The following is a 72,089-nucleotide window of genomic DNA, read 5'->3' on the forward strand; positions in this document are numbered from 1 at the left end:
TCTCCCGTTTCCCCCTATCGTCCCCTTCTCCCTTTTCTCTCTCCCTCTCCCCTTACCCCCATCCCACCATCCCCCAAGATCCCAATTTTCTCCCCGGCAATTTTGTCTACTTCCCATAGCCAAGAGGATAACCATATGTTTTTCCTTGGGTTCATCTTCTTACTTAGCTTCTTTAGGTTCACCAATTGTAGACTCTGTGACCCTTATTTATGGCTAGAAACCAATTATGAGTGAGTACATCCCATGTTCATCTTTTTGGGTCTGGGACCTCAATCAGAATAGTGTTTTCTATTTCCATCCATTTGCATGCAAAATTCGAGAAGTCATTGTTTTTTACCGCAGCGTAGTACTCTACTGTGTATATATTCCACACTTTCTTCATCCATTCTTCCATTGAAGGTCATCTAGGTTGTTTCCAGGATCTGGCTATTACAAATAATACTGCTATGAACATAGTTGAACAAATGCTTTTGTCATATGATCGGGCATCTCTTGGGTATATTCCCAAGAGTGGCATTGCTGGGTCCAGGGGTAGGTTGATCCCGAATTTCCTGGGAAACCAAAACACTGATTTCCAAAGTGGTTGCACAAGTTTTCATTCCCACCAGCAATGGATGAGTGTACCCCTTCCTCCACAGCCTCTCCAGCAAAGACTATCATTGGAGTTTTTGATTTTAGCCATTCTGACAGGTGTAAGATGATATCTCAAAGTTGTTTTGATTTGCATTTCCCTGATCGCTAAGAAGGTTGAGCATGACCTTAAGTGTCTTTTGGCCATTTGAACTTCTGTTGAGAATTCTCTGTTCAGTTCAGTGCCCCATTTTGAAATTGGGTTAATTAGCCTTTAAAGTCTAGTTTCTTGAGTTCTCTATATATTTTGGAGATCAGACGTTTATCTGTTGCGGGGTTGGTGAAGATCTCCCAGTAAGTGGGTTGCCTTTTTGTCTTAGTGACGGAGTCCTTTGCTTTACAGAAGCTTCTCAGTTTAAGTAGGTCCCATTTATTCAATGTTGCCCTTAATGTCTGTGCTGCAGGGGTTATACATAGGAAGCGATCTCCTGTGCCCATCTCTTGTAGGGTACTTTCCATTTTATCTTCTATCAGGTTCAGTGTGTTCGGACTGATATTGAGGTCTTTAGTCCATTTGGACTTGAGTTTTGTGCATGGTGATAGACATGGGTCTATTTTCATTCTTCTGCATGTTGACATCCAGTTGTGCCAGCATCATTTGTTGAAGACGCTTTCTTTCTTCCATTGTATACTTTTAGCTCCTTTACCGAAAATGAGGTGTTCATAGGTTTGTGGGTTAAAATTCGGGTCTTCTATACGATTCCATTGGTCGACTTCTCTGTTTTTATGCCAGTACCACACTGTTTTCATCATGTAGCTCTGTAATAGAGTTTGAAGTCAGGGATGGTAATGCCTCCAGAAGTTCCTTTATTGTATATGATTGTTTTGGCTATCCTGGGTTTTTTCTTTTTCCATATAAAGCTAATTATTGTCCTCTCAAGATCTGTGAAGAATTTTGATGGGACCTTGTTGGGGATTGCTTTGAATCTATAAATTGCCATTGGTAGAATTGCCATTTTTACTATGTTGATCCTCCCAATCCAAGAGCAGGGGAGGTCCTTCCATTTTCTCGTATCCTCCTCAATTTCTTTCTCCAATGCCTTAAAGTTCTTTTCAAATAGATCTTTCACTTCCTTGGTTAGAGTTACCCCAAGATATTTTATGCTGTTTGTGGCTATCGTGAAAGGTGAAGCTTCTCTGATTTCCCTCTCTGCTTCCATATCCTTTGTGTATAAGAGGGCATATGAATTTTGGAGTTGATCTTGTATCCTGCCACATTACTAAAGGTGTTTTTCAGCTGCAAAAGTTCTTTGGTGGAGTTTTGGGGGTTGCTTATGTACACTATCATATCATCTGCAAATAACGAAAGTTTAACTTCTTCCTTTCCAATTTGAATCCCCTTGATCCCCTTATGTTGTCTTATTGCTATTGCTAGAACTTCAAGCACTACATTGAAGATGTATGGAGCGAGTGGACAGCCTTGTCATGTTCCTGAGTTTAGTGGGATGGCTTTGAGTTTCTCTCCATTTAATTTGATGTTAGCTGTCGGTTTGCTGTAAATAGCTTTTATTATATTTAGGTATGACCCTTGTATCCCTAATCTCTCCAATACTTTTATCATAAAGGGATGTTGAATTTTGTCAAAAGCTTTTTCAGCATCTAATGAAATGATCATATTGTTTTTTTCTTTCAGTTTATTTATATGATGGATTACTTTGATAGATTTGTGTATGTTGAACCAGCCCTGCATCTCTGGGATGAAGCATACTTGATCATAATGGATAATTTTTCTAATGTGTTCTTGGATTCGGTTTGCCAGTATTTTGTTGAGGATTTTTGTGTCAATGTTCACGAGTGAGATTGGCTTATAATTCTCTGTCTTGGTTGAGTCTTTGTGTGGTTTTGGTATCAGAGTAACTGTAGCTTCATAAAAGGAATTTGGCAATACCTCTGCTGTTTCTGTATTGTGAAATTCATTAAGGAGTATAGGTATTAGCTCTTCTTGGAAGTTCTGGTAGAATTCTGTATTGAAACCCTCTTGTCCTGGGCTTTTTTTCGTAGGGAGGTCTTTGATAGCAGGTTCTATTTCTTCGTGACTAACAGGTCTATTTAGATTGTTCACCTGGTCCTGGTTTAACTTTGGTATATGGTATTTATCTAAAAAAGTGTCCATTTCTTTTACATTTTCCAGTTTTGTGGCATACAGGCTTTTGTAGTAAGATCTAATTATTCTCTGAATTTCCTCTGTGTCTGTGGTTATGTGCCCCTTTTCATTTCTGATCTTATTAATTTGTGTATTCTCTCTCTGCCGTTTGATTAGTTTGGATAGGGGTTCATCAATCTTGTTGATTTTCTCCAGGAAACAGCTTTTTGTTTCATTGATTCTTTGGATTGTTCTCTGTGTTTCTATTTTTTTGATTTCTGCCCTCAGTTTGATTATTTCCAGTCTTCTACTCCTCCTAGGTGAGTCTGCTTCTTTTTTTTCTAGAGCTTTTAGGTGTGCTGTTAAGTCTCCAATATGTGCTTTCTCTGTTTTCTGTAAGTGGGAACTTAGTGCTATGAACTTTCCTCTTAGGACTGCTTTCATAATGTCCCATAAGTTTGAGTATGTTGTTTCTTTATTTTCATTGAATTCCAGGAAGACTTTAATTTCTTTCTTTATTTCTTCCTTAATCCAGGTATGGTTCAGTAGTTGACTGTTCAGTTTCCATGAATTTGTAGGCTTTCTGGGGGTAGCATTGTTGTTGAATTCTAACTTTAATCCATGGTGATCTGATAAGACACAGGTGGTTACTAATATTTTTTTGTAATTGTGGATGTTTGCTTTGTTACCGACTATGTGGCCGATTTTCGAGAAGGTTCCATGAGCTGCAGAGAAGAAGGTATATTCTTTCCTATTTGGGTGGAATGTTCTATAGATGTCTGTTAAGTCCATTTGCTTCATTACCTCCATTAATTCTCTTATTTCTCTGTTAGGTTTCTGTCTGATTGACCTGTCCATTGGTGAGAGAGGAGTGTTGAAGTCTCCTACTATTAGTGTATGTGGTTTGATGGCTGCCTTGAGTTTTAGTAATGTTTCTTTTACGTACGTGGGTGCTTTTATATTAGGGGCATAGATATTCAGGACTGAGACTTCATCCTGATGAACTGTTCCTGTTATGAATATAAAATGCCCCTCTCCATCACTTCTGATTGATTTAAGTTTGAAGTCAACTTTGTTAGAGATTAGTATGGCCACACCTGCTTCTTTCTTAGGTCCATTTGCTTGATAAGCCTTTTCCCAGCCGTTTACTCTGAGTAGGTGCTTGTCTTTGTGGTTGAGGTGTGTTTCTTGTAAACAGCGGAATGTTGGATCCTGTTTTCTTATCCAATCTCTTATCCTGTGCCTTTTTATAGGTGAGTTGAGTCCATTGACATTAAGTGATATTAATGACCAGTGGTTGTTAACTCCGGTGACTTTTTAGTTGTAGAGTTTGTGTGTTTCCCTTCTTTGAGTTGTATTGGTGAAGGGTCTCTCGATGTCTGAGTTATTTTGGTCATGTGGACTCCTTGCTCAGTGATTTTCCTTCTATTACTTTGTGTAAGGCTGGATTTGTGGCTATGTATTGTTTAAATTTGTTTTTATCCTGAAAAATTTTACTTTCTCCATTTATAGTGAACAAAAGCTTGGCTGGGTATAGTAGTCTGGGCTTGCATCCATGGTCTCTCATTTTCTGCAGTACATCTATCCAGGACCTTCTGGATCTCAAGGTTTCTATAGAGAAGTCAGTATATGTCTGATAGGTTTACCTTTATAAGTAACTTTCTGTATTGTGTACAGTTGCCATTTTTAATTATAGTTTTTGTTTACTATAAAGAGATGTTTCTTTGATTGGAGGGTGTATATCTATACCAATTTTTAAGATTTGAATGAGGTAAAATTGATACTGATCTAGAAAAATGGGTATATAGATTATCTTTTGTAATCCATGATGTGATTAGCTCTGGTAAGTTGACTAGGTTTCTAGTCCCAAGCATGCCTCAAGACCAATTAGACAGCTGTTTGGTTAGCATCAACTTTTAGTGCTACTTACGGTTCCTTTACTAATACCATGTTGTCTAGTCATTGCTGAGAGTCATTAAAATAAAGTAAATTAGAAGATAATTCACTGATGAAATGTCTTTACAGTTTAAAGTTGCCAAAACTGACAAAAAGTGCAATGGAACAAAATATGTTTCATACATGTATTTCCTCAAATGAAAACAAAGAAATAAAAACAAAGCTGGAAATAAGGCTCAGTGGGTAAAGGACCTGACTGGAAAGCCTCAAAACCTCAGTTGGAACACTGGGACCCACACAGTGAAAGTAGAGAGCTGATTCCTGAAAACTTCCATACAAACACATGCACACATGCACACATTCACAAGTAAATGAGTGTAAAAACATTAAGTAAAAGATGTATTTCTTTTAGTTCAGGGTCATCTATCAAAGGAAGATTGTAAATCCTTGCTGACGGCAATTAGGGAGTTCAATACACCTGGTCAACACACCAATTTTCTACCTTTTCTTTTATTAAGAATAGCTATATACATAGACATAACAAAAATTTTTCCACATCATTGAAACTAAATCTTGTTTAGTCAATTTTTATATTATTCAAATCCTTTATAGAAGAATAATGTTATATAAACATCAGTTACTAAGAGTTTAACTGTCATAGGGAACCTCAAAATTATCTTTCTACTCTTCATTTTGTTGATTTGTGATTTTTGTGTTTACACATGTGTATGAATGTTCACCTGAGTATGAGCACTCATGTAGGTTTGAATGTTCAGGCAGCTGTGTGCAAGAACATAGGGGATCCATGATTTTCATATTGAATGTCTTTTTTCATCAGTTTCCATTTTATTTACTGAGGAAAGAAAGTTCTCTTGCTGAACTCAGTGTTGTAGTAGTAGGAGCGGTGGGCTGAGTCCCCGCACCCAGCCGCCTGAACGGCTAGCTTTACCCGAAATAATTACACGGAAACTGTATTCTTTTAAACACTGCCTGACCCATTAGTTTCAGTTTCTTATTGGCTAGCTTTTACATATCGATCTAACCCATTTCTATTAATCTGTGTAGCCCACAAGCTGGCTTACCAGGAATGATCTTAACCTGCATCTGTCTGGAGTGGGAGAACCATGGCGACTCCTTGACTCAGCTTCTTTCTCCCAGCATTCCATTCTGTTTACTCCGCCTACCGAAGGGTTGGCCTATCAAATGGGTCTAGGCAGTTTCTTTATTAATAAGAAATCACTCCCACATCATTTCCCCTTTTTCTGTTCAAACAAAAAAGAAAGGCTTTAACTTTAACATAATAAAATTACATATAGCAAAACAGTTATTAAGCAAGAATCACAGTTACAATATTTATATCTATTTTATCTTTTATCATAACTAAGGAAAACTATAACTATCTATTCATTCTTCAACTCCATCAAAGACTCCAGAAGGATATAATATTACCTAAGTAAACAAGAAAATGACAGAGACATCTCACTGCCTGTACAGTCACCCAAAGTTCCTCTGTACCATTGGGGCATCCGTCTTCAGCCTTCAGGCCCATAGTATCCAGGAGACATTTCCATGAAGCAGGCAATTTCAAAGACAGTTCAGTCACTATCTGCTGTGTCCTGCAGAATGTCTCGCAGACTCTTTCATGAGTCAGGAACCCCAAAAGACCGTCTCACCTTTAGGCAAGTTCAGCAGTCCTCTCTCTGCGGGTTCTCTGTGTCCATTTTATGCAACAGTCCAGGCAAGAGCAGTTTCTTGCCCAAATGGCTATCAAACTCCATAAGGATCCTCTTCGATGCCCATCTTCCTCTCGAAGTAGATTGGTGCCGCCAGGAGCAGACATGTCTCATTGTCATGAAAAGTCCTAAGTTATTAAAATATTTTAAATGCCATATTCTGTAGCCTTTGAGAGATATGAAGAATGCCTATCTGAAATATATCTCTATATATCTAGAAAATCTAAGTAACATGACTACAAACTTGACTATTATTTATGATTATCCATCAACAACCTATATTTCCTAATTATACATTACATTTTAAAAATGAACTACACAATCACACCTTATTCAAGATCAAAAATACATATACATATAACAAAATTGACCTTAAAATCCATACCAATGCAAATTAGTCATACCTATATCATACCCCCCTTTAAATGTAAAAGAACATTTATAAACAATTTTTGGGAATATGGGCGCAGTTTTTTCTCTCCAAACTGCTTCCTGCTGAATGGGGGCGTCGTTAATTAGGTCTTTCATGGTATAACCTGTGTGCTAGTTTCATCTCAGTTGGCAGTTGAGCGAAGCAATTTTCTGAAGGTGTTCACACCAACACTTCAGGAGGGCGTGGTCTATCATACCAAATCGGGATAAATGCAATCCACAAGGTCTGATCCTCTGTGAAAACAAAAGAAGAATCTCTTTTCCAAAGTATCATATCCTTAGATCCAAATTTCAAAATCGTAATACCCTTATATCCATTCTGGTTTAGCTTGGCAGCCCATATAATGAAATGTCTCTCTGTACTTAGCTCCTTCACAGTCAAAAATTTTAAAGAAAACACAATGTACATAATCCAGACTCTCTGTGAATTTTCCATTTTTACGTGGCTTATTTTTCTTTATTTCTTTTAATCTCTTAACTATCTGTACTCTGTCTCTTTAAAGACTTTACCTTTTTTTTTAACCATTAACTTTATTCTCTATATTCTTTTTCTTCTCTCTCTCAAGCCTACGTACATTCATCCAACAGTATGGTCTTTTATGTCTGAATCTGTTTTATTGTGAATCTGTAACATTTTTTTACTATCCAGGAGCATTTCTTAAAATGTTAAGCAGTTCTTAAAAACTTAAGTTGCACCATGTGCAGGTAATACGGTAATAAGGTACAGCCTGTTTCCTGCCCAATCTAAACCTTAACTGTGCTGCTTTTATGGTAATTACGGTAGTTCCTACCTGAGACCAGCACAGTTCAGCATGGCGGAGCTGAGCAGCTCCTGCCTCAGAGCCATTTGGTGACCCTGAGCCACACACAGTTCCAGGCACACAGCAGTCCACATTGCCATCAACCAAGCCGTAGAGCTTTACTCTAAATGCTCCATTCAAAAGCTCTGTCTCCCACAGGGGCCAGACAGAGATCGCAATGGCGGCACAGCCCAGAAAGCCGGCATTTTAAAACGGCCAGTATTTTCCTGCTGCTGAGTGAGGACAATTTCTTTGCGGCGCGCAACCCACAAACAGCAAAAAGCTGTCTTAAATTCTCTCTCTCTCTCTCTCTCTCTCTCTCTCTCTCTCTCTCTCTCTCTCTTTTTAAGCCCTCTCAGGTTTTACGTGGAGTTCATTAGCACGTTGGGTGCCACTCTGTAGTAGTAGGAGCGGTGGGCTGAGTCCCTGCACCCAGCCGCCTGAACGGCTAGCTTTACCCGAAATAATTACACGGAAACTGTATTCTTTTAAACACTGCCTGACCCATTAGTTTCAGTTTCTTATTGGCTAGCTTTTACATATCGATCTAACCCATTTCTATTAATCTGTGTAGCCCACAAGCTGGCTTACCAGGAATAATCTTAACCTGCATCTGTCTGGAGTGGGAGAACCATGGCGACTCCTTGACTCAGCTTCTTTCTCCCAGCATTCCATTCTGTTTACTCCGCCTACCTAAGGGTTGGCCTATCAAATGGGTCTAGGCAGTTTCTTTATTAATAAGAAATCACTCCCACACAGGGTTATCTGATTCTATTTAGTTTAGTTAGATACTTTGAAATTGGGAAGAAAGTTTAATATCCTGTCTCTGACTCTCAGACTCTGGGATCACAGCCAGCACAGTTAAGACATCTGCTCAGGTTTTTCTGTGGATTTATGGGAAACTCTCATTCTCATGTTTGCAAGGGCAGTGCTACTTCCATGGAGCCATCCTCATAGTCCTCACACATTCTCTCTAATGTTTGCATTATGGGAATTGCAGGAGGTTGTCTCATAAGTATGAAGTTAAAACCCAAGTGTGAATCAATATAAAATTTTAGTTAGATTTTAAAAATATTCAAAAGGGGAAGAGTTGACTGAAGTATAAAGTTCTTTAGCCTTTATCCAATCATTATTGAGTTTTTGCCTTGAGAAAGCTTATTTTGTATGTAATAATAATTCATTGTCATATACCCTATGAGAAATATATCTGGGATTTAGCAAGATGTTTTATATTTTCTTTCACAGAATGATTACACTTTCCAAATGATACTGTTCAATCATGCTTCAGTATCATTGTTTGCTTTTTTATACATATATTTGCTCTATTTAGAAACTCATGCTTTAATTTTGATTGCCCATGTATCCAAAATCTCATCTATTTAGTACAGATTTTTCTATTTTGGAATACAGGAATTTAATATATGCCTTAATGAGCTTTTGAGTTTTATTTTATATATTTGAATGTTTTCTATTTCAGCTAATGGATGATCTACTCAATAATTAAAATTAATTTGGATACATTTTACAGATCAAAAGAAAAAAATCTAAATAATTTCTGTCACTAAAGTAAAAAACAAAACTGAAAATATTATATCAAGGAAGTAAATTGTTCAACACCAAGACTTCTTGAGTATAAAACATGAGGTGAAATATTATCAATTGCACTATTGTTCACATCTCCCTAGGAAGAGTGTCACGGTGTCATTGTTTTCCCTCACTGTCTTCTGCCTGTGTTCATCACAAACCCAGATCACACATGAGCCGATTTTATTTCTTTAGTTTGTCCTATTTAAAGTCACAATTAGCATCGCAAAATATATGGAAAATATTTACACCGTATTTACATCCCTACCCTAGGAGAACGAGGAATGAACTCATAGCCAGCCTAGACTACACTGTGAGTTCCAAACAAAACTGGGATATGAAGTGAAATTTTGTACCCCAAAAAATTACCTTCAAAAAGCTTAGTTCATTATGAAGACAGAAGACTTGAGATATGAGTAAAATAATCTGAGCACGTGTGCACCTGGTGATGAAGGTCAATGATAAAGTGCTTGATTAGTATTTATTAAGGACTATACTCTAATCTCTAGGACACAGATATAAAGGAAGAAATTATGGTCATATTCTAAGTCATTTCATTAAAATTATTATCTGAGTTGGAAATATGGCTTTAAAATCAAAGCATCTTCTGCTCTTTATTTGGACTGAAGTTCAGTTCTGAACACACACTTTGAATTGCTCAGACTTGCAAGTCTACCTCCAGGCTGTCTAGTGCACTCTTCTAGCCTCTGTAGACAGGCAGACACACACACACACACACACGTACACACATACACACACACACACGTAGACACACACACACACACACACCACAATGTTGATATAAACCTTAACGCAAAACCAAAACTAATAAAAATAGAGTCTTAGTCATAAAAAATACACCTTTTTGTCTGTAGTAATGGCTCAGTGATAAGAAGCACTTGTTGCTCTTTCAGAGAACAGGTGTCTGACAAGTGTTTGTAATACCAGTCCCAGAGTATCAATTATCTTTATCTGGCTCTATGGGCAATACACTTCTTTGTATACAGATACACAGATACAAACATATTTAGAACTGAAGTCCTAAAGTAAGAACAAAGTTTCAGTATTTAGATGATTAACAGAATTAGCCCTCCAATTATATATAAAACATTTTAAATTATGGAAATCTTAATGAGTTCAATAATAATGTTATAACACATTTTACCAAAGAAAGAAAATAAATGTTTTGTAATATGTAAAAGGACTGGCAGCCTCAAAATAAAGGGGATTTTAATTAATACTTGGAAACAGTACATGTATAAGATTATAGGCCAGGCAGTGGTGGCACACTCCTTTAATCCCAGCACTCAGGAGGCAAAGGTAAGCCGATCACCATGAGCTAAAGGCCAGCCTCATTTACAAAAGCTAGTTCCAGGAGATACTACAAAGCTACAGCAAAACTCTGTCACTAAACACACATACACACACACACACACACACACACACACACACACACACACACACACCAGATTACTAAGAAAAAGGTATATGTTCTTTATTTAAAATTTGTTAGATTTTTAAAAAGAAAAAAAAAACAACAATCCAAGTTCCCACTCCTTACCCTCCTCCCATTCCCTCCACAAACCCTCCCACTCCACTCCCATCTTATCATCAGAGAGGGTAGGACACATTGCTTTGTAGAAGGTCCAATGCCCTCCCTTCTATATCTAGGCTGAGCAAGGTATACATCCAAAAAAGATGGGATCCCAAAAATCCAGTACATGCAGTAGGGATAAATCCTGATGCTACTTCCAGTGGCCCTCAGTCAGCCCCAGCCATCAACTGTCAACTACATTCAGAGGGACTCGTTTGGCCCTATGCTTGTTCCTTCCCAGTCTGGCTAGATTTGGCGAGCTCCTCTTAGCTCAGGTAAACTGTTTCAGTGGGTGAAGCCATCATGGTCTTGACCGCTTTGCTCACATTCTCATTCCTTCCACTCTTCAACTAGATTTTGGGAGCTCAGTACAGGGCTCCGATGTGGGTCTCTGCCTCTGTTTCCATTAGTTGCCAGATAAAGGTTCTATGGTGATGTTTAAGATAATCAACAATCTGATTACAGGGCAAATCAAGATTGGGCCCCCTCTCCTCTATTGCTTAGGGTCTTAGCTGGGGTCATCCCTGTGGATTCCTGGGAATTTCTCTAGAGCCAGTTATCTGCTAATCCTCCCTCAATCAAGATATCTCTTTCCTTGCTCTCATCTCTGCCCTTTCTCCATCTCAACTGTACCATTCACTCAAGTTCTCCTCAACCATCGCTTTCTCCACTCCCCTTACACTTCTACCCTCCCTTCTCCCACCCCCATGCTCTCAGTTTTGTCAGGTGGTTTTTGTCTGGTTCCAATTTCCAGTCTACATATGTTTTTCTTTGGATTCACCTTATTACTTAAGTTTTTCTAGGATTATGAACTCACTCATAAGTGGATACTACCTATAAATAAAGGCTTAATGTCCTTTATTTATAGGTAGTATCCACTTATGAGTGAGTACATACCATATTCATCCTTTTGAGTCTGGGTTACTGCACTCAGGATAGTGTTTTCTACTTCCATTCAGTTGCATGAAAAATTCAAGATGTCATTGTTATTTTTACTGCTGAGTAGTACTCTAATGTGTAAATGTGCCACATTTTCTTTATCCATTCCACAGTTGAGGGGCATTTAGGTTGTTTCCAGGTTTTGGATATTACAAACAGTGCTGCTATGAACATAGATGAACAAATACTTTTGGGTATATGCCCAAGAGTGGTATTGCTGGATCCTGAGGTATGTTGATTGCCAATTTTCTGAGAAACTGCCCTAGTGATTTCCATGATGGTTGTACAAGTTTGCATTCCCACCAACAATGGATGAGTGTTTCCCTTATTCCACATCCTCTCCAGCATAGGTTGTCATTGGTGTTTTTGATTTTAGTCATTCTGACAGGTTAAGATGGTATCCCAAAGTTGTTTTGATTTGCATTTCCATGATAGCTAAGGAAGTTAAACATTTCCTTAAGTGTCTTTTGGGCATTTGAAATTCTTCCGTTGGAAATTCTCTGTTTAGTTACATACCCCATTTTTTTAATTGAGTTATTTAGAATTTTAATGTCTAGTTTCTTGAGTTCTTTCTATATTTTGGAGATCAGTCCTTTGTCTGATGTGGGGTTGGTGAAGATCTTTTCCCTTTTAATAGGCTGCCTAGTATCTTATTGAGTGTGTCTTTGCTTTACAGAAGCTTCTCAGTTTCAGGAGGTCCCATTTATTTATTGTTGCTTTCAGTGTCTGTGCTACTGGGGTTATATTTAGGAAGTGGTATCCTGTGCCATGCATTGAAGACTACTTCCAACTTTCTTTTCTATCAGGTTTACTGTGGTCAGATTAAAGTTGAGGTCTTTAATCCATTTGAAGTTGAGTTTTGTGCATGGTGATAGATATGGCTATATTTTTATTTTCTATGTGTTGACATCCAGTTATGCCAGTACCATTTTTGAAGATGCTTTCCTTATTCCATTGTATAATTTTAGCTTCTTTGTCAAAAATCAGGTGTTCATATGTATGTGGATAAATATCCTGGGCTTTGATTCAATTCCATCGGTCAATCTTTCTGTTTCTATGCAAATACCAAGCTGTTTTCATTACTGTAGCTCTGTAATAGAGCTTGCTTGATGTCAGAGATGGTGTAGCCTCATGGAAACATTTTTGCAATGTCCCTTCTGTTTCCATTATGTGGAACACTTTGAGCAGTATAGGTATTAGCTTTTCCTGGAAGTTCTGGTAGAATTCTGCACTAAAACCATCAGGCCATGGGCTTTTTTTGGTTGGGAGGTTTTTGATGACAGCTTCTATTCCTTGCAGTTTATAGGTCTACTTAAATTGCATACCTGGTTTTGATTCAATTTGGTATATGGTATCTATCTAAAAAAATTGTCCATTTCTTTTACATTTACCGATATTGTTTTGGAATACAAATCCAGATAATGATTCAGAGAATGATGATTCTCTGAATTTCCTCAGTGTCTGTTGTTATGTCCCCATTTACATTTCTAATTTTGTCAGTTTGAATGTTCTCTCTCTGCCTTTTGATTAGTTTGGATAACTGTTTATCTACCTTGCTGATTTTCTCAAAGAATCAGCTTTTTGTTTCATTGATTCTTGGTTCTTTGTTTCTATATTGTTGATTGCAGCCCTCAATTTGATTATTTTATGTCTGTCTTCTATTCCTCCTGGGTGAGTCTGCTTCTTTTTGTTCTAGAGCTTTCAGGTGTGCTGTTAAGTCACTAATGTGAGCTTCTGTTTTCTTTATGTGGGCACTAAGTGCTAGAAACTTTCCTCTTAGCACTGATTTCATAGTGTCCTATAAGTTTGGATATGTTGTGCCTTCATTTTTGTTGAATTCAAGGAAGTCTTTAATTTATTTATTTATTTTTTCCTTGACCCGGGGATGATTCAGTAGTTGAACGTTCAATTTCCATGAGTTTGTAGGCTTTCTTAAAGTTGTATTGTTGTAAAAATATAACTTTAATCCATGGTGATCCAATAAACCAGAGGGGGTTACTCCAATTTTTTTTGTGTCTGTGGAGGTTTGCTTTATTACCAAGTATGTGATTAATTTTAGAGAATGTTCCATGAGGTGCAGAGAAGGTATTTTCTTTTGTGTTTAGGAGGAATGTTCTATAGATGACGGTTAAGTCCATTTAATTCATGACATCTGTTAGTTTTCTTATTTCTCTTTTAAGTCTCTCTCTGGTTGACCTGCCCATTGGTGACAGTGAAGTTTCCAATTGTTATTATGTGGGGGGTGAAGTGCAATATAAGTTTTAGTAATATTTCTGTGATCTATTTGGTTTGACTCCTCATGATTCACTATTTTCTGAATTTGTCTCCAGTTGCCATTTTTAATAATAGTTTCTGTTTACTATAAAGAGATATTTCTTTGTTTGAAGGTGGCATGGCTCAAATGGAAACAAAGAAATAAAAATAAATCTGGAAAAAAGGCTCAGTGGGTAAAGCTTCAGAACCTCAGTTGTAACACTGGGACCCACAAAGCGAAAGGAGAGACCTGATGCCTCCAAACTTCCATGTAAACACAGGCATAAGTAAATTAATGGAAAAATATTAAGTAAATGATGTATTTCTTATAGTTTCAGTGCCAGCAGTCAAACTAAGATTTTAAATCCTTGTTGAAGGCAGTTAGAGATTTAGATTTCAATAGACACACACCAGGAATTTTAAATTTCTGTGGTTTCAGTTTTTAAAGAAAAATCTATTTAAATACACATAACAAAAATATGTCCTCATCATTGAACTTACACCATGTTTAACCAATTTTTATATTATACAAACCAGTTAAACCATTGAAATATTCTGATACTTTAATGAAAATAAACATAATGTTATATAAAATTCACTTACTAAGATAATAGATTAACTATAATATAGAACTTTAAAATTAATTTATCATTCTGTATTTCATTTGTTAATATGGTTTTCATGTGTACATATGTGTATGCATGTACAAATGTGTGTGCACACTCATGTAGGTCTGAATGTTCATGCTGCTGTGTGCATGAGCACAGGGGACCCATGAATTTCCTGTTGAGTGTCTTCTTCCATCACTTTCCATTTTATCTACTAAGAAAAGTTCTCTTGCTGAACTCAGAGTTACCTGGTTCTATCTAGTTTAGTTAGATACTTTGAAAGGGGGGTGAAAGTTTAATATCCTGTCTCTATCTCTGAGTACTGGGATTACAGCAGCACATCTGCTCAGGTTTTTCTGTGGATTTATGGGGTTTGCAAGAGCAGTGTTTCCTCCATGGAGACACCCTCACAGCCCTCATACATTCTTTCTAATGTTTACATTTTGAAAATTACAAGAGGTGGTCTCATAAGTGTTATCTTGAAACCTAGGTGTGAATCAATATAAAATTTTACTTTGACTTTAAAATTACTCAGAAGGGGAACCTTCTCTATCCTCTACCTAATCATTATTAATATTTTGCTTTATGTAGCTTACATTGTATGTAGTAAAATTCATTGTCATATACCTATTGAGAAATGTGTCTGGGATTTACAAGGTGATTTATATTTTATTTCACAGAATTTTTACCCTTCCGAAAGAGACTGTTCAATCTTACTTAAGAAACATTGGTTTTTTTCCAGAGATATGTTTGTTCTATTTAGAAACCTATGCTTTAATTTTAACTGCCTGTGTGTGTCCAAAACCTCATCTATTTAGTGCATATTTTTCAATTTTGGAGTATATGTATTTAATATATGCCCCAATGAGCTTTTGAATTTTATTTTTGTGTATTTGAATGTATTCTATTTCAGTTAATTGATGATCTACTTAATAAGTAAAATTATTTTGAATATATTTTACAGATCCAGAGAAATAATTCTAAACAATTTCTGTCACTAAAGTAAAAAAACAAAACTACAAACATATAGAGGAAGTAAAATGTTCAATACTGAGGCTTCATGAGTCTTAAACAAAATACTGTCAATTGCACCATGTTCATGTCTCCCTAGGAATAGTGTCACAGCGTCATTGTTTTCCCTCACTGCCTTCTGCCTGTGTTCATCACAATAACCGATCACACATGAGCCCATGTTATTCCTGTACTTGTTTCTGTTTTTCTTCCAGTAAATGTCGTTAAAGTCATAGTTATCATCACAAAATATAGGGAAAATATTTCCACCATGTTTTCAGCCCATTCCTAGGAGAATGAGGCATTGGCACATAGCCAGACTAGACTACCCAGTGAGTTCTGTACTAAACTGGGATATGAAATAAAATTCTTCACCCCAAAAAATAATCTTCCAAAATCTTACTTTATTATGAATATAAACGACATGAGATATGAGAAAAACATTCTGAACACTTTTGGACCTGGTGATGAAGGTCAATGATATAGTGCTTGATTACTATGTACTAAATACTGTACATAATCTCTAAAACAGAAATAAAAGAAATTATGCTCATAGTATAAATCATTTAATCAAAAATATTATGTGAACTGGAAAGATAGCTCAAAGATCAAAGCACCCTCTTCTGTTTCTATAGACTGAAGTTCAGTTCTGAACACCCACACACTTTAAATTGTTCAAAATTGCAAGTCTACCTCCAGGTTGTTTAGTGCACACTTCTGGCCTCTGAAAACAAACAGACAGGCAGACACACATACACACACATGCACACATACACACACACACACACACACACACACACCACAATAATCAAATCAATCTTAAAGCAAAAACAAAGTCTTGCTAATAAAGTGTACATTCTTATTCTGTTGAAATGACTCAGTGGTAAAACACACTTGTTGATCTTTCAGAGGACAGGAGTTTGGTTCTAGCACCCATAACAGGTGGCTCTCAAGTATCTGTAACAGTTGCTCCAGAGGATCAGATATCTTCCTCTTACCTCTATGGGCACTAAACTTCCCTGAACAGAGATACACAAATATAAACATATTTAAAAATGAAGACCTAAATTAAGAACAAAGTTTCAGTATATAGATGAGTAACAGAATTAGCCTTCCAAATACATAAAAATCTCTTTTAAATTATAAAAAGTATAGTGAGTTCAAGAACAGTGTTATCTGGACTGACCTCCCAACATCTAGATGAAGAGCAGAAGGAGGAAGAACATGAGCAAGGAAGTCAGGACCAAGAGGGGTGCGTTCAACCACGGAAATGGTGGGACTCATCTAATGGGAGCTCACCAAGGCCAGCTGGACTGGGACTGAAGGAGCATGTGATCAAACTGGACTCTCTGAATGTGGCTGACAATGAGGGCTTACTGACAAGCCAATGATAATGTCACTGGGTTTTGATTCTACTGCATGTACTGGCTTTTGGGAGCCTAGTCTGTTTGGATGCACACCTTCCTAGACCTGGATGGAGGGGGGAGGACCTTAGCCTTCTCACAGGGCAGGGCACCCTGACTTCTCTTAGGACTGGAGAGGGAGGGGGAGTAGGCGGAGTGGGAGGGAAATGGGAGGAGAGGAAGAAGTGGAAATTTGTAATAAATAAATTTTTGAAAAAGTACATAGTTATAACATTTTACCAAAAAAGTCATATAATATGTAAAATAAATTGCAACTAAATAACAGGGGGAAATTTGATTAATATTTGAATATAATGCATGCATAAGATTCCTAAAGAAAATGTGTATGTTCTTATGATGATTGTTAACAGCTGAATTGACTAATCAGGAGATAGTTGAGCCAACCATTTAGTCCATTTTGCACATGCTTAAAGGGAAAAAGCTCCACATACGACACTATCTTTTATTTCATCCCAATATGTATAAGAAAATATTAAAATGGATTTAAACACAACACCAGAAAAATTAGATGCAAAATTATACCAACATAAAAATGTGTTTTTTTTACTTTAATGTCACTGTACATTACTTATAGTTAAAAGCAAATGAGCCACTGTTAAACTCAACACAATTACAGACACGGAAGCATAAGAGAAAACACAACATTGGATTAAATATGTTTATTAATTAACAAGGGTAATGTCTGAAAAAGCATTTCTGTTATCTCAACATCTATTATTTACTTGGCTCTTACAGAAACTGAGACTAACTAGGATTTACAGTTTCATCAATTGTTTTCTATTACAACATTATGAGTCAAAACCAAAATAGTCAAGTTTATATCATAAAATTGATTACAGATTTATGAGTTATGTGTTAGTTACTTCCCTTATTGCTGTGACTAAATATCTAATAAGAAGTAATTTAAGGAGGAAGGATATTTGGGGTTTGTTGCTTTAAGGCATAGTCCAACATGGGTGGAGTGTGTGTGGCAATAGAGGTTTCACACATCTGTGCATAAGCGAGCAGGGAAAGGAAGATCACAGTGACCAGAGAGCTTTCTTTTTTCAGTTGGAGACACAAGCCCCCAGGAATATCCTTCAGGGTGTGTCTTCCCTCCAAGGTTAAAACCTTCTCAATATGCCCTAAAAGGCAAATCCAGGGTTGTATCTTAATGATCCCAAATGTAGTCAAATTGACAATAAAGTGGATTCTTGAAGGTGATAGAATGTGTTATACCATGGGCAAATAGCACTTTTCAATGAATCAGTCTTCAGATACTCATAATCAATGCCAAATATAGCAATACAATGTCTTTCGTCTTGATTACCATGCCTCATACAGTTTTGTATATCCTATACTTTTACATTATAATAAAACATATAATTACATTTGAGGCCAAATTGATCATTTCAACTTCTGCAGGTAGACTTTTTCTCATGCATCCTATAAGAAGTAACCAATTCTCATATTAAAAAAGCAAATGTTAGTTGGGACAAGTTTTTACATGCTTGCATGTATCACATTTAGTCTACTAGAGAAATGATATCTGGATTAACATCTAAAAAAATTATCACTAATCAGTAGATGGTCTGTGCTTCTGTGTTTTTAGCTTCATCCTGAGATACAGCAGCCTCACTTTCTCACTTCTCAAGAAACTGAAAAAAAACCCAGTCCAAATCTTTGTTCAATATATGGGGATGATGGAACTTATTCTTTGTTCCAGAATATTCTTTAAGTCAGGCATACTTTTAAAAAAGGTACCAATATTCAACGTTTCAATGTGTTAGTTCTAAGGGATATACATTTTTCTTCAGGGATGTAGGCTTTGTTGGAGTGCCTGTGTTCCAGTGTATGTCTCTCCACTCGTGCCTATTCTGGAAATTTCTAATGGACTCAGTGGATTTAAAACAAGAGTGCATGAAGTTTAGGGGAGTGGGAAACAAAGCTCAGGGAGGACTTGGAGCAGATTTAGTGGGGAGATATTGAACATGGATATCAATTTCTCAAATAATTTTTAAAAATCTTCATATTATTGTTGACTTTCAAATATCTCACAATCAACTTAAACTTCTTTTTTATCAACTAATAAAAATCTTATCAATAAAATAATGAAGAGTAAAGCACTTTTAGACAATGGTTTCAGCACTGTTATCTTCACGGATTGCCCATATCTACTTCTTTAATTTACAGACCTAGCTCCAAGATACTGATGGGAATGTCCCAAGAAATGCAGACACACATACATACACACACACACACACACACACACACACACACAGAGAGAGAGAGAGAGAGAGAGAGAGAGAGAGAGAGAGAGAGAGAGAGAGAGACTGGCTAAAATTAGAAACTCTTCTTCACAGCCCTTTCTTGGTAACTTGAGCAAAAAAAATGCTGATTAGAGGATTAAAACTATGTTTCAATGGCATCTGAAGCAGTGTCTAAGTGGTTAAGAGCTATTGTTTTTTCTGAAAGTTGTTTTACTAGCACTATTGTTGAGCAATTGGTGACAATCATAGTTTTACTCAAGGAGATCTGAAGCCCTCTTCTGGCCTCAGTAGTTACTTTCACACATGAGGCATTCATATAGATAGATAGATAGATAGATAGATAGATAGATAGATAGATAGATAGATATAGAGAGATAGAGAGAGATGATATAGAGATATAGAGATGATATATAGATATAGATATCATATGTATGATAAGAAAAATCAAATTATAGTGGCCTAGAGAAATTGTTAAGTGGTTATACCAATGCCTGCTACACTAGAGGGCCTAGGTTTAATTTTTACTTGGCAGGACCCAAATAGTTGTAGCTTTGGTTCCTGGTATCTGACACTCTTCTGGCCTATATAAACAATAGGCATGTATGTGATACACTTACATACACATTTGCAAAACACTCAAACACATAGACTAAGATAGAATTATATTAAGATTAAATTCAGTGTCTAATTTAAAATCAAAGAAATCAAGGTGAACAAAAGAAGTGCCACATTTTTTAACTCAACTGAAATCCTATCACTTTGACTCACTCTAGAAATGCATGTCCAAGATTCACCACAAATCACAGAAGAGAAGTTATCTTAACAATAACTTTCTTCAATGCCTCCTTAATATCCCTGTTCCTCAAACTATAGATAAAGGGATTCATCATTGGAGGAACTATGGAGTACATCACTGAAGCCACTGCAGTCTCCCTGGGTGAATCAATTACATCTGAGGTAATGTATACTCCAAAACCTGTCCCATAGAACAAGCAAACAACAAATAAATGAGACCCACAAGTGGAAAAGGCTTTGTATTTTCCTTCTGATGATGGCATTTTCAATACTGTAGATAGAATGCGAATATAAGAGAAAATTATTCCAAACAGAGGAATGCCAGCAAAAATAGAAGCTGTAACAAATATCAAAATATTGTTAATGAGGTCGTCAGAACAGGCCAGTTTGATGACTTGTGCGATTTCACAGAAGAAGTGAAATATTTCCAGGTCAGAGCAGAAGGACAAGTTTAGTATCATCAGACTATGCAACAGACCATTCACAATGCTAATGAATAGAGAGATGAGAACCAGAATAATACAGAAGCAGGAGTTCATCAGGGCTGTGTATCTTAAAGGATAACAAATGGCTACATAGCGGTCATAGGCCATTATTCCTAGCAGAAAACACTCAAAGAGGATACAAACTGCAACAAAGAAGCCCTGGCTAAGGCAGCCTGCATAAGTGATCCTCTGATCCTGTGTTTGTATGTTCACCAGCATCTTTGGAACTGTGATGCTGACTAAATACATGTCATTAAAAGATAGATGACAGAGAAATAAGTACATGGGGGTGTGGAGATGGGAATCACAGTAGATAGCCAACATTATAAGAATGTTTCCAAAGACTGTGATCAGGTACATGCCAAGGAAAAGGCCAAATATGAGGGACTCCAGTTCTCTATCATCTGTCAGTCCACGCAGAAGAAATATAAAAGTCACAGATTTGTTTTCAATATCCATGTCATATGTGAATCTTAAGGAGAAAGAATGGTAAGAAGTTACTGAAACACATGAACTACAAGCAGCATTATAAAGTGAGATTTGTTAGAAAGCCACCTTGTATGTACCTTGGTCTTTCCAATTTAGCCATCAGGAATGGTGTGTGAGGAAATCAGTTTGAATTCAACACCAGCCAGTTTATACCACCTAGTTATGGCTATCTAGTAATTAATCTATATAAAAAAATATCCTGCCCAATATGATCACAAGAAGTCATACACATTCCTGAATGTACATTAAGAGGTGCTGTATTTGAGAATGGGACTTTTTTTCCTCATTTAAATGAAATTGCAGCTAACATTACAATAGAATGTGAACAAAACAATAACACAGATTGTGTTTCAGTAGAAAAATACAGAATAACAAATGATGAACTATATTGATAATAAGAGTCCAATTGTGTAGAATGTTTCTAATCATATTATATATGTTATTCTGACTTACCAGGTTCATTATCTCCTAAAACTCTTTCCTTGGTTTCTAAAATTTGTTGTAGGGTCTATATTTCTTATCTAGTTTCAACAAGAATAATGTAAATATCTCACCTGTACATTGCAAAAAGGATCACTATCTCTTAGAATTGCAAAAGACTATACAAAAGAATAGGTTTAGCTTCTTCATTAAAAATTAATGATGTCTGAACCAAGTCCAAGATATTTTGGGATTTTTCAAGTGTAGGTCACAAGCTGAATGTATTATTCCTTAATCTCTGGAGACTCAAAGTCCAAAGCTCCTCATTAAAACAACTATGTGACAGTTATTCTACACCCAGGAGTTCATCTCTTTAAAAATCAAGACTAGCATTAATGAAAAGTTTTTGACACTTGATTCTCTGACCCTGAGACCAATTGAATCCAAGTGAGTTTTCTTCCACACTTTAGCATTGCATACATAAACTATACCACTGCTCTCATAAAAATCAAACATTCTTTTTGAGGTTCTTTAAAAGCTAAAGATTCTTTATGTTTTCCATGATCTCTTTTAACCAGGATACTATTTTATTCTTAAAAATATGTTCTATTTCTGTATACAAAATTATAACTGTCCAAGTTTCCAATTGTCATAAAAATTCAAACAAGATTATCTTCCCTGTAATTCATTTCTGTTGAATGAATCTTAATTTTTGGCTTTCTCTCCTCCAGATTTCTTGCCTTGTTTCTTGTGATCACCACTGATAGCAAAACATATTAAAGTACCATGACTCCACACACTGAATTTGAGAAACATAAATTATTTCAAAAATGTTCTCAATCATTCTTCTCGTGGAAGAAGATAATGTGTTTAATTTCGGTGTTTTCTTGTTTGGGATTGTTTGCTTATATTTTTAAACTTCGCTTGACAGGTTTCCTTTGGGCTGTTGTCTTATTCAAAACTGAGCCATGTTCAAAGAGCAGGAAGGCAGGGGACTAATACACTTAGAGTAAACAAATAAATAAGCTTTATAACTCATCTCTGACCAATAAGAATCAGCAATAAAACTGAATAGGTTCAGTAAGTGAAATTATTATAAACATATTTTAAAATATGTACTAATGTGTAAATATATAGAGCTGATTTTGGAATTGGACTCTGGCTCAGTCCCTCTCCAATTCCAAGCCTGTTGGTAAGAGATATCCCAGAGTTTCTGTCTCATATCAAGAGCCATGATGTGGGACAGAATAATAATAATAATAATAATAATAATAATAAACTCTCTTTGCCTTTCCTCATATCTGTTTCTGTCTTTATTATACCTATCATTGAATATATAGGTCTGTATATGCCTTTATAGATAATGCTTAAGTTTCCCATAAGAAACATTAAATTTTCCTGCAGTAAACTTTGAAGTTTCCAGAATGAAGATGGGGCCCCACAACATCGACTCCACCTGGTTAATATGATGTAATGATGTTGATAGTGCTACTACAAGACCTGTTTTTTGGCTCCCCCAGCTTGCATCCAGAAATCCCCTACCTTCTGCCTCCCCTCTTTGGGCCCATACCATCCCCCAGCTCAGTTTGTTTGGGTGCTGGGACTTATCGTGAGTACAACCGGGCAGGCAGGAGTCCCTTTGTTTCAATAGCCTGCCTGCAGCAAGCAAGGTAGGCCTTTTGTTTGCGAGCTACCTGGCTGCAAGGAGATCTGATCTTGCTACCAAAAGATACATCAGTGGGTGGGTGAGATCCCAACCCACCGCAGCAGCCTGGAGATGGAGCACAGACATTCCTCACCCCCCTATACTTCCTAGTCTTCCTGCAGGGGCTACTATCCCCAGGTACTGCCTCTCTCTTCCTACCCCACCCGGCCTGCATCCAGAAATCTCCTATGTTCTGCCTCCCCTCTTCAGGCTCATACCATACCCCAGCTCAGGACTGAGTCATGAGTGCAGCCAGGCAGGTGGGAGTACCAGTGTTTCAATAGCCTGCCTTCAGCAAGGTAGGCCTTTTGTTTGCAAGCTCCCTGGCCAGCAAGGAAACCTGATCCTATAAAAGAAGACCCACAGGGGAGCATTAGGAGGAAGAGATGGGCAGGCACCAATGCAAGAATTTTTCCAACAATTTGAAAAACAGCATGAAATTACCAGAACCCAGTGAACTTATAACAGGAGGACTTGAATACCTTAATCAAGAAGAAGTAGAAAAAATTGACTTTATAAAGTTATAGAGGCCCTTAAACAGGAGGTGAAAAACTCCCTTAAGGAAATGGATGAGAAAAATAACAAAAAGTTTGAAGAATTGAGTAAATCCATAAATGATATTCTAGGAAACCAAGGAAAAACAATCAAACAGATAATGGAAACAGTTCGGGACTTGAAAACTGAAATGGAGGCAAGAAAGATAACACAAACCGAGGGCCGGCTGGATATGGAAAATCTAGGTAAACAAATAGAGACTACAGAAACAAGCATAAGTAACAGAATACAAGAGATAGAAGAAAGAATCTCAGATTCTGAAGATACCATAGAGAAAATAAACGCACTGATCAAAAAAAAAAACAGCAAATCCAACAACCTCCCATCTCAAAACATTCAGGAAAACTGGGACACAATAAAAAGACCAAACCTAAGAATAATAAGCATAGAAGAAGGAGAAGAAGTACAGCTCAATGGTCCAGAAAATATGTTATTTTAATAAAATTATAGAGGAAAACTTTCCCAACCTAAAGAAAGATATTCCTATAAAGGTTCAAGAAAAATCTCCCCGCCATGTAATAATCAAAACACAAAACATACAGAATAAAGAAAGAATATTAAGTGCTGCAAAGGAAAAAGGTAAAGTTACTTATAAAGGTAAACCTATCAGACTTACACCTGACTTCTCTATAGAAACCATGAAAGCCAGAAGGTTCTGGATAGATGTACTGCAGAAACTAAGAGACCATGGATGCAAGCCCAGACTACAATACCCAGCCAAGCTTTCGTACACTGTAAATGGAGAAAACAAAATTTTCCAGGATTAAAACAAATTTAAACAATACGTAGCCACAAATCCAACCTTACAGAAAGAAATAGAAGGAAAATCACAAGCCAAGGAATCCAACAATGCCCACAATAAATCAGACATCTAGTGACCCTTCACCAGCACAACTCGAAGAAGGGAAACACACAAACTCTACTACCAAAAAAAAATGACCGGAGTTAACAACCATTGGTCATTAATATCACTTAATGTAAATGGACTCAACTCACCTATAAAAAGGCACAGGATAAGAGATTGGATATGAAAACAGGATCCAACATTCTTCTGTTTACAAGAAACACACCTCAACCACAAAGACAGGCACCAACTCAGAGTAAAGGGCTGGGGAAAGGTTTATCAAGCCAATGGACCTAAGAAACAAGCAGGTGTGGCCATACTAATTTCTAACAAAGTTGACTTCAAACTAAAATCAATCAGAAGAGATGGAGATGGACATTTTATACTTATAACAGGAACAATTCATCAGGATGAAGTCTCGATCCTGAATATCTATGCCCCTAATATAAAAGCACCCACTTATGTAAAACAAACACTACTAGAACTCAAGGCAGTTATCAAACTACACACACTAATAGTAGGAGACTTCAACACGCCTCTCTCACCAATGGACAAGTCAATCAGACAGAAACCTAACAGAGAAATAAGAGAATTAATGGAGGTAATGAATCAAATGGACTTAACAGACATCTATAGAACATTCCACCCAAATAGGAAAGAATATACCTTCTTCTCTGCAGCTCATGGAACCTTCTCTAAAACTGACCACATACTCAGTAACAAAGAAACTTCCACAGCTACAAAAAAGCATTAGTAACCACTTGTATCTTATCGGATCACCAAGGAATAAAGTTAGAATTCAAAAACAATGCTATTCCCAGGAAGTCTACAACCTCATGGAAACTGAACAGTCAACTACTGAACCACACATGGACCAAGGAAGAAATAAAGAAAGAAATTAAAGTCTTCCTAAAATTGAATGAAAATAAAGAGACAACATACAAACCTATGGGACACTATGAAAGCAGTGCTAAGAGGAAAGTTCATAGCACTAAGTGCCCACTTAAAGAAAACAGAGAAAGCACACGTTGGAGACTTAACAGCCCATCTGAAAGCTCTAGAAAAAAAAAAAGAAGCAGACTCACCTAGGAAGAGCAGAAGACTGGAAATAATCAAAATGAGGGCTGAAATCAACAAAATAGAAACACAGAAAACAATCCAAAGAATCAAAGAAACAAAAAGCTAGTTCTTGGAGAAAATCAACAAGATTGATAAACCCCTATCTAAACTAATCAAACGACAGAGAGAGAACACGTGAATTAATAAGATCAGAAATGAAAAGGGGGACATAACCACAAACACAGAGGAAATTCAGAGAATCATTAGATCTTACTACAGAAGCCTGTATGCCAGAAAATTGGAAAATGTAAAAGAAATGGACATTTTTTTAGATACGTACATATACCAAAGTTAAACCAGGACCAGGTGAACAATCTAAATAGACCTGTTAGTCGCCAAGAATTAGAAGCTGCTATCAAAGACCTCCCTACCAAAAAAAGCCCAGGATGGGATGATTTCAATACAGAATTCTACCAGAACTTCCAAGAAGACCTAATACCTATACACCTTAAGGTATTTCACAATATAGAAACAGAAGCGTCATTACTAAATACCGTTTATGAAGCTATAGTTACCCTGATACCAAAACCACACAAAGACTCAACCAAGAAAGAGAATTACAGGCCAACCTCACTCATGAACATTAATGCAAAAATTCTCAATAAAATATTTGCAAACCAAATCCAAGAATACATTACAAAAGTTATCCATTATTATCAAGTAGGCTTCATCCCAGACACAGGGCTGGCTTAACATACGAATATCTATCAATGTAATCCACTCTATGAATAAACTGAAAGAAAAAACCATATGGTCATTTCATTAGAGGCTGAAAAAGCATTTCACAAAATTCAACACCACTTTATGATAAAGGTCTTGGAGAGTATAGGGATAGAGGGTCATGCCAAAATATAATAAAAGCTATTTACAGCAAACTGACAGCTAACATCAAATTAAACAGAGAGAAACTCAAAGCCATCCCACTAAAATCAGGAACACTACAACGCTGTCCACTCGCTCCATACATCTTCAATATAGTGCTTGAAGTTCTAGCAATAGCAATAAGACAACATAAGGAGATCAAGCGGATTCGAATTGCAAAGGAAGAAATTAAACTTTTGTTATTTGCAGATGATATGATAGTATACATAAGTGACCCCAAACACTCCACCCAAGAACTCCTACAGCTGATAAATACCTTTAGTAACATGGCAGGATACAAGATCAACTCCAAACAATCAGTTGCCCTCGTATACACAAAGGATAAGGAAGCAGAGAGGGAAATCAGAGAAGCATCACCTTTCATGATAGCCACAAATAACATAAAATATCTTGGGGTCTTGGGAGCTCAGTCCAGTGCTCCAGTGTGGGTCTCTGTCTCTATCTCCATCCCTCGCCAGATGAAAGTTCTAAGATGATATGCAAGATATTCGTCAGTATTGCGCTAGGATGGGGTCATTTCAGGTTCCCTATCCTCAGCTGCCCAAGGAACTAACTGGGGACCTCAGCTTGGGCACCTGAGCAAAGAAGTCGGGACCACGAGGGGTGCACCCACCCACTGAGACAGTGGAGCTGATCTACTGGGAGCTCACCAAGGCCAGCTGGACTATTACCAAAAAAAGCATGGGATAAAACTGAACTCTCTGATCATGACGAACAATGAGGGCTGATGAGACGCCAAGGACAATGGCACGCAGTTTTGATCCTACGCAATCTGCTGGCTTGGTGGGAGCCTAGCCAGTTTGGATGTTCACCTTCCTAGATATGGACGGAGGGGGGAGGACCTAGGACTTACCACAGGGCAGGGAACCCTGACTGCTCTTTGGACTGGAGAGAGAGGGGGAGAGGAGAGGGGGGTAGGGGAGAGGGGTGGGAGGAGGGGGAGAAGAGTGGGAGGAGAGGGAGAAGAGTGGGAGGAGGGGGAGGGAAAGGGGAGGCTGGGAGGAGGTGGAAATTTGTTTTTTTTTTCTTTATTCTTCTTTTATCAATAAAAAAATGTTAAAAAAAATTAAAAAAAAATATCTTGGGGTAACTCTAACCAAGAAAGTGAAAGATCTATTTGACAAAAACTTTAAGTCTTTAAAGAAAGAAATTAAAGAGGACACCAGAAAATGGAAGGATCTCCTTTGCTCTTGAATTGGGAGGACCAACATAGCAAAAATGTCAATTCTACCAAAGACAATATATAAATTCAATGGAATCCCCCTCAAGATCCCATCAAAATTCTTCAGAGACCTTGAGAAGACAATAATCAACTTTATATAGAAAAACAAAAAACCCAGGATAGCCAAAACAATCTTATACAATAAAGGAACTTCTGGAGGCATTACCATCCCTGACTTCAAACTCTATTACAGAGTTACAGTATTGAAAACAGATTGGTATTGGCATAAAAACAGAGAAGTTGACCAATGGAATCGAATTGAAGACCCGGATTTTAACCCACAATCCTATGAATACCTGATTGTCGATAAAGGAGCTAAAAGTATGCAATGGAAAAAAGAGAACATTTTCAACAAATGATGGTGGCATAACTGGTTGTCAACCTGTAGAAGAATGAAAATAGATCCATCTCTATCACCACACACAAAATTTAAGTCCAAATGGGTCAAAGACCTTGATATTAATTTGAATACACTGAACCTGATAGAAGAGAAAGTGGGAAGTACTCTTCAACATATGGACACAGGAGACCACTTCCTATGTATAACCCAGCAGCACAGACATTAAGGGCATCATTGAATAAATGGGACCTCCTGAAACTGAGAAGCTTCTGTAAAGCAAAGGACACTGTCACTAAGACAAAAAGGAAACCTACTGACTGGGAGAAGATCTTTACCAACCCCACAACAGACTAAGTTCTGATCTCCAAAATATATAAATAACTCAAGAAACTAGACTTTAAAATGCTAATTAACCCAATTAAAAAATGGGGCACTGAACTGAACAGAGAATTCTCAACAGAAGAAGTTCAAATGGCCAAAACACACTTAAGGTCATGCTCAACCTCCTTAGAGATCACGGAAATGCAAATCAAAATAACTTGGAGATACCATCTTACACCTGTCAGAATGGCTAAAATAAAAAAAAACACCAATGATAGCCTTTGCTGGAGAGGTTGTGGAGGAAGAGGTACACTCATCCATTGCTGGTGGGAATGCAAACTTGTGCAACCACTTTGGAAAGCAGTGTGGTGGTTTCTCAGGAAATTCAGGATCAACCTACCCCAGGACCCAGCAATACCACTCTTGGGAATATACCCAAGAGATGCCCTATCATATGACAGGAGCATTTGTTCAACTATGTTCATAGCAGCATTATTTTTAATAGCCAGAACCTGGAAACAACCTAGATGACCTTCAATGGAAAAATGGATGAAGAAAGTGTGGAATATATACATATTAGAGTACTACTCAGCAGTAAAAACTAATGACATCTTGAATTTTGCATGCAAATGGATGGAAATAGAAAACACTATCCTGAGTGAGGTAACCCAGACACAAAAAGATGAACATGGGATGTACTCACTCATAATTGTTTTCTAGCCATAAATAAAGGACATTGAACCTATAATTTGTGATAGTAGAGAAGCTAAATAAGAAGGTGAACCGAAAGAAAAACATATAGTTATCCTCCTGGATATTGGAAGTAGACAATGTTGCTGGGCAAAAGTTGGGATCCTGGGTGTGGGTTGGGATGGGAGTAAGCAGAGATGTGGAGACAAAAGTGAGAAGGGGAGGATAGGGGAAATTTCGGGGAATGGGATGGTTGGTATAAATAAAGTGTGGATATGGGAGCAGGGAAGTATATATCATAATTAAGGGATCCATCTTTGGGTTGGCAAGAGGCTTGACCCTAGAGGGGCTTCCAGGTGTCAGGGAGATGTCCCCATTTAGTTCCTTGGGCAGCTGAGAAGAGAGAACCTGAAATGGCTCTATCCTATAGCCATATTGATGAATATCTTGCATATCACCATAGAACCCTCATCTGGCGATGGATGGAGATAGATACACAGACCCACATTGGAGCACTGGACTGATATCCCAAGATCCAATTGAGGAGCAGAAGGAAGGAGAACATGAGCAAGAAAGTCAGGACCGCGCGGGGTGCACCCACCCACTGAGGAATTGGGGCTGATCAATTGGGAGCTCACCAAGGCCAGCTGGACTAAGACTGTAAATGCATGGGATAAAACCGGACTCTGAACATGGCGGACAATTAGGGCTGCTGAGAAGCCAAGGACTATGGCACTAGGTTTTGATCCTACTTCATGTACTGGCTTTGGGGGAGACTAACCAGTTTGGATGCTCACCTTCCTAGACCTGGATGGAGTGGGAGGATTTTGAACTTCCCACAGTTCAGGGTACCCTGACTGCTCTTTGGACTGGAGAGAGAGGTGTAGAGGAGTGGGGTAAGTGAGAGAAGAGTGGGGAGAAGGGGAGGGAAATGGAAAGTTTGAGGAGGTGGAAATTTTTTTTAATTAAAAAAAAGAAAAAACAGAACAATGAATTAAATGTGTTTATTCATTAACAAGGGCCGTATCTGAAAAAGCATTTCTGTTATCTCAACATCTATTATTTACTTGGCTCCCACAGAAACTGAGCCTAACTAGTATTTAGAGTTTCATTAAATGTTTTCTAATACAATCTTATGAGTCAAAATAAAAACAACCAAGATTATGTCATAAAATTTCATACAGATTTATAGGATTTATTTGTTAGTTACTTTCCTCATTGGTGTGACTAAATATCTAACAAGATGTTATTTGGGGTTCCTTATTTTTAAGGATAGTCTAACATGGAGGAGTGTATGTGACAATAGAGTACCCACATCTGTTCATAAGTAAGCAGGGAAGGGGGATGGCAGCAGTCAGAGTGTTTTCTCCTTTTAATTTTTCATTTAGTTGGAGACACAAGCCCTTCAGGGTGAATCTTCCCTCCACAGTTAAAACTCTATCAATATGTTCTGAAAGACAAATTCAGGGTTGTATCTTAATATTTCCAAATTCAGTCAAGTTAACCATAAAGTGGATTCATGAAGGTGATAGAATGTGTTACACCATGGGCAAATAACACTTTTCAAGGAATCAATATTCAGATACTCATAATTAATGCTAAATATGGCAACACAATGTCTTTCCCCTTGATTACCTTGTCTCATATGGTTTTGTATCTTCTGTACTTTTGTATTATACTAAAACACATAATTACATTTGAGAACAAATCTATAATATCAACTTCTGCAAGTAGACTTTTTCTCATTCATCATATAAGTAGTAACTAATTCTCAAATTAGAAAAGCAAATGTTAGTTGTGACAAGCGTATACAAGCTTGAAGGTATCACATATAGTGTACTAGAGAAATGATGTCTGGTTTAACCTCTAAAAAATTTATCACTAAGCAGGAGATGGTCTATGCTTCTGTGTCTCTAACTTCATCCTGAGATACAGCAGTTGCATTTTCTCACTCTTCTGGAAACTGAAGGAAAACCCTGTCCAAACATGTGTTCACTGTATGAGGATGATGAACCCTTATTCATTATTTCAGAATATTCTTTAAGTCAGCCATGCTTTTTTTAAAAAAGGCATCAATATCATATTTCCAATGTGTAAGTTCTTAGAGAGGTACAGTTTTCTGTTTGTTTTTGTTGGATTGCCTGTGTTACAGCATATATCTCTACATTCATGCCTATTCTGGAATAGCCTGTGGAATTCAGTGTGTTTAAAACAAGAGTACATGAAGTTTACAAGAGTAGGAAAAGAAGTTCAGGGAAGGTTAGGAGCATATTTAACAGAGAGATATTTAACATGGTTATGAAACTCTTAAATAATATTTAGAAGTCTTAATACACATTGATGAACTTCAAATATCTCATAATCATCCTGAACTACTATGTTTACCAGCTAATAAAAATATTGACAAGAAAAAAAATGGAGAGAAAGCTACTCTTAGACAATTCTTTGCAGCAGTGTTATCTTCACAGATTGCCCATGTGTACATCTTTGATTCACAGACATAGGTCCAAGATTGCGATTGAATTGTTCCCAAAAGAGAGAACATACACACACACACACACACACACACACACACACACACACACACACACACACACACACAAACACACACACACACACACACACACACACACACAGGCTAAAATTAGAAACTCTTATGTACAGCCCATTTCTTGACAACTTGAAAAAAAGTCTGCTTAGAGGATTAAAACCGTGTGTAAATGGGAGCTGAACAAAGCTCAGTGGTTAACAGTTTATGCGGTTTTCCAGAGGTTAACTTTCTAGAACTATAGTTGAGCATCTTACAACCATCATCGTTCCTGTTCAAGGAAATCTGAAGCCCTCTTCTGGCCTCAGTTGTTAGTTGCACACATGTGGCATGCATATATAACTGTGTATGTGCTTGTGCACACACAGACACAAAAGCATGTTAATAAAAGCAGAATTATAATGGGTTAGAGAAATTGCTCAGTGGTCATATCAGTACCTCATCCTCTAGAGAACCTGGATTCAATTCCTACTTGGCAGGTAACAAACATTTACAGCTTTGGCTTCAAAGGATCTGACACTCTTTTGGCTTATATGGACTCTATGCATGTCTGTGATACACTTACATACACATACACAAAACACCCAAACACATAGAATAAGATAGAATTACATTAAAACCAAACTCAGTGTCCAATTTCAAAAAACTAAAATCAAAGAAAGACAGGTGAAAAGAAGAGATAGCATACATTTTGACTCAGCTGCAATTCTGTCTTTTTGACTCACTCTAGAAATACAAGTACAAGGTTCACTGCAAATCACAGAAGGGAAGTTATCCTAGTGATAACTTTCTTCAGTGCCTCCTTCATATCCCTGTTCCTTAAACTATAGATAAAGGGATTCATCATTGGAGGAACTATGGAGTACATCACTGAAGCCACTGCAGTTTCCCTTGGTGAATCAATTACCTCTGAGGTAATGTATACTCCAAAACCTGTCCCATAAAACAAGCAAACAACTGACAAATGAGACCCACAAGTGAAAAAGGCTTTGTATTTTCCTGCTGCTGATGGCATATTCAATACTGTAGACACAATGTGAATATAAGAGAAAATTATTCCAAGCAGAGGGATGCCAGCAAAAATAGAAGCTGTAACAAATATCAAAATATTGTTAATGAGGTCGTCAGAACAGGCCAGTTTGATGACTTGTGCGATTTCACAGAAGAAGTGAAATATTTCCAGGTCAGAGCAGAAGGACAAGTGCAGCATCATCAGACTATGCAACAGACCATTCACAATGCTAATGAATAGAGAGATGAGAACCAGAATAATACAGAAGCAGGAGTTCATCAGGGCTGTGTATCTTAAAGGATAACAAATGGCTACATAGCGGTCATAGGCCATTACTCCTAGCAGAAAACACTCAAAGACAGTACAAACTGCAACAAAGAAGCTCTGGCTAAGGCAGCCTGCATAAGTGATCCTCTGATCCTGTGTTTGTATGTTCACCAGCATCTTTGGAACTGTGATGCTGACTAAGTACATGTCATTAAAAGATAGATGACAGAGAAATAAGTACATGGGGGTGTGGAGATGGGAATCACAATAGATAGCCAATGTTATAAGAATGTTTCCAAACACTGTGATCAGGTACATGCCTAGAAAGAGGTCAAATATGAGGGACTCCAGCTCTTTATCATCTGTCAGTCCACGCAGAAAAAATTCAGAAGGCACAGATTTGTTTTCAATATCCATGTCATATGTGAATCTTAAGGAGAAAGAGTGGTAAGAAGTTACTGAAACACACGAACTACAAGCAGCATTATAAAATGAGATTTGTTAGAAAACCATCTTATATGTACCTTGATCTTTCCAATTTAGCCACCAGAAATGGTGTGTGAGGAAATCAGTTTTAGTTCTACACCAGCCAGTTTGTCCCACCAAGTTGTGGCTAACTAGTTCCTTATATATGCAAAATATCCTGTCTAATATCATCACAGAATGTGATGCCTGAATGCATATTAAGAGTTGCTGTATTTGAAAATGGCACTTTTTCTGCTCTGAATGAAATTGCAGCTCCCAATATAATAGATTAAGAACAAAAGAATGACATAGACTGAGTTTCAGGAGAAAGATTCAGGGTAATCAATGATGGACTATGATTATAAAAGGAGTCCAACTGTGTGGAATCCTTTCTAATCATTCTTTATATGCTGTTCTGACTTGCCAAGTCTATTATATCCTAAAACACCTTCTTTATTTTCTAGAAATTAGTTGTAGAGTCTACATTTCTTGTCTAGCTTCAACAAGAATGATGTAAATAACTCACCTCTACATTGCAAATGGAACAACTCTCCCTTAAAAATGCAAATAAACTACATGAAAGAATAGGTGTTTCATTAAAAATTGATTAAGTCTGAACAAAGTCTGGGATATTTCAAGAGTTTTCAGGTGGTTTGGAGTAGGTCACAAGCTGAATGCATGATTTCTTAATCTCTGGAGACTTAAGGTCCAAAGCTCCTCATTAGAACAAATATGTAATTGTTATTCTAAACCCAGAAGTTCCAATTCTTAAATATTAGTAATGGAAAGTTTTTAGCAATTGATTCTCTGACCCTGAGACCAGTTGAATGCAAATGAGTTTGCTTCCACACATTAGCATTGTGTACATAAACTATACCAATGCTCTCACAATATTCAGACATTCTTTTTAAGGTTCTTTACAAAGTGAAGATTTTTTTATTATCTCTTTTGTCTATTTTCTATTCTATATTTTAAAACTATGTTCTATTTATATATGCAAAATTATAGCTGCCCAAGTTTCTAATTATCATAAAAATTTAAACAAGATTATCTTACCTGTGCATCATAGCTGTTATAGTTTTATTATACTGGAGAACATTTTTAATAGCCTCATTAGTTTGGGCATTTTTATATAGACCCTGTAACAGACAACTTGATTACCTAAAACTCATTTATTGCATTGAGATTTCATCTGTTGACAAGAACTGACTAGTTTTGGCTCTTTCTTCCCTGTTATATGTTAACTTGTTTTAGTTTTCTTTTATATGTGTGTATATTTTAAGAAGTTTCACTCTGCTAGGTTTCCATACAACTTCTCAAATATCTGTTAGTTTTACCTATCTCTCCCTGTATTCTCTCACTTGCCATCCCATCCATCCCCACACTTCATTTTATCCTCCTGATCCAGTCCCGACCTTCCCCATGTGTCTATAACTGTCTACTCTATTTTCCCTTTCTTGGGAGGCTTTTTCATTTCCTTTTCCATTTCTTCATACTTAACCTCAATGGTTATACTGATTGAATCCAACTAATGGTTGTTTTATCTTTGGGATAGTGTATGTACCTTACTCTACTACTCTTTCAGCCAGCAACCATGACTTCACATTCACCAGCCTGCTTCTCTGGCAACAGCCCAGCAGCTCAGGCAGCAGCCTTGGCAGGAAATGATTTTGCATAGGCACTGGCTCTGATACTTCTACTAAATGTAGCTTTAACTAAATCTCTATCGTGCCATTTATAAATAAGACTTGAAATTCAAAGGCTGGGGTGAAAACCTGAATAACTCAGAGAGGTTCAGGAGCACCTTTTTTCCTAAGAGTCACATGACTCCAAATCTCTCCCTACTACTTCTGATTCAACTATGTCATCTAGATGCCCTCCAATGCTCTATGATTATCGTCTTTCCACTAGTTGCTAACTCAGTCTCCTGACCTAAGGCTAATTTTATTTAATTAACACGAATACAAACTCAAAGTTCACAGTGTGATTGAATGTCTACCAACATTTCCCCCCTTTTGTCTAACTATAAACAAAAGGTTTTAACTATAACCTTTAATACTATATATAGTATTGTTGTGTTAGAGTTAAAAGACAGTAATCATAGAGCACTGGAGGGCATCTGGATGACATATGTGAATTAGAAGTAGTAGGGAGGGATTTGGAGTCATGTGACTCTTAGAGAAAAGGTGCTCCTGAACCTCTCTGAGTTATTCAGCTAAGATAATATCTTCCCTCAGCATTAAAATTGCTGTAGGGGAAATTCTGGAAAGCAATATTCTAGAATGCAGTTAAGATTTGGATTCAACCCATCCACATGTTCCTCCTGTAATTTTTCTTCAATGATAATCAATTCCTTTTCCACTTCAACTGTCAATTCTCTAGGACTATTTAAGTCTTTATCATCATCTAAGGTTTTGTTTAAATGAACTATTAGATCAGTAGTTATCCCAACAGCTGGTCGTAGACTGGAAATGTCCCCTAAAAATCTTTGAAAGTCATTAAGAGACCTCAAGGTCTCTCCTAATTCGTGTCTTTTTGTCCCAATTTTCTGTAAACCTATTTTATAACTTATGTAATTGACAGAATCTTCTCTCTGTATGATTTCAGGAGCAATTTATAAAGCCCATTGTGGCGAAACTTTCTTTACTTCTTCAAACATTCTTTCTAAAGTATCTACGTTTGAATCAGATATCAAAATGTTATCCATTTAATAGTAAATTATAGAGTTAGGAAATTTTTTACATATTATTTTCAATGGCTGACTTACAAAGTATTGGCACAATATGGGGCTAGTGAGCATTCCTTGTGAAAGGATGGTCTATTGATATCTCCTAATAGACTGAGAATTGTTATAAGTGGGCACTATGAAGGCAAATTTTTCTCTGTCCTTTCCTTGTAAGGGTATAGTGAAGAAACAATCTTTTAAATCAATAAATAGAAGAGGCCATCTTTTTGGTAATAGAGAAGGCAGAGGAATTTTTGATTGTAGAGGTCCCATAGGTTGCATTACCTTGTTGACAGCTCTTAGATCTGTCACCATTCTCCATTTACCAGATTTCCAACAACAAATACAGGAGAATTCCAAAGGGTGGTTGATTCTTCAATATGGTGAGCATCTAGTTGTTCCTGTTCCAGCTATTCTAAAGCCTGCAATTTGTCTTCAGTCAAAGGCCATTGTTTAATCCATATTGTTTTCTCAGTTATCCATTAAAAGTAGGGCTGTTGGTGCCTCTAAATGTTTGTAGTTGCTTTGTGTTCTTTTACAGCCTGAATGGCTAGTGACCTTTGTGTATAGTACCTTTTAATATATATCCTTCCCAGAAATATGAGATACTGGGACTGTGGGAATGTTAATCTGGGTATTCCATTGCTGCAGCAGGTCATGGCCTTTATTGTCCAGCAGGTGTTGCAATTGCAGCCGGTTGCATCTGTGTGGTGAAGAATAGCAGCTGGTGGTAGTGCAACCAGTGGTAGCACAAAGAGTCCTGAGCCGCTTTGGTTTTCTATCTTGGTGGCTGGCTAAATACTGACAAATATGCTTTGCCTGACAAATTAAAAGCAATTAAATTAATTCTGTACACAGAGTGAGGAGTCCAGAACTCACAAGGAGGGAACACAAACCAGCTGTGGTGGTGTGTGCATGTGAGCTTGGGAAATTTCCAAATCACTGCACACTTAGCTCTGCTGTGGCAGAGTTTTACAAAAATAAATAAATAAACAAAATAAATAAATAAATAAAACTGCTTAATAGGTGAAAGCAACCATGGCAGGAGGGTATAGGAGACGTTCTTGGCCATGAACTGTTTGAGCCTTTTAGACCAGTCCACCTGGTAGGTGTGGACTTGGGATCCACGTGGGGCACCAGATGAAGATAGAGACTAAAAAGAAATCCCACACTAACTCAGAATTGAGTGTAATTAAGGGTAATTTATTTAAGGATAGATTCACAGATCTCAGTTCTCTACTAGTACAGGGAACAGCAACCGAATCCAGTAGCCAGAAGAGAGAGCAGACTGCTTTACATCAGCATTTATAGTATATGAGGACATGCCCAAGTGGGTGGGTAACTTAAAGGCTACTGGCTGAGGGATTTTCTACAACATCTGAGGACTTGTGTGTGCCTGTGGCCAGTCCAGGTCATCTATGTCTAAATCAAAGGCAGATAGAGTTGGGGATTTAAGAGTGTGATCAGCCTTGAAAGGAGCTTTGGATTTTATGCTTGTTCAAAGAGATGTAGAGTGCCTTAAAGATAAGAGATTTGGAATCTCTGACAACCAGAGCCTTGGCCCTGACTCCTCCAGAGAGGTAAGGGTCTGTGTACCTAGTGGGAAGACACTGCTCTTTAGATTACAGGCCCCAGAGGCATATCCTGAGCCCCACTTCTACATGACAAAACACCAGCCACCTGGAATCAGTCTCCCCACACCCACAACCATCTGCTACCATGTCTCTGACTGCCAGAGATTTGTCCATGACTGCCCTGAGAGAGATGAGTATCTGTGTTTCCAACTGAAGAACCCTTAGAACCCTTTTTGCAAGACCCCAGCCCCCCGAGGCAAATCTAATACCCCACCCTCAGCTGGCATAGCTCAAAGACCTGGAAGCAGCCTCCTCAAACCCACAACCATCCCCTACCATATCTCTACCACCAGAGCCTTGCCCTGACTACCCCTGGAGAGTAGCTAGGTCACTGGTTGGAGAACCCTGCTCTCTAGACCCTAGACCTGAGAGGCACATCCTACACACAATTCCCAACCACCAAGCCCCAGAAACCCTGGGGATGTCATTCCACATCTGCAACCATCCCCCACAGTATCTGCAACCAATGAAGCTTTGGCCCTGACTGTACCTGGAGAGGAGCCCCAGAGCTGCATCAATGACTACCAGAGGCACAGATCCACCTAAAATAGGAGGAAGAATAACTACCTAAGACAAAGGCCCCACTAGCACCAATTGAAGAACGAGAGACCCTCTGAAACCCAATTCCACCTTCACTCCTTGGATGAAGAAATGTATAGGCACCATTGCAAGGATACATTCAACAACACATTCAACAAAGACCAATATGGAAACACCAGCACCTAATAGTCTTACAACAAGTATATTTCAACATCCTAATCCAGAAGAAGCAGAAGAAAATGATCTTAAATTTAACTTTATGAAGATCATAGAGAATATTAAAGAGGAAATGAAAAATTCCCTTAAAGAAATGGAGGGAAAGAAAAACAAAAATTGGAAGACATTATTAAATCTCTTAAAGAAATCCAAGAAAAAACAAACATGTGAAGCAAACAGTTCAAACAGTTTAAGACTTAAAAGTTGAAATAGAAGCAGTAAGGAAAACACAACTCAAGGCAATTCTAGAAATGGAAATCTGGGAAAATGAACAGGAACTACAGATGCAGGCATAACCAATAGATCAGAAGACATTGAAGAAAGAACCTCTGAAGTTAAAAATACAATAAAGAAATTAGATTAATTGGCCAAAAAAATGTTTAATCCAACAAATTCTTAACATAAAACATCCAGAAAATCAAGGACAACATGAAAAGATCAAACCTAAGAATACTAGGTCTAGAAGGAGGAGGAGAACTCCAGATCAAAGGCACAGAAAATATATTCAACAAAATCATAGCAGAAAACTTTGCCAACCTAAAGAAGGCTATGCCTATGAATGTACAAGAATCCTACAGAACACCAAATAAACTGGACCAAAACAAGTCTTCTCACCATATAATAATAAAAACACTAAATATACAGAATAGAGAAAGAATATTAAGAGGCACAAGGGAAAAGGTCAAGTAACGCATATAGGCAGACCTATCAGAATTGCACCTGACTTCTCAGTGGAAACTCTGAAAGAAAGAAAGTCATGAATAGATATGTTATAGACACTAAGAGACATGGATTCAAGCCCAGACTACTATATCCTATAAACTTTCAATAACCATAGACAGAGAAAGAAAGATATTCCATGACAAAAAAAAATTTAAGGAATACCTATTCACAAATCCAATCTTACAGAAAGTACTAAAAGGAAAACATGAACCCAATGAATTTAGCTGCATTCACAAATCACAGCAATAGATAACCTCACACCTCACAACAGCAAATTCCAAAGAATGGAAATACACAAACACTGCCACCAAAAAGTAACAGGAATTAACAATCACAGATATTAACATTTCTTAAAATTAATGAACCCCATTCACCTATAAAAAGATACAGACTAACTGAACGGAAACAAAAACAGGATCCATCGTCCTGCTACATAAAAGAAACATACCTCAACCTCAAACAGACATTATCTCAGAGTTAAGGAATGGGAAAAGATTTTCCAATGAAATGTACCTAAGAAACAAGCAGGTATAGTTATTTTAACATCTAACAAGATAGACTTCAAACTAAAATCAATCAAAAGAGATGGAGAACACTTCATACTCATCACAAGAAAAACAATCAAGAGGAAGTTTTATACAAGAGCATTTATATATCTAAAAGAAACATTACTAAAGCATAAATCACACATTAAACCACACACACTAATAGCAGGAGACTTAAATACCCCACTCTCACCAATGGACAGGTCTTCCAGACAGAACCTTAATAGAGAAATAAGAGAACTAACAGATTTTATAACTCAAATGAATTTAACAGATATCTATAGAACATTTGACCCAACACAAAAGAATATAGTTTCTTCTCAGCACCTCATAGAACCTTCTATAAGACTGACCACATACTTGGTAACAAAGCAAACCTCAACAGATAAAAAGAGTGGAATAACCCTCTGTATCTTATCAGATCACCATGGTTTAAAGTTAGATGTCAACAACACTGATTACAGAAAGTCTGTAAACTCATAGAAATTTAACAATGCTCAGATGAATCACCCCTGGTTCAAGAAAGAAATAAAGAAATATCAAGATGTCCCAGAATTAAAAAAAAATGAATGTGCAACTTACACAAAACTATGGAACATTATGAGAACAGTGCTAAGAGGAAAGTTCATAGCACTAAGTGTCTTCTTAAAGAAAGAGAAATCTCACACAAGCAACTTATCAGCACAAGTGGCACAACTAGAACAAAATAAGCAGACTCACCCAGGAGACATAAATGACAGGAAATAATCAAAGTGGGGGCTGAACTTAATAAAACAGAAAGAAACGAAGAAAAGAATCAATGAAACAAAAAGCTGTTTCTCCAAGAAAATAAACAAGATAGAAAAACCCTTATCCAAACAAATCAGAAGGGAGAGAGAGAATATCCCAATTAACAAACTTGGACTTAAAAAGGTAGACACAACAACATACACTCAGGAAATCCAAAGATTCATTAGGTCAACATACAAAAATCTGTCAGGATATTTCACTATATAAATAAACTGAAAGAAAATATGATCATGTCATTTGATGCTGGAAAAGCCATTGAGAAAATCCAACACTCCTTCATGATAAAGGTCTTAGAGATATTAGGAATGCAAGGAACATAATAAAAGACAATATATAGCAGGCCAACAGACAACATCAGATTAAATGAAGAGAAAATCAAAGCAATTCCACTATTATCAGGAACAAAACAAGGTTGTCCACTCTCTCCATTTCTATTCAATATAGTACTCGAAGTTCTAACTAGAGCAATAATATAACAAAATAAGATAAAGAGGATACAAACTGGAATGGAAGAAGTCAAACTTTCTCTATTTTCAGATGGTAGGATAGGATAGGATACATAAGTAACCACAAATATTCTATCAGCGAATTCCTAAAGCTGATAAACACCTTCAGTAAGGGGGCAGGATACAAGATCAACCAAAAAAATCATTAGCCCTCCTAAATACAAATGATAAAATACAAAAGACAGAAAGAAGCGAAACATCAGCCTTTAGACTAACCAACCACAAGTAACATAAAATATCTTGGGACAATGCTAACCAGAAAAGAGAAATACCTGCACAAAAAGAATTTTATGTCTTTGAAGAAAGAATTGAAAAAGATATGAGAAAAAGGAAAGATCTCCCATGCTTTTGGGTAGGTAGGATCAAAATAATTAAAATGGCAATCTTAACAAAATCAATCTACAGACTCAAAAAAATCCCATCAAAATCCCAACACAATTCTTTACAGACCTCGAAAGAACAATACTCAGCTTCAATTGAAAAAAAATCAAAAAATCCTATACAGTAAACAAACTTTTTTTATCACCATCCCTGATATCAAACTCTACAATAGAATTATAGTAATAAAAACAGCTGGGTACTGGCATAAAAACTGACAGCTGGACCAGTGGCATCGAATCAAAGTAACTGATTTTAAGTCACACACATATGAACACCTGATTTTTGACAAAGAATTATTCAATGAAAAAAATGAAAGCATAGTCAACAAATGGTGCTGGCATAACTAAATGTCAACATGTAGAAGAATGTAAATAGATTGATGTCTATCCCCATGCACAAAACTCAAGTCCAAATGGATAAAAGACATCTTGCCAAACTGAAGCTCATAGAAGAGAAAGTGGGAAGTAGCCTTGTATGCATGGGCAAAAAAGACCACTTTCTAAATATGACACCAGTATCACAGACACTGAAAGCAGCAATCAATAAATAGAACCTCCTGCAACAGAGAAGCTTCTGAAAGGCAAAGGACATCAGTCACTAAGACAAAAGGGCACAGCCTACAGAAAGGGAAAAGATCTTCACCAACCCCATGTCAGACAGAGGACTGATCTCCAAAACTTACAAAGAACTCAAGAAACTAGATATCAAAATGCCAAATAATCCAATTAAAAAGGGGGCTACAGATCTAAACAGAGAATTCTCAAAAGAAGAATCTCAAATTTCTGAAGCATACTTAAGGAATTGCTCATCATCCTTAGCCATCATGGAAATACAAATCAAAAATGATTCTTCTGAGATACCATCTTACACTAGTCAGAATAGCTAAAATCAAAAACACTTCTGGAAAGGATTTGGAGTAATGGGAACACTCCTAGGTTGCTGATGGAAGAGCAAATTTGTACAGTCACTTTAAATAGCAGAATGGTAATTTCTCAGATAATTGGGAATCAATTTACCTCAAGACCCAGCAATACCACTCTTGGGCATATATCGAAAAGATGCACACTCATATCACAAAGACATTTGTTCAACCATGTTCATAGCAGCATTATTCATAATAGCCAGAACTTGGAAACAACCTAGATGCCCATCAATCAAAGAATGTATAGAGTAAATGTGCATTTACACAGAGGAGTACTACTCAGTAGGGGGAAAATGTCATCTTGAAATCTGCTAGCAAATAGGTGGAACAAAAAAAAAAAACATCCTTAGTGAGTTAACTCAAACCCACAAAGATAAACTCAGTATGTACTCACTCATAAGTGGATACTAAATACAAACAAAATGATAACCAGTCTATATTCCATCACCCCAGAGAAGTTAGATAACAAGGAAAACCCTAAGAGAAACATATGGATTCCCCCTGGGTAGGGTCAAAAGATAAAATCTCCTGAGAAATCAGGAGTATGTGGGAGAAAAAGGGATGGCTGAAGGGGAGGAAAAGAAAAAAAGGGAGGGAGGAGGAATGGTCAAGATTGGGTAAGGGCAGAGAGGGAAAGCAGGGAAAAGGCTATCTTGATTGAGGGAACCATTGTGGGTTAGCATAAAGCCTGGCACTAGGGAAATCACCAGTAGTCCAAGAGAATGACCCTAGCTAAGACATTAAACAATAGTGGAGAGGGTGCCTTCCCCAGTAATCATATTGATGACTATTTTAGTTGTCATCATAGAACCATCATTCAGCAACTAATAGAAGCAGATGCAGAGATCCACAGCTATGCACAGGGCCAAGCCTTCAGTGACCAGTCAAAGAGAGAGAAAAGTGATAATACAACCAAAGGGGTCAAGACCATGATGGGGATACCCACAGAAGCAACTGCCATGAGCCAGTTGGAACTCACTGACTCTGGACTGAGAGCAGGGGAATCTGCATAGGACCAAACTAGGGCATCTGAATGTGTGCAACAGTTGTGTGGCTTGGGCACTCTGTGGGGCCACTGGCATTCATCCCTAGTGCTTTAACTGGCCTTTTGGAGACCATTCTTTTTGGAGGGATACCTTGTTCAGCCTAGATAGAGGTGGGTGTGGCTCTGTCCTGCCTCAAATTGATGTGTCAGACTTTGTTGACTCCCCATGGGAAGCCTTACCTTCTCTGATGATTGGAGGTGGCAGAGGAAAGGTACGGAGAGTAGGAAAAGGGGAGATAGTGGGAAATGGAATAGGAAAGTAAAATGAGAAAAGATTGCTTTAAAAAAATTAAAACAGGATATTTGGATTATTTGCCAGAGTATTAACAAATGTTGATAAGATTTGTGAGAATTTTGATGTTAAATATGCTAGTTTCTGACCACTAACACTGATAATCAGTGATAATGTATATACCAGCAATGTATATAAACACAAGGTAATAGGGGTTACAAAGCATAAGAAAGCAGAGGTGTGGAACGCTGAGATACAGTCAGACTCAAGGTGCATAAGTACAGAAACCTGATCAAAACTCCATTCCAAGTGGATTGAGGTTTCTCAGTATAATGCTCATACCATGAGACATAGCTTGGCTTTTAAGAAAAACACATTATGCCCATCCAACTCCATTGGAAACAAACCCAAGCAACTCTGTAGGGCACTTACCTAAGTAGATGAGGGGAGGCAATGGAGTATAGTAGGTGGAGGAGAGTAACTGCTGAAGAGATGGACCCTAAAATTTGGAAGCAGGTATGGTGAATGACAGAGGCATACAGAGATAAATGATCCATATCACAGGATGGTTGAATAGAAAGTTCTTTAATAGAAGGATCAGATACCCAAGGAGAACTCAGGAATCTCTCCCAGGTCTTGGCATCAAATGTAAGTAGGAACAACAAAGAAACCACTGGACACAACCAAACTCCATGGAAAAGAAACAGCAAATTTAATTAAAAGCTATCAGGCCACCTCAGTGCCAAGCTGGGACAGTTTGTTTGGTTGTATAGGGGCAAGTTGGGAAGGAAACAACTAAATACTGGAATAGCCAGCCAGGTTATGACCAGCACTCTGGAGATGCATCAGTTGTGGTTGAAAGCATTCAGGTGACAATGGCCTATATAAGAAAGTTCAGGTGTGAATATTGAGAACAGGAGTGCTCAGCCAGCTATTGAGGACTTTTGAGAAGTGCTTTTTGAGTACCATCACCCTGAAATATTTTCATCAACACTGCCGTTTTGTTCTTGGAGAGCTAACAATCAGGAACCCAGAAAGTGCTTAGTCATTCCACTATAAAGACATTTAGAAGAATATGGTTCAGAAGAATCTGGTGTTCTGGATGAGAAAGAATTATGTTTCCTTGGTTCATTGTAGATATTCCAATCAAGAGGAAATCATGTGTCATAGAGGAGAAAGTATTCTACTAATGAGTCTCTTCAAGGCTTCCTTCATATCTCTATTCCTCAGACTATAGATAAAAGGATTCATCATTTGAGGGACCACAGAGTACAGGACTGAAGCCACAGCAGTCTTCCTGGACGATTCTGTAACTGTTGAGCTAATGTAGACACCAAAACCTGTTCCATAAAATAAGGAGACAACTGACAGGTGAGACCCACAGGTGGAAAATGCTTTGTTTCTTCCTTCTGATGACTTCATTCTCAAGACAGTGGATACAATTTGACTATAAGACAAAATGATGCCAGAGAGAGGAACACCGCCAAATATGCAAGACGAAATGTATATAAGTATGTTGTCAATAAGAGTGTTGGAACAGGCAAGTTTAGTAATCTGTGTAAGTTCACAGAAGAAATGTGGGATTATCAACTCTGTGCAGAAGGACAGATGTAACACCATCAGACCATTTACCAGGGCATTCACCATGCTCCCCATCACAGACAATGTTACCATTAGGATACAGAGGCAGGGGTTCATGATGATCCTATACCTAAGAGGATGGCAAATAGCAACATAACGGTCATATGCCATTGCTGCAAGAAGACAATTTTCCATACCAACAGACATCAAAACAAAGAAGACCTGAGTCAGGCATTCTACATAGGTAATATTCTGGTCTTGTGTTTGTATATTTACCAGCATCTTTGGAATTGTGCATGTGACTAAAAAGATGTCATTAAAAGAAAGGCCAGAAAGAAAGAAGTACATGGGGGTATGGAGATGGGACTCAGAGCTGGTGGCCAGAATGATCAGAAGGTTTCCTAGGACTGTGACAAGATACATGAAAAGAAAAACACCAAAGATGAGGAGTTGCAGTTCTATATCATCTGTGAGTCCCAGGAGAATGAATCCAGAAACAACTGTTTGGTTTACAGATTTCATGTTTGTGGTGAATCTGATGGGAAAGAAATGGGGCAAAAAGAAAACAAACTACATGAACAGCAGCAATATATTAAATAAAATCACTAGAAATCTGGCTCTTTGGTTTTGGCCTTTAACCTACAGAACCATGAAAAAAATAATTTCTAACATTAAGCTTTCCATTTTGTAGTCTTCAGCATCTAATATAGTTCACAAATCCTTGCCCCAACATGAGTATAAGAATATTCCTAATGGGGGCTGGATTGGTGGTTCAATGTGTTAAGTGCATGCCACATAGCATAGGAACCAGAGATCAAACCAACAGAATCTGTAGAAGCATCAACTGGGTACATAGGCCCTTCTGTAGTTCCAGCCTATGGAGACAAGACAGGGGATCACCAATGCAATATGGCCATTAAGACTAGTTGTCTGATGAGCTCTGGGTTTGATTGAAAGGCACTTCCTTAAGGAAAAGGTAGAGGACCCATTAAGGTGGCTCTTGGGAACAATATCAGATTTCTACATACACATGCATTCATGTTCACATAGACATGCATAACACACACACACACACACACACACACACACACACACACGGAAAAATTTAATGGGGAATGGAGACATCCTCTGAATTGAAACTCTCCTTCCAGGAAGGGAGGAGAGAGTCGTGAGACTGAGATTTCACTATGGGAGGAGACACTGACTAGCAGACCTGCATAAAACAGGATGAGACTGCCACAGGTGGGTGGTGTCTTTACAGCCTGTGGAGCCTTCAAGTCACACTGAGAATGCAAATTTCCTGAGTTATCATCAGTGTAGGGGTGAGGGTTTTGGTGCTGCAGCTGCATTTGAGTGTCCCTGCTCTACACGTGACTCCTCACCTATACTTACTTAAGTAATCTCAATAAACTCTCTGGTTGACCAAGTCAGACTTTGGCGAAATGGTTAATTTTGTCTACTGTGGATACTCTGTCTGGGGAAAGTGTTAGTTGTCTCTCTCCAGGAAGTTTCATCATATTTGAGAAGAGACAAATCTCTAGTCAGAAAGAAATTGGACCTTTTCTTGGTGAGATTACTAGAGGAGCTCAGTTAGAGCCAGTAGGGTAACAGTGCAAATACAAGATTATGGACCATTGATTGGAGCTGGATGGGAGTACAGGGAGTTCTGTTTCTCAATATCTTAATACAGTCTTTTATCATTGTTTCCCACAATGAATTCCAGTAAAATCTACCTGTTTTTGTTGCCACAGCATTTACTAAGATGCTATTATCAGTTTGGCTTCAAGAGGAACAATGTTAATATCTCACCTGGATGTTGAGAATGGATGATTTGTCTCAGAAAATTCAGGCAGACTAGGGCAGTCAGGAGAAACTCCTGAGAGAGAGAGAGAGAGAGAGAAAGAGAGAGAGAGAGAGAGAGAGAGAGAGAGAGAGAGAGAGAGAGAGAGAGAGAGAGAGAGAGAGCTGGCATTGATTCCTAAAATGACAGGAATATTGAGTTAGGTGACAACCTGAATCATACAGTCTGTCTTCTCAGGGGGTTTGATAATCAAACCTCCTCATTAAAGCAGTGGTTTCTCCTGTCTTTCTCCTCCCAAGAGTGCAACTCCTTAAAGACTTGTTCTATAAAGACAGGAGTCCCTCACAACAGATCCCCTGATACTCCAGGCTTAGAGTATGCATGTTAGTTATCTCCATCATTTCAGCTCATCCCCAACAAGGCTCTTGAATTAAAACATATACCACAAGCTCATATAAAGGATCACCCCTGAAAACACAGTAAAGAGACACAGACATGAATATTAAAAGATAACAAATAAACTGGGTAACAAAAAAACCCCAAACACAACTTCTTCAATAAATACAAGCATTCTTTGTGAAAAACGATAAAAAGCTATGCCAGAAAGTCTGATGTAAATTTCAAGCATGAAAATATGTCTTACATATGAAGATATGTTATTATTACAAATATTTAAAAAGTATTGTAAAATACAAATTATGTATCCAGCTGTTCTTGAGTATCAATAATATTTTCTTCACCATCTTATATTTTAACCAGAAAGTTCTGATCCTTATTAGAAAATATAGAAAAAACAATAAGTATGACTTAAAATTTTACTTCTATTAGTTATTTTTGACTATATATATAGATATATTTTATATATCTATAACATAATATATATCCATTATATATATGTAACATTCACTCATTGTTATACCCATTATGATCTCCATCTCATCACTATAAATCCTCCCTCCTTACTGATATTATCATTTCTATATTCATGCTTTTGTGGCTTTGCTTTGTTTTAGAGGTCAAGTGAATTCAATCAGGATCTTTCTAGGACCATGGGTTTAGAACTGCCTGGTAAGCTCCTTCATGTATACAAATGAAGACAATTATTGGCCCTTTCACAGAACCTGTTAGTAAACCATAGTTCATCAAAGTGGATTAGAGCCCATTATGCTGATATGTGGTCAGTGATTGGCTATTGGTAGGTACAGTCTTATGCAGACAACCAAAGTTTCACTGGAATCAAGATTACTTTGATTATGCCATGACCAGAAGACAGAATTTCACAGCCTTTCTACATATCCTCCAGGTCTTACATTCTTTCCAGACCTTTCTTTGAGATGTTTCCCACCTTTGGATGGTGTAGTATAAATGCCTTGCTTAGAGTTAAACATTCAACTCCCACTTATTCTCAGCACCTTGAGCCTCTATTTGTATCTGTATTCACTGTTGTTGATTTCAAAGAAAGGGTTAGCTGATTGGAGCTGAAAATAGCATTTCCCTATATAAGAATAAAATATCAAAATGCACTTTTGTATGATGATAACTTAGCTAAACATCTGTTTAAGTATGACCCTAACCCTGATAATCCATAGTCCATACCTACCAGATAGCTAGGTAGGCTGCCTGCAAATTTTCTTTTCTCCCTGTCTTCTTCCAAATCAAATTCCCCACTATCATCCCCAGCTCAGTGGCAAAATACCTCTAGCAACTTTTCCTAATCCCCTCTTTGAATCTCCTTTGGATCCCATAGATTTTCCACTTTTAGTCTCTCTCCCACAATTCATTAGCAGGCATCCTTTGGGAACACACCAGCTGAGCAGGCCATGGAAACAGATCCACATAAAATTTTATACTGGGCAGCCCACAGTCATCACACTCTCCAAATGTAGAAACTCCAAGGAGTAAAACACTTACCCAATAGAGACAATCATCATCCAGACTTAAAAGCATCCCAATTACAGTTACCTGGACATCATCATAAAAGCATAACCAATAACAACTAGAAAATATATTTTAACTGGAGCCCAGCAACTCTACAATAGCAAACACTGAATATTTCAACATAGGTGAAGCCCCCCCCAAAAAGACCTAAAAACAGTATGTGTGAAGATGATAGAGGCCCTTAATGAAGAAATCCAGGAGTGTAAGGAAATTCTTAAAGAAATTCAGGAAAATACAAACAGTACAAAGAAATGAATAAAACTGTTCGAGCCCTGAAGATTGAAGGATGATTGATTAAAAAATTATCGAGGGAATGCTAGAATTAAAAAATTTGGGAATTCAAACAGGTACTATAGCAGCAAGCTTCACCAGCAGAATACAAAAGATGGAAGAAAGAATCTTAAGTATTGAAGATATAATAGTAAAAATGGATATATTGGTCAAATTAAAATGTTAAATCTAAAAAATTTTTCTTTAAAAAAATCTGAGGCAATTTGGAGCACCATGGAACACTAAGAAAGAACTATTAAGAGGTAGTTTGTAGTACTACATGCTTACAGAAAAAATAACTGAAGACATACCATCTTAGTACACATAAAAGCTCTAGGACAAAAATAGAAATAAAGGGAGGGAGAGATGGAGGGAGAGAGGGAGAAAGAGAGTGAGGGAAAGATTGAGGGAGAGAGGAAGGGAGAGAGGAAGGAAGAGGGAGAAATGGAGGGAGGGAGGGAGGGAGGAAGGAAAGAAGGAAGGAAAGAAGAAAGGAAAGAAGGAAGGAAATCACATCCAAAAGGGGTAGATGTCAAGGAACAATCAAACCAAACTAAGACTGAAATTAATAAAATAGAAACAATAACAGTACAAGGACTCTATGAAGCAAAGAGTTGGCACTTTGGAAAAATTAATAAGATAGTCAAACTATACATAAATTAATTACTAGGTGGATATAGAATATCCAAATTTAAAAAATCTAAAATGAAAGGGGGACATAAAAACACACTCTGAGAAAATCTAAAGAATTATAAGGATATACTTTAACATTCTGTACTCAAACAAATTGGAAAATTTAAAAGAAATAAATAATTTTCTCCATAGGAACCACTAACCACAGTTTAATCAAGATCAGATGTAAACAGATATTATACATTGATTTCCCGGCCACCCAGTCCCAAATAATTACACAAAACTATATTAATTACAACACTGTTTGTCCAATAGCTCAAAATTCTTAACTAACTCTTACATCTTAAATTAACCCATTGCTATTAATCTGTGTATCACCACGAGGCTGTAGAAAACTGTCAGGAAAGGTTCTGGCAGTGTCCTTCTCCTTTAGCAACTACATGGCCTCTCCTTGACTATGTCTACCCTCTCTATTATCTCTGTTCAGATTTCCCACTTCTCTGTATTCTGCTAAACCATTGTCCAAAACAGCTATATTCGTCAACCAACAAAAGCAACACATATACAGAAGGACATCACACATCAATCAGATACACAATCTAAATAAACCTATAACCCCTAATGAAATAGAAGCCATCATTAAAAGTCTCCCAACCAAAACTCCCTAGGGCCAGATGGCTTTACTGCAGAATTCTATGATATTTTCAAAGAGTTAATACCAATACTCCTTGAATTATTCCACCAAATATTAAAAAGGAAGAGCATTGCCTAATTCATTTCAACAGGCTAACATTAATCATGGTACTCAAACTACACATAAACCCAACTAAGAATGGAAACTATAGACTAATTTTTCATATGAACATAAAAATAAAATAATCAATAAAATACTTGCAAACAGAATCGAGATAGGCCCAAGGGCCTTTATCCACAGCACATGCAGGAAGCAGGGGACAAGCAGCTCCCAAAGGCATAGCCATATATGGAGTTGTTTATTTCCAACGGGACAGGATGTCAGCACCATCTTGTAATGGCAATTCTATCCAGCTCCCTGCACAGCAAGCCATTTGCCAACCTAGTAACAAAATACATGCATAATCTCTTTTATAATATGGATTATAAAAGTGTCTTCCTAATAAACAGTATGTGAGTATTCCTAGTAAAATGTTTTATTAGTGGAGCACCATCTATAATATTAAAGTCATGACAACACTAGAAAATAATTTTATCTCTTTATGTTGTCACTATTGTATACACTCAAGAAGTCTGTAAACTAAGTTGATATTTTTTTTTGTCTATTTTGGTACTAAAGACTTAAATTAGGAACACACAAAAGTCTACCTCTAAATTTTACCACTGAGTTACATACACACACTACAATTAGCATAAAAAGCAAATCTATAAGGTAATTGACCCAACTGAAAGCATTAACAAGAAAAAACCTTGTTGGCATTTTAATTTACTTCATACAACCATTATAAAATATAGTGTAATTACCAACCCTAGAGAACCTAGACAACAAAGAGGACCCTAAGAAAGACATACATTGATCTAATCTACATGGGAAGTAGAAAAAGACAAATCCTACTGAGTAAATTGGGAGTGTGAGCATTATGAGAAAGGGTAAAAGGAAAGTGGAGGAATAAGGGGAGAAGAGAAAAATATATAGCTCAATAAAAACAATAAAAAACATAGTGTAATTATTTCTTTTGCAATGTTGTATCTGTTTTAAGAGAGTATTTTTCATTCATCCCCATATTTTAAAAACAATATCTTGTTCTGCTGGCAATTTTCTACATTATATTTAAGTCATCAAAACAACCAAACATCTTTCTGTCCAATTTAAACTGAAACTTTATTTAGAGTTCTGGGAGAATATCATATGAAATCAAAATTTTATATTTTTTTTCATAATTTGTAAAATAGTTACCTACACTATTATGTAATCTGGCACACTATTAACAATATCACTTTCAAAATATCATTCATGAACCATGTGTGCACCAATAAGAACTGATCAAGCAACAAATGACCATTTGAAAATAATGACAAAAGCCTTACCCTCTCTGAGGCGTGTATATGGGGTTGGAGGTGGGATGGGGATGGAGAGGAGAAAGTGGAAGGAGCAGGAAGAGGGGAGGGAGTGAGAAATGGATTTGGCATGTAAAATGAGAAAACATAGTTTTTTAAAAATGCATGTTTTAAAAAGATAATAATGGCAGGAATACCAAGGGATTAACCATCCACTTTCTTATTGGTTTAAAACACAGTCCACAAGGCATACACATGCCTGGTACCACTAACTGAGCCAAAGCATATGACTAGATAAGTCTTGAGCCCTTAAAATAGAATGTACTAGGTCGCGGCAGAGAGGCGCTGCAATCAGGAATAGGCTTTGGGGGACCGGTGAGGTGACAGATGCAAGCAGCTGGACGGACGCGGCAGCAGATGCACAAGGCGGGGACAGGCAAGCAATAAGGAGAGGAGATCGCCCCACTACAATTAAATCAAAGAGGTAGGCCTTTTGTTGGGGAGGTCACTGGCAAACGGGAAGCCTGGTCCTGATCCTGAAGACCCTTCGGAGGGGTGAGTGGGTTCTTGGCCTGCGGCAGGAACCAGGAAACAGCGAGGGCATTTTGTAAGTGGAGCCCTTGGGCAGCAGGGAAACCTGATCTGGTTTTAAAAGACCCATTACATAGGATCAATAGGAAGAGATGGGCAGGTGCCAAGGCAATAATTCATTCACAAATCTGGAAAAAAAACATGAAAACACCAGAACCCAACGATATTACAACAGAAGTATTTGAACACCCTAACACAGAAGAAGTGGAAAAAATTGACTTTATGAAAGCAATAGAGTCCCTTAAACAAAATGTAAAATGCCCGTATAGAAATGGGTGAAAAGTATAACAAAAAGTTTGAAGAAATGAGTAAATACGTACATGATACCCTGGGAAACCAAGAAAAAACAGGAAATGGAAACAGTTCAAGAATTAAAAACTGAAATGAAGGCAAGGAAGAAAAGACAAACTGAGGACCAGCTGGTTATGGAAAATCTAGGTCAACGAGCAGAGCCTACAGAAACAAGTATAATCAATAGAATACAAGAGATAGAAGAAAGAATCTCAGATTCTGAGGACACCATAGACAAAATAAATGCACAGATCAAAGAAAACAGCGAAGCCAACAAATTCTCAACACAAAACATTCAGGAAATATGGGACACAATAAAAAGACCAAACCTAAGAATATTAGGAATAGAAGAAGGAGAAGAGTCACAGCTCAAAGGCCCAAAATATTTTTAACAAAATTATGGAAGAAAACTTTCCCAACATAAAGAAAGATATTCATTTAAATATTCAGGAAGCATACAGAACACCAAACAGACTGGATCAAAGAAAACCATCTCCTCACCATATAATAATCAAAACACAAAATATACAGGTTAAAGAAAGAATATTAAGAGCTGTAAAGAAAAAAGTGCAAGTAACTTATAAAGGTAAACCGATTAGACTTACACCTGACTTCTCTATGGAAACCATGAAAGCCAGAAGGTCCTGGATAGATGTACTGCAGAAGCTAAGAGACCATGGATGCAAACCCAAACTACTATACCCAACCAAGCTATCATTCACTATCAATGGAAAAAACAAGACATTCCAGGATAAGAACAAATTTAAACAATACGTAGCCACAAATCCAGCCCTACAGAAAGTAATAGAAGGAAAATCACAACCCAAGGAATCCAACATTGCCAACACTGCCTACAATAACTCAGGCATCTAGTGACCCTTCACCAACACATCTCAAAGAATGAAGACACACAAACTCTACTACCAAAAACAATAAGAATAACCGGAGTAAACAACCACTGGTCATTAATATCACTTAATATTAATGGGCTCAATTCACCTATAAAAAGGCACAGGCTAAGAGATTGGATACGAAAACAGAATACAACATTCTGCTGTTTGCAAGAAACACATCTCAACCACAAAGACAGGCATCTGCTCAGAGTAAAGTGTTGGGAAAAGGTGTTTCAAGCAAACGGTCCTAAGAAAAAAGCAGGTGTGGCCATACTATTTTCTAACAAAACTGACTTCAAACTAAAATCAATCAGAAGAGATCGAGATGGACACTTTATACTCATAACAGGAACAATTCATCAGAATGACGTCTCAATCCTGAATATCTACACCCCTATTATAAAAGCACCCACTTATGTAAAAGAAATATTACTAGAACTCAAGGCAGACATCAAGCCACACACACTAGCAGTAGGAGACTTCAACACACCTCTCTCTCCAAGGGACAGGTGAATCAGACAGAAACCTAATAGAAAATTAAGAGAATTATTGGAGGTAATGAAGCAAGTGGACGTAACAGACATTGATAGAACATTCCACCCAAATAGGAAAGAATATACTTTCTTCTCTGCAGCTCACGGAAACTTTTCGAAAATTGACCAAATACTGGGAAAAAAAGGAAACCTCCACAGATACAAAAAATATCAGTGTCCACCTGTGTCTTAACTGATCACCATGGATTAAAGTTAGAAGGCAACAACAATGGAAACAGAATAGTTAACTACTGAGCCACACCTGGGTTAAGGAATAAATTAAAGTCTTCCTTGAATTTAATGAAAATAAAAAGACAACATACTCAAACATGTGGGACACGATGAAAGCAGTGCTAAGAGGAAAGTTCATAGCACAAAGTGCCCAGTTAAAGAAAACAGAGAATGCATACATTGGGGACTTAACAACACACCTGAAAGCTCTAGAAAAAAAGAAGCAGACACGCCCAGGAGAAGTAGAAGACTGGATATAATAAAACTGAGGGTGGAAATCAACAAAATAGAAACAAAGAAAACAGTCCAAAGAATCAATGAAACAAAAAGTTGGTTCTTGGAGAAAATCAACAAGATCGACAAACCCCTACCCAAACTAATTAAATGACAGAGAGAGAACACGCAAATAAATAAGATCATAAATGAAAAGGGGGACATAACCACAGACACAGAGGAAATTCAGATAATCATTAGATCTTACTACAAAAGCCTGTATGCCACAAAACTGGAAAATACGAAAGAAATGGACATTTTTTAAAATAAGTACCATATACCAAAGCTAAACCAAGACCAGGTGAATGATCTAAATAGACCTGTTAGTCGCGAAGAATTAGAAACGGTTATCAAAAATCTCCCTTCGAAAAAAAGTTCAGTACCAGTTGGTTTCAATGCAGAATTCTACCAGAACTTCCAAGAAGAACTACTACCTATACTCCTTAATGTATTTCACAATATAGAAACAGAAGAGTCATTGCCAAATTCCTTTTATGAAGCTACAGTTACCCTGATACCAAAACCACACAAAGACCCAACCAAGAAAGAGAATTACAGGCCTATCTCACTCATGAATATCGATGCAAAAATTCTCAATAAAATACTGGCAAACCGGATCCAAGAACACATTAGAAAAATTATCCATTATGATCAAGTAGGCTTCATCCCAGAGATGCAGGGCTGGTTCAACATACACAAATCTATCAATGTAATCCATCATATAAATAAACTGAAAGAAAAAAAACCATATGATCATATCATTAGATGCTGAAAAAGCATTCGACAAAATTCAAAACTCCTTTATGATAAAAGTCTTGGAGAGATTAGGGATACAAGGGTCATACCTAAATATAATAAAAGCTATTAACAGCAAGCCTACAGCTAACATTAAATTAAATGGAGAAAAACTCAAAGCCATCCCACTAAAATCAGGAACACGACAAGGATGCCCACTCTCTCCATACCTCTTCAATATAGTGCTTGAAGTTCTAGCAATAAGACAACATAAGGGGATAAAGGGGATTCGTATTGGAAAGGAAGAAGTTAAGCTTTCGTTATTTGCAGATGATATGATAGTATACATAAGCGACCTCAAAATCTCTACCAAAGAACTCCTACAGCTGATAAACACCTTTAGTAATGTGGCAGGATACAAGATCAACTCTAAAAAATCAGTTGCCTTCCTATACACTAGGATAAGGAAGCAGAGATGGAAATCAGAGAAGCATCACCTTTCACGATAGCCACAAATAGCATAAAATATCTTGGGGTAACTCTGACCAAGGAAGTGAAAGATCTATTTGACAAGAACTTTAAGTCTTTGAAGAAAGAAATTGAAGAGGACACCAGACAAGGGAAGGACCTCCCTTGCTCTTGGATAGGGAGGATCAACATAGTAAAAATGGCAATTCTACCAAAAGCAATCTATAGATTCAATGCAATCCCTATCAAGGTCCCATCAAAATTCTTCACAGATCTTGAGAGGACAATAATCAACTTTATATGGAAAAACAAAAAACCCAGGATAGCCAAAACTTCAAACTCTATTACAGAGCTACAGTATTGAAAACAGCTTGGTATTGGCATAAAAACAGAGAAGTCGACAAATGGAATCAAATAGAAGACCCTGACTTTAACCCACAAACCTATGAACACCTGATTTTCGATAAAGGAGCTAAAAGTATACAATGGAAAAAAGAGAGCATCTTCAACAAATTGTGCTGGCAAAACTGGATGTCAACCTGTAGAAGAATGACAATAGATTCATATCTATCACCATGCACAAAACTCAAGTCCAAATGGATTAAAGACCTCAATATCAGTCTGAACACACTGAACCTGATAGAAGAGAAAGTGGGAAGTACTCTACAACACGTGGGCACAGGAGATCACTTCCTCCATATAACCCCAGCAGCACAGACATTAAGGGCAACATTGAATAAATGGGACCTCCTAAGACAGAGAAGCTTCTGTAAAGCAAAGAACACTGTCACTAAGACAAAAAGGTAACCCACTGACTGGGAGAAGATCTTCACCAAACCCGCAACTAACAAAGGTCTGATCTCCAAAATATATAAAGAACTCAGGAAACTAGACCGCAAAAGGCTAATCAACCCAATTATAAAATGGGCACTGAGCTGAACAGAGAATTCTCAACAGAAGAAGTTCAAATGGCCAAAAGACACTTAAGGTCATGCTCAACTTCCTTAGTGATCAGGTAAATGCAAATCAAGACAACTTTAAGATACTATCTTACACCTGTCAGAATGGCTAAAATAAAAAACACCAATGATAGCCTTTGCTGGAGAGGTTGTGGAGGAAGGGGTACACTCATCCATTGCTGGTGGGAATGCAAACTTGTGCAACCACTCTGGAAAGCAGTGTGGTGGTTTCTCAGGAAATTCGGGATCAACCTACCCCTGGACCCAGCAATACCACTCTTGGGAATATACCCAAGCGAGGCCCTATCATACAACAAAAGTATATGCTCAACTATGTTCATAGCAGCATTGTTTGTAATAGCCAGAACCTGGAAACAACCTAGATGCCCTTCAACGAAAGAATGGATGAAGAAAGTATGGAATATATACATATTAGAGTATTACTCAGCAGTAAAAAACAAGGACTTCTTGAATTTTGCGTACAAATGGATGGAAATAGAAAACACTATCCTGAGTGAGGTAAGCCAGACCCAAAAAGAGGAACATGGGATGTACTCACTCATATTTGGTTTCTAGCCATAAATAAAGGACATTGAGCTTATAATTTGTGGTCCTAGAGAAGCTAAATAAGAAGGTGAATCCAACAACAAACATATAGGCATCCTCCTGAATATTAATATTTCATCAGGCGATGAAAGGAGACAGAAACAGAGACCCACATTGGAGCACTGGACAGTAATCTCAAGGTCCAAATCAGAAGCAGAAGGAGAGGGAGCACGAGCAAGGAACTCAGGACCGTGAGGGGTACACCCACACACTGAGACAATGGGGATATTCTATCGGGAATTCACCAAGGCCATCTGGCCTGGGTCTGAAAAAGCATGGGATAAAACCGGACTTGCTGAACATAGTGGACAATGAGGACTACTGAGAACTCAAGAACAATGGCAATGGGTTTCTGATCCTACTGCACGTACTGGCTTTGGGGGAGCCTAGGCAGTTTGGATGCTCACCTTACTAAACCTGGATGGAGGTGAGGGCCCTTGGACTTCCCACAGTTCAGGGAACCCTGATTGCTCTTCGAGCTGATGAGGGAGAGGGACTCAATCTGGAGAGGGGGAGGGAAATGGGAGGTGGTTGCGGGGAGGAGGCAGAAATCCTTAATAAATAAATAAGTAAATATAAAAAATAGAATGTACTAATATTATCTATTAAAGAACACAGTGTTAAAGTTCTTATCCTTATGTAAAAGCTCACAACCTTCAATAGTGGATCTTCTTTATGCAGCAGAAACCAAATAATACAAATAAATAAATAGGTAAATAAATGGTTAACATACAGAGAACGACTGACTTTGGGATGTTCTCACAAGGAAATGGAACATTTATATCACACCTCTTCTGTTCAAGTCCTAGGGATACAAAAAAAATGAAATAATCCCATTTTTCTCATCAGATCACCATGGCTTAAAGGTAGAATTCAATATCAACACTAATTTCTGAAAGCCTACAAACAAATGAACAATACTTATCTGAACCACCACTGGGTCAAAAAAGAAATAAGAAAGAAATGAAAGACTTCCTAAAATTTAACAAAAATAACCGCAAAATGCATTCAATTTTATGGGACACAATAAAAGCAGTGTTATGTTGAAAGTTCATATCTCTAAATTCCTAGATAAAGAAGCTAGAAAGATCCCACACTAGTGAGTTAGCAGAACACCTGAAAGCACTAGAAAACCACACAAAGACTCAACCAAGAAAGAGAATTACAGGCCAATCTCACTCATGAACATCGATGCAAAAATTCTCAATAAAATACTGGCAAACCGGATCCAAGAACACATTAGAAAAATTATCCATTATGATCAAGTAGGCTTCATCCCAGAGATGCAGGGCTGGTTCAACATACGAAAAATCTATCAATGTAATCCATCATATAAATAAACTGAAAGAACAAAACCATATGATCATATCATTAGATGCTGAAAAAGGAAGGGTGTATGTGGGAGCAGGGAAGTATATATCTTAATTAACGGAGCCATTTTAGCGTTGGCAAGAGTCTTGACTCTAGAGGCCTTCCCAGGGGTCCAGGGAGACGTCCCCAGACAGGTCCTTGGGCAGCTGAGGAGAGAGAGGCTGAAATGGCCCGATCCTGTAGCCATACTAATGAATATCTTGCATATCACCATAGAATCTTCATCTGGCGATGGATGGAGATAGAGACACAGACCCACACTGGAGCACTGGACTGAGCTCCCAAGGTCCAAATGAGGAGCAGAAAGAGGGAGAACATGAGCAAGGAAGTCAGGACCGCACGGGATGTACCCTCCCACTGAGACGGTCGGGTTGATCTAATGGGAACTCAACAAGGCCAGCTGGACTGGAACTGCAAAAGCATGGAATAAAACCGGACTCTCTGAACATGGCGGACAATGAGGGCTGCTGAGAAGCTAAGGACAATGGCACTGGGTTTTGATCCTACTTCATGTACTGGCTTTGTGGGAACCTAGCCTGTTTGGATTCTCACCTTCCTAGACCTAGATGGAGAAGGGAGGACCTTGGACTCCCCACAGGGCTGGCAACCCTGACTTCTCTTTCAACTGGAGAGGGAAAGGGAGGGGAGTGGGGGTGGGGAGTGAGGGAGGGGGAGGGAAAAGGGAGGTGGGGAGGAGGCGGAAATTTTTAATAAAAAAAAAAAACAACTCAAGTCAGAATGGATTAAAGACCTCAACATCAGTCTGAACACACTAAACCTGAGAGAAGAGAAAGTGGGAAGTACTTTATGATACTTTTAAAGAAGAGTTAATACCAATAGTCCTCAAATTATTCCACAAGATCAAATATTATCAAATTCATTTTATGATGCCACAGTTACCATAATACATGAACCACATTAAAAACTCAAAAAGAGAGTGACAGTCCAATTATCATTATGAACATAGATGAAATAATACTCAATAAAATATTGGCAAACAAAATCCAAGAGCATATCAAAAAGATTATTCGCCTTGATTAAGTAGCCTTCATCCCAGAAATGCAGGGATGTTTCAACAAACAAAAATAAGGAAATGTAATCCACCACATAAATTAAAAGAAAAAATACATAATCATCTACTTAGATGTTGAAAAAGTCTTTGACAAATTCTAAACACCCTTTCCTGATAAAAACCCTGGATAGATTAGGAGTAAAAAAAAAAGAACTTACCTGAACATAATAATTAAATGATGAGAAGCTCAAAGCAATCCCACTAAAATCAAGAAAACACAGGCTGTACACTCTCTCTGTATCTATCCAATGTGGTACCTGAAGTGTCTAAATATTTTTATTTGCAAATGATATGTTAGTATACATAAGGGACCCTAATTCCACCAGGGAACTCCTACAGTTTATAAACAGTTTTAACAAATTCTATACAAGACTAACTCAGAAGTGGTTTTAAGGTCTTTTCCTTGTCTTTCAGCCTTGTTGGAAGATTCAGGACTTGATACAGTAGAATAGTTGGGCTCTGGTGATGACATATTTCCCTGACAGTTGTTGATTGTGTTTTTGTGCTGGAGTCTGAGTTTTGAGTATTGATTATATGTCGAGATGCTAATTTCTGAGTTTTTCTTAATTGAATGAGTGTTTAATTCCTTGATTCCTGCTTTCTTTCTGGTCTTCTGGCCTTTGTGTATTGTGGTTGAGCAGGGGATCTTCACCCAAGTTGGGGGTTGGCCCTTGTGGTGGCAGCCATGGTCTTTTGCTAAGTAGGGAGTTTCTGCTTGTGTTTGGAGTTGGAACACAGTAAGGAAGAGGGGAAACTGAACTTGGGATAGGGTTGATGGGGCACTTAGAGAGTGGAGTAGTTCCACAGGCAGGCAGTCTTCTGGAAGATATGACTTGGGTTTGGACAGGGGGTGTCTTCTGGAGTTGGGGACTAGTTCTTCTGGCAATTGGAACCTCTGGCCTGGCAATGGGTATCAGCCTGAGGGAACCAAGAAAGTGGAGGAGGTCTACAGGAAACTGGTCTATCTGTTTTTCTGGTAGTCATGGCAGATTGGCAAAAGATATCTTCCAGAGTTGAGGGTTGGTATTATGGCTGGTGTGGCCTATTGTTGGACAGGTGGTGTCTACCAAAGATATTTTTTATTCTGCTTGATGTAATCTTTTAGTCCTGATTTCCTTTGAATTTTTTTTGTATAGTTACTATGTTTTTTCAATTGCATCTTCATTCTGATTGAGTCCTCTTTAATGTTTCTATTTCATTATTAAATTCCATCCTCAAGTCCTGGATTGTAACTGTCATTTTCATTGGCTTTGTGTATGTGATTTCTTGGGCATTTCTCAGGCATTTAGTCCTCCTTAAGCTCTTTGTCTTTGATCTCATTAAACTGTTTCTTTGTGTCTTCTATAAACTCCTTGAGATCACTGATGAAGTTTGATTTTTTTGTAAGTTCTGTGTCCTGTGTTTCATCAAAATAATAGTCATTTCTACAGGACTGGTAGGATTTAGAGAGAAGACACTGGCATGTCCTTTCATAGTCTTTTTATTTTTGCACTGGGTCTTGGCTTGTGGACTATTTTCTTTCTAAGTCTATTGTAGACAGAGAAGGTCGGGGAAGAAGAGAGGATATAAGAAGAGTTTGACCCTAGAGGTTAGAGTGGAATTAGACAGACAGAGGAAACGGAGCTATGCATCCTAGTCCAAGTCTGGAGTTTTGGTGGTAGATCTGTATAGGCAGCAAAATTTAATGTGTTGTGAGGGGATTGGCATTGAGAACAGGTAGGGAGGGTCCTGACAGGAACCTAGAAACCATTTGTGGTGCAGGCAAGGAAGGCCAGACTAGTCAGTACACTGGATATATGATTGACTCTGGAGAACCATTTGGGCAAAGCAATGCATAATCGGCATGTGGGTGACTACAGGTAGGGCAGGTAGTAGCAGGAATATTGAGGTTTGCTGAAGCTCAGGTGGAGGAAGACAGACTATCCCTAGGCCCTGCATGTGGGACCTGGCTTGAGCTGGTGGATTGTGAAGAATATATGGATGGGGAGGTTTAGGAGACTCACTGAGGAAGGGCATAGGAAGCGTAACTGAGTGCAGTGGTTGGAATCAGACTAGAAGTGACCTGTCAGGAAAGTTTTGAAAATTCTTTGGAAGTAAATGAGTTTGTTTGCAAATAAACATGCAGACAACGTGCAGAAGCTATCACTTCCCATCATTTTCTTCCTGAAAAGTTAAATTGGTCCACATGGGCCTCTTACAAAAATGTTCCAGCCCCCACAGGAAGCTGAACTATTCAGGGAATCAAGAAGAAATTGGACAATTTGCCTAACAAGAAGTCTTGGGAATTAACTTCTTAATGAAACTGTAAATATTCCCTCAGTTTTTCTGTTTTATCCTGTACCTTGGCTTCATTTACTCTTTGGGCCAGAAGGATACCTACATGTAAACTGCAAGGTATCCTTACGGCCCAAAGAAGACTTTCCAAGAAGAAACCTTAACTTATTTGTTTAACTTCAGAAAGAAATAAAAAAAAAGTCCAGTCAGCATAAAGAATGCATGAGTGATGGCGTCCCAAAGAAGAAAAACAGCCAAGTAAGTGTTTGGGGTACCTGGAGTAAATCAAAAGAGGAAGATGAGCCATCTGATGACAAAATTGACGAGAGCCTAGTTTGATGGTATCATAAAAGCTAAATTATTCACTTTTACCAAGACTTTAATGATTTCCCAATATTTAATTATTCATTTTTTTCAGCAAGTTGTATTTGTGAATGTCTGTTCTTACATGTACACCCATGCCATGGAATGAGTATGGAAGTATTTGGACAACTTTGGGATTTGACTCTTTCCTCCCACCTTATTGAGATGGTATCTCTCTTACTTGTTTTCAAGACTAACTAGTACACAATATCCTAGCCAATTTTTCTGTATCCACCTTCTATCTTGCTATAAAAATCCTGAGATTACAGCTCTGCTTGAGAGCATTTGATTTCTGTGTGGGTTCTAAGGATTGTAGTGAGGTCAAGAGGCTTGCACAGCAAGCAATTCACTGAGATGTTTTTCTGGCCTCCAAAACTAATGTTTAGCAGTGTTATCGTGTCCAAATACACCTCGATAATTCACGGAATAGAAGGATTCCCAAAACCGTCAACAGAACGGTTATTCTGCTATTGATTCTTTGGAAGGCCGTGGAGACTGTGAGCCTCTTCTAAATCCTTTAATTTGGGGGTAGTAGGATGATTAAATGAAAAAAGTACTTGCTGCCAAGTCTAACAACCTATGTTCTATTCCCAAAACCTATACAGTGAAAAAAAAGAATCTACTCCTGCAAGCCATCCTCAGACCTCCTCACACACACTGTTATACATACACCCACACATACGAATAAATAAATAACCATTTTTAATCTCTTAAATTATGATAGCCTGTAAACAAAGTACAAGGGGCTAGGTGGGATCATAACAGTGCTTCCTTGAGCACAGACTCAGAGGGCACATGAGTCCTCCCATTCCCGAGAGTTTCTCCAGGCTCTAGAACAATACAGGGTGAAAGAGCAGATAGGCAAACACTTAGATGTCTTAAAAAGAAGGTAAAGAAATCTAGTTCATTGAATCAGTTACTAATTTCATCAAATAATGATCCTTAGTCCTTTTTGGTATATAAAACCTTTCTTCTCTTTTGGTTGAATTATTACACTATAGTGTATTATGTTTTCCAAGTCTTATAGTGATATAAACTATTTGTGTCCAAAGATTTCTCTATCCATACTTATATTTTGATTATATTCACCTACTGTCCTTTTTTTTCTTTTCTTTTTTCCCTTCCTCCTCTTCTCCACCTCTCTACTACTATCCCTTCTACTTTCATGTCTCTTGTAAAATATTATAAGAAAAAGGTGACTTCTTTCTTCCAGAAACCTAATTATTTTAATTAAAGTTATGATCTCTAATTTTATCCATTTCTCTATAGTAACACAGTTTTTATATTTACTTATGTATGAATATGACTTCCTTTGTATACATATTTTTTGCTTTACCCATCCATTCATTGATTAATGTTTAGGTCAACTTAACAACACTGCCTTTATAATAAGCATGAGTGAACAGGTATTACTGTTTTTATCCATTTGGGATATATGCTCAAAAGTGCTACAGCTAGATTATGTTGAAATGTCATTTTCCATTCTGTGAGCAACCTCCATACTGATACCACAATAACAGCACTAACTTACTGTTCTAACAATAATATTTTACTTCTTTTTATTCTTTTCACATGGCACAAATGCCTAATCTAATATCTATAAGGAATTATCTTTCATCCTTTTGTTGTGGCTAATGCCTTGGCAAGTTGAGGTAGGAAGAGCATTGTGAAGACAGCTTGGCCTATAAAGTGAGATCCTGTCTCTCCCTACAAAATAAAATAAAATAAAGTATAATTAGTTTGTCATGGGAATTTTGTAGATGGAGAATTTAAAGCAGAAGTATAGGGGTCAAAGAATTGCAGCAATAGACTCCATAACAAAGGATTATAACTCAATGAGAAAGGCATGAGCCTTTGGCTAGGGAAAACATAATTTGGATATCAAGCTTGCACTCTTAAAATCCATAAGAGATTTTGGAGCCAGGTGGTGGAGGCCCATGCCTTTAATCTCAGCACTCAGGAGGCAGAAGCAGGTGGATCTCTGTGAGTTTGAGGCCAGCCTGGTCTACAAGAGCTAGTTCTAGGACAGGCTCCAAAGCTACAGAGAAACCCTGCTCGAAAAATAAAATCTATGAGAGATTTTATATTTCCTACCTCTTCTTCAAGTCTCAATCATCTGACCTTAAAAAGGCAGACAGCAGGGTTTAGAGGTTGGCTAAATGGGTAAAGTGCTTACTGTGGAAGCATAAAGACTCTTGTTCAGAGTGCTAATACCCATGTAAAAGCCAAACTTGTCAGTGCATGCTTTCAAACCCAGAACTGGAGTCAGAGAGAGATAAATACTGGGGCCTTGCTGGGTATCCAGTAAACTAAAAATGGTGAATTCCAGGTTCAGTGAAAAAAGGCTCTGTCTCAGAAATAAGGTGGAGAAGCTATTGAGTCATATATCCTTATTATCAGCTTCTGGCCTCCAAGCATGCCCACACAGGCAAACACACACACACACACACACACACACACACAAATGAAAAATAAAACAGTAAAATCTGGTCATAACTCACACTTAACAATTTGCTTTTAAAATGATTTAACATATATGCAACATGTCAATTATAATAGTTGTCATGTTAGGATTTTATTAGATGTTATAAAATGTGAAACTACCTTGAAGCAGGAAATGCTAGGAATGGTTGAGATGAGTGGAAGCTGGCCTAGTTCCAAGGCAAGTGCAGTAAACCTGTAGGGAGATGTATTACCAGAAAGCATAAATTTGCAAAAGATCTTGAAAGGTTTTGAAAGATTTATTGCGAGAGGGGCATATATATGTGTGTACTTTAGTGTGAGGCGACATATGTGTTTCATGATGTTTGGACAACTTTCAGAAGTCCACCTTGTTTTCTGTTTGTTTGCTTGTTTGTTTTGAGACAAGGTCTCCTTTTGTTTCTGCTACTGAACTGTAATTGTGACCTTCTAGCCAATATTTCTGTCTCTTCTGTGAGTCTCATCTTAGGAGATCTGAGATGACAAGTGCAAGACACTACATCCTATCTTTTTATTTTGTTATCAAGAATTAGAATCAGGTCACCATACTTGCAATGTAAGCACTTTTGCTGACTGAGCCATCTAATGGTCCTGAAGTTTTTAACACACACACACACACACACACACACACACACACACACACACACACACACACACACACAATTAAACTTCACTCAATGGACAGTAGTGAGAAATCCAAAGGTATTATACAGATACTAAAGTTTCCAAAACTCTATGACATACCCAGACACATTTCCAAAATAGTCTTATATGCCACTAAGCCTTTACTTAGCTGATTATTAAGATTATGGAGACTGCAGCATTGACTCCACTTGCTACTCAATCATAAAAGTCAGAGTTCAGATCCCAGCTCCTGTATCCAGTAGCTCACATTAAGGACATTCCCTCATAATTTGAAAATTGTCCTTAGAGGTCAATTATCCTACCAAACAGTGAATGTATCAATTCATGTATAATTGATAAAATATCAAAGATAAGCATATACTCTAAATTTAGACCCCTTGGATTAATTTTATCTCTACATTCTGTAAAACCCCATCTGATTTTACTATTCACGCCATGCCTCCACTTTTTATGTTAAGTTACACTCATCTCTTTGCATTGTTGTAAGAGGCAAATGAGAAAAGAAGTTAGTATTGCAGGTATCTTCCAGGTCCATGCCTGCAATCTCAGCTCAGCATTGATCTGAAGAAAAACTAGAAGATCAAGGCCAGCCTAGGCAACTTACTGCCTCAAAGTAAAAATATTAAAATAAAGGACCACCCTGAGTATGTAACTTGGTGACAAATCACTTGTCTAACCTATAAAATACCCTGGGTTCAAATCCCACGGCTACCAATAAATAATAACAAAAAGTAAATAAACATTTAGTGGTTGTTCTTATAGGAGACATTCAAGCAAAAACAGAGTAATTGTTTTCTTACTTTTATGAAGAAATTATGCCTATGCCTTTGTTACCAGAAATCTTAGGGAATCCCACAAGGTCACTGCATGTTACTGAGGAAATCTAGATCCACCTACGTTGATTTAAAAAACAAAACCAAAAAAAAAAAACCCCTGCTTTATAAATCTCAGCATCTGCAGGCAGAAGAAAGATGGAGAAGAGAAATAAAAACAAGCCATGCTATTTTTGTTAAGCCAGAATGGAGGTCAGCTGCCCTGTGGACAAGCAGACACATATCCAGGAGGGGAGCTTCAGCAAATAGTGAAAAAGACTGAAGAACCAGAGAAAGCATGCTTCAGTTCTAACCAACCTCTGTAAAAAGCAGACGGAAGAGAAAACAAACAGACAAAAAGATATACCCCTCTGAGTCAGACCTCAGAAAGGCTGACAGACACAACACAATCAAAACAAACTGTCTCAATAAACAATTGACATTCCTCTATCTTTTTTAGAATGGCTCAACATGAATCCACCATCCTATGGTTCATTCTGCCTCCCTGAAGGGTTATCCTTTAGCCAGATCACTGACCTGTGATCCCCACCAGTGATTTTATTCTTTTGACAAAAAGTAGCCTATTTTACTGGTCCTTTACTGTTCCTGTGACATTATTATTGTTCAGACATGACATTGTCCACAAAAATAAACAATACGAATGGCTCTGGTTTCAAGTGTCTTGAATACAGGGTCTGTGTATCTTCAAGTTATCATTCCAATCAGTAAACCTAAAGCTTGATATATGGCAATCACCAGTAATTATTTCTGGTGTGAGTAAATGAATACAAAAGAGGGTGTGAGGAAGATAATAATTCAAAATAAATTCAGTTGTTTTCAGGTGAGGCCAGCGGAAGAGAATGGATGATTAAGTGCTAATTTAAGATTATAAATTCAAAGCTAATAGGACTCTTGTTTTAAGATAGTTGTGTAACCAGAAATTCAAATCCTTACTTAATACTGCAGTTAGTTTGTATCATAATAAAATTAGAAAACCAAAACCAATCTCAAGTGGATTCTTTACAGTTTGGCTCAACTAGGAAGATAAGTAATCCTCATTTTCTTTTCACACCTGCTACTGTGAGATGTGTGTCAATATTGTTTTTCACAATCTTCCTGTCTTATTTTTTCTTTTTTATTAGTTCTTGAGAATTTCATAAAATGTATTTTGTTCATATTCAACACCCTCCCCCAACGCCTCCTTGATCTATCCTTACCTTCTTTACCCACCCAACTTTGTGTTCTCTTTTAATTTTAATGCATGAAGTCAAGATTTTGTTACCTATGTATGTATAGATATGTGATTATTCACTAATGCTTGTTCAACCTGCCAGGAGTCACACCATTAAAGAAAACTGATTTCCCCTGTACTAAGAGCTATAAATTGCCAGTACCTTCTTAGGAAGTGATCTTTGCTCACCTCATCCCTGTCTAGCCTGGAATTTAAAAAGATGAAATTCTCTGATATATTGATGGAGCTAAAAACAATCATTTTTAATGAGGTAGGACAGACCCAGAAGGAGAAACATCACATGTTTTCTCTCACTTGTACAGGTTAATATGTGAATCTTCAGGTAATATGTATTTCATTTGAAATAGCCATAGTCATCAGGAAATTAGTCAGGAGCTATAAACGGGGCATTTGAGGGAGAGGAGATAAAATGAAGTGATATGAAGGGGTTAATAGAGCATGAAGCCTTATTTGTTCTTTTGAAACAGGGTCTCTAACTGAAGCCAGAGATCACTGATTCAACTAGGCTTGACTGCCAGTGAATTCATGGAAGCCTCTTTGCTGTGCAATTCAAGCACCAGGAGTATATACACTCAGCACATAAGAGCTTTTCTGTGACTGCTGGGCATCCGACACCAGGCCCTCATTTTGCACAGCAAGTATTTCATCAGCTGGCTCATCTCCTTGCACAGTTCCTATAATTTATGGGAAGGAATAAGATGAAGCCTAAAGTCTATGTGGTTTAGACTTTGAGACAGGTGAAAGTGTTCTCTTGAGGGTAGGGTGGGAGTAATTATTTAGCGTCAGCTTTCTTCCACTATCTCTGTCTTTATTACAAAATAAATGCTGCCATTGTTGCTGCTGCTGCTTCTGCTGCTGCTGTTGTGGATATTGCTCTCAAGTTCAAATTTGAGGAAAATAGCAGTAAGCAGTCCTTCTTGAAGATTTCATATTTTTTGCAGAAAAAGGTCTTCGGGTACCAAGAAGTAAAAGTAAGTCCCACTTACAAATGAAGCAGAGTTCTTCATTTGTAGGTCTATTCTTTCCACACAAGTAGCTCAGAAAGATTTAAAAGTTGTTTGATCTGAATCCTTTTATGTCTGCTTTCTGCCCTTTTCTAGTCCTGAAGAATATACAGATAAAGACTTTCACAAGTGAAAATACAGATGTGTATATTAACATCTGTTGTTCTAATTGTAGAATAAAGTTTAAAAAAGAATCTATGGAACTCCTATCCTGGGTACTATATCATTTGCCTATAAACCATAAAATAGTATGCAAAATTAAGACTAAGCATTTATTATTCTTAGAGAGAGCATTATATAGCTTTTACCAGGTTCTCCCAAAGGTCTTGGGACAAAATTGCTAATAATGACAAAAAGAGGAGAGATAATTGTGGAACTCAATGTTAGAGCACTTCCCTAATATGTGAAAGGACTGAATTCAATCACCAGTACTACAAAAATAAAAAAAGAATATAAAGAGGAGAAATGAGGAAAGAAAAGAGAATGGGGAAGGGAGGGTGTGAGAAGAAGGAGGAAAAGTTAATGAAAGAAAAGGGGGAAAACAGAGAAATGAATGAAAGAAAACAAGAGGAAAGGGGAGAGGAAGTGGAAGGGAGGGGAGATAAGTCCAAACAAAATTTGTGGGAATATGAGATTACCAAGAATAGAACAAGATAATGAAGACAAATCTAACATGGGCAACCATTATAAAGACACATGAGAATAAGCCCACACCCATTCTGTTGACTGTAGAATCCTCAGGTGGAATCTCATTTCTGTCAAATTCCATCCAGCTCAGGCTCTGGAAGTCAAAATCAAATCCAAAATGTGACTCTTAGATCATGTGCCTCTTAATCTCCTTCACCTAATCCGAGTTTGTTCTTTTGTGAAATTCTGAAACATCTCCTAGCCCCATCTTATCTCTTCTCATTTTTATACTCATCTCATTTTGGCTTCATATTTTTTTCAATAAAGATGTATTAATCCAGCAGCCTCTACTATCTATCAGAAACATAGTTATCATGTTTCTCTCAAAGAACATAGGACAACAGCAAAGAAAACAAGGAAGAACATGTTTCTATTCCATTTATAATTATACTGGTGGGTTTGCAGTAGCAAGATATTTTCTGTAGAGAAACAGAGTTCACCATGCTAATGAAATAAGTACATCTAACAGAGGTGTCGTATATTTTCTCTCTCAGATATGGAATTTATTTATTTATTTGTTTGTTTGTTTGTTTATTGGCACCAGGTCTCACTGTGTAACCTTAGTTGGTCTGCAACTCACTGTGTATACCAGACATAAATCAGATATTCTCAAACAGATTCTTCTGTCTTCTCCTCCCACAAGCTCAGATTAAGTGTGAGCCACCATGGCTGGCAACATATGTAATTTCCAAAATAACATTTTCCACCTACAATTGGTGAATCTATGGCTACAGAATCTACTTTATGGAAAGCAGACCGCCTCTCCTTTCCTGACTTTCCCTAGTGTGATTTAGTTCTCATTGTTTCTGTATCTCTTTGACCTATTTGGACGTTAAATATCTGCATTCAGTACTCTTAGTGGTTGTCCCAAAATTTTATTCATGTACACTTGATGAAGAAAGTATGAAATACTCAGTGTAACACTAAGAACCTCTTTTGCTCTAAATATGCTTCTTATACATAATTTATTCCCAGTGATTCATTTTTATTGAGTGTATTTCTCTTTTCTCTTTCCTAACATTCTGTGTGTTTAGGGGTGGGAGAATCTGCTCACACATGTGTGGAAGGCAGAGAACAACTTATGGGAGTTGGTTCTGTCCTTTCTCTATGTGGGTTCTGGAGATCTCAAGTCAGCAGATTTAGGGGTAACCAACTTTCTCCATTCAGCCATCTCTTTAAGATATATTTTGTTTTTAATTAAGATGTATTGATAGGATTCAATGTCAAGTTTATATATATACATGCATACATGCTTGTTGATCAAACCCAGTCACCATTCTATTACTCTACTTTCTCTCTCTCCATGACCTTTCCCTGTCCCTAAGTAATTACTCTTGATCTCTTTATGTTATCTTAATTTTAGTTCTGACATATGAGAGAAAATACAGCATGCCTGTCTTTCTGTATCTGTCTAGCTTAATCTACTTAAAATACCTTCCAGTTCCATCAATATTGCTGAAAATTAAAGTCTTTAATTTCTTCTTTTGGCCAAAGATTTCTCCATTGAATATAACATGTTTTCCTTTCCATTCATCTACTAATAGACACATGGGCTGATGCTATTTCTTGGGTACTGTGGATAATGCTGCAATAGCATGGCCATGCAGATAGTTTCTCTCTCTTCTCTGTTTCTTCTCCCTAAGTGTTTACCAAGGGGAGGTATAGCCAGAATTTTTTAACAAGGGAGTGATATATGTACATATATTTTTAAGATTTACAAAATAACTATAATGCATTTGGGTTTTCTTTTCTGATCATTTTTGTGTTTTCAGTTTTAAAGTATCTTTATTGACTCTTTGAGAATTTCATAAATTTATACAATGCATTTTATATAATGATATTACCTTGTATATATATTTTTATTTATTTGAAAAATCTTCTTGACATCTTCCATAATGACTATACTAATCTTCATCCCTATGTCAGGGTTCACACTAGAAATTACTTAATTTGTGTTCTTTAGTTTTAATTAAGACAGGTTCTCTGTAGCCCAGGTTGGCCTTAAAATCATTGTACCACCAAAGTTGTTCTTGAGTTTCTGATTCTCCTGCCTCTACCTCCAAAGTGCTGAAATTTTGTGCCAACATATCTCCTGGATTTCTGTTTGTTCATCTTGTTATTTTCTTGTTTTTTTTTAAATAATAGCCAACTTTTCAATTTTTATTTTTAATTCTCTTATTTCTTTTTTATTTGTTTTATATTTACTTATTTATATATGTAGAGAGAATATCAGCACATCTGTAGAGGTCAGAGGACAAATGGAAGGAGTCAGTTCTCTCCTTTCAGTATGTGGGCATCGGGGATCACATTCAGATCCAAAGACTTGGCAGCAAGCACCTTTGCCCACTGAATAATCTCATCAGTACATTTTTTAAAATTTTTATCAGTATGCATTTATTTTAAAGAAATGAGTTTTGTATTAAAATTTTTGTTTAAACATATTATGTACTTTGCATAACCAGGATAAGATAATATTTCACTGTTTGGTTTTGTTTTCCCCGATAAGCTAATGGCTGCAAATATTTTTTCATATATTTATTCATTCCTTCATACTTTAGTTCACCTTAATAACATGAATTCTATTAGTATTGCTAAGTATTTGTGATTCAACATTTAGTTTTAACATTTGGAACATTGAAAC

At 37.4% G+C, this 72,089-nt stretch overlaps 3 protein-coding genes across 3 annotated transcripts; all 3 read right to left on the reverse strand.

Annotated features, from left to right (window-relative positions):
• Positions 1-20,036: 20,036 nt before the first annotated feature.
• On the reverse strand, positions 20,037-20,993 carry LOC142847276 (olfactory receptor 7G2-like). Its single transcript, XM_075967991.1, has one exon. It carries the CDS (start codon positions 20,973-20,975, stop codon positions 20,037-20,039), a length of 939 nt encoding a protein of 312 aa, XP_075824106.1. The 5' UTR covers positions 20,976-20,993.
• Positions 20,994-32,408: 11,415 nt separating this feature from the next.
• LOC142847277 (olfactory receptor 7G2-like) lies at positions 32,409-33,365 on the reverse strand. Its single transcript, XM_075967992.1, has one exon. It carries the CDS (start codon positions 33,345-33,347, stop codon positions 32,409-32,411), a length of 939 nt encoding a protein of 312 aa, XP_075824107.1. The 5' UTR covers positions 33,348-33,365.
• Positions 33,366-44,817: 11,452 nt separating this feature from the next.
• On the reverse strand, positions 44,818-45,768 carry LOC142847278 (olfactory receptor 7G2-like). Its single transcript, XM_075967993.1, has one exon. The coding sequence runs from the start codon at positions 45,754-45,756 to the stop codon at positions 44,818-44,820; it is 939 nt and encodes a 312-aa protein (XP_075824108.1). The 5' UTR covers positions 45,757-45,768.
• Between the last annotated feature and the right edge of the window lie 26,321 nt (positions 45,769-72,089).

This window comes from Microtus pennsylvanicus, chromosome 3 (assembly GCF_037038515.1).
Source record: "Microtus pennsylvanicus isolate mMicPen1 chromosome 3, mMicPen1.hap1, whole genome shotgun sequence".
In the NCBI taxonomy this organism is placed as follows: domain Eukaryota; kingdom Metazoa; phylum Chordata; class Mammalia; order Rodentia; family Cricetidae; genus Microtus; species Microtus pennsylvanicus.

What these genes read in the sequence shown, in the direction of transcription:
- LOC142847276 (XM_075967991.1), bottom strand. Translation starts at nt 20,975, where the DNA reads ATGGATATTGAAAACAAATCTGTGACTTTTATATTTCTTCTGCGTGGA.
- LOC142847277 (XM_075967992.1), bottom strand. Translation starts at nt 33,347, where the DNA reads ATGGATATTGAAAACAAATCTGTGCCTTCTGAATTTTTTCTGCGTGGA.
- LOC142847278 (XM_075967993.1), bottom strand. Translation starts at nt 45,756, where the DNA reads ATGAAATCTGTAAACCAAACAGTTGTTTCTGGATTCATTCTCCTGGGA.